Source organism: Coenobita brevimanus, chromosome 86 (assembly GCF_032717465.1).
Source record: "Coenobita brevimanus isolate Jiangsu-jjx chromosome 86, ASM3271746v2, whole genome shotgun sequence".
NCBI classification, from domain to species: domain Eukaryota; kingdom Metazoa; phylum Arthropoda; class Malacostraca; order Decapoda; family Coenobitidae; genus Coenobita; species Coenobita brevimanus.
Window position 1 is genome coordinate 29,424,558 of NC_137039.1, and position 60,948 is coordinate 29,485,505.

The 60,948-nt window shown below is 39.9% G+C and overlaps 2 protein-coding genes across 2 annotated transcripts; both read right to left on the reverse strand.

Annotated features, from left to right (window-relative positions):
* Positions 1-17,825: 17,825 nt before the first annotated feature.
* LOC145410825 (uncharacterized) lies at positions 17,826-52,163 on the reverse strand. Its single transcript, XM_080280944.1, has 10 exons — positions 52,050-52,163; positions 48,769-48,919; positions 46,705-46,774; positions 41,261-41,370; positions 31,438-31,773; positions 30,727-30,910; positions 29,338-29,446; positions 25,392-25,650; positions 24,708-24,827; positions 17,826-19,509 (listed from the first exon to the last, which is right to left on the reverse strand). Exons 1-10 carry the CDS (start codon positions 52,082-52,084, stop codon positions 18,172-18,174), a joined length of 2,712 nt encoding a protein of 903 aa, XP_080137070.1. The 5' UTR covers positions 52,085-52,163; the 3' UTR covers positions 17,826-18,171.
* Positions 52,164-54,372: 2,209 nt separating this feature from the next.
* LOC145410633 (macrophage mannose receptor 1-like) lies at positions 54,373-58,427 on the reverse strand. The gene is made up of 6 exons (XM_080280746.1): positions 58,379-58,427; positions 56,820-57,011; positions 56,153-56,351; positions 55,772-55,880; positions 55,285-55,441; positions 54,373-54,617 (listed from the first exon to the last, which is right to left on the reverse strand). The coding sequence occupies exons 1-6, from the start codon at positions 58,425-58,427 to the stop codon at positions 54,373-54,375; spliced, it is 951 nt and encodes a 316-aa protein (XP_080136872.1).
* Positions 58,428-60,948: the final 2,521 nt, after the last annotated feature.

Below are 60,948 nucleotides of genomic sequence, written 5' to 3' on the forward strand. Positions count from 1 at the left end.
CCTAAATAGATTAATATTAAGTACTGGGTAATTTGTTCATATTAACACACACACACACACACACACACACACACACACACACACACACACACACGTTCATGATGACCGTATTCCTAAACATTCTCTTCTCTTGTAGAGGCGTGGGAAGGATTTTTTCTTTTTTTTTACGTGTTTGATTCTGGGCAAAGGCTTCAGGGCCTATCCCAAGACCCAGTTGTCCTCCTACACACCTCCACATGTCACACTTCAGCGCTAACACCCACCGTCCATACTATATACATGCTAAGGCTCTCATACAGGACTGGTGTACTGATATTAGCGGGGGTATTTTGAAGGCAAGTCGGCGGGCCTTCTGGTAGATAAGTTTGCTTTAATGAAATTCACATCCTTAAACTGTTCCTTGCCCCAGCCGGGATTCGATCTTTGGTCCGTTAGGACTGCAGGCCGCCGCTTTCCCCCCGTGAGGTGCTCAAATGAAAGATTTTTCCTTCGAGCAGCAGCAGTAGAAATTATAGGAACTTGAAGGAATTATGTGACCCGTCTCTGCAAAAACTTCTTCGCAATTTTTGTGCGTTCTGTTGTGGTTCACTGTCTCGTATGCACTAAAAAAGTGAAAGGATTTTACTGAATAACTGTATTAATACAATTTGCAACGCTGTACTAATGTTTAAGCGCTATCTGTATCTCATTAAGTGTTACGCATGACTCATAGCTCAATAAAATCATTTGACGTTCAGTGAACTGAATGCTACAATTGTAACTGATTAACTTTGTCAGACAAGTAGGCAGACAGATCAGTAGTCAGGCAAGCAGATAGGTAAGCATGTGGCAGACAGGTAGGAATGAAGGTAGGTGGCTAGTAGGTAGGAATGAAGGTTGGTATAACACTGTGGTAGGAAGGTGGGTAGGTATAACACTGTGGTAGGTGGGTAGGTAGGTAGGGCATAAATTGTGGCAGACAGGTAGGCATAACATTGTGGTAGGTAGGTGGGTAGGTATAAGACTGGTAGACTGGTTGGTAGGTAGGATGAGGAGGAAATGGAAATGGAAATGTGAGTGCGTTTAAGTACTTGGGTAGTGTGATGAGTAAGGATGGAAGTTTAGTGGGTGAAGTGCTTGAAAAGGTACAAAGAAGAAAGGTTGCTGGTTCCTTGAAAGCAGTGATAAGAAACAGGGAAGTGAGCATGGAATTGAAAAGTTACTGCATGACAATATTGTGATACCAAATCTAACGTATGGAAGTGAAGTTTGGACCTTGTTGGAGGGACAGAAGTCAAGAGTGAGAGCAGTGGAAATGAGTTATTTGAAAGGAGCATGTGGAGTCACATGGAGAGACAGACTGACAAATGAGGAAGTGATATGGAGCATTGTGGTGTGGATGTGGATGTGATGGGAAGCTTTAGAAAAAACACTGAAGTGGTTTGGCCATGTGGAGAGGATGGAGAGTGAGAGACAGACGAGAAGTGTATGTGAATGAGGTGGAAGGGGGAAGGAGAGGGAGGGGGAGGCCAAGAATGAGATAGAGGGATGGAGTGTAGAGGTATATGAGAGAGGGGTGTGTGAGCTGGGAGCAGGACAGAGAAATGGCATTGAACAGGGCGACATGGAGACGATTTGTTTGTGGCCACCTTGTACGGGATTAAGGCGTCTGGCAATAGATAGATTGAAGTGGGCAGGTATGCACAGTGGGAAGATAGGTAGACAGGTAGGTAAGCAGGCACCGTAGTAAGTGGCTAGGCACTGTAGGATACAGGTGAGTAGGCACTGTGGGAGATAGGTATGTAGGTAGGAACTGTTGGAGAGAGGGAGGTAGTTAGGTATTTTGGTAGGAAGGTAGGTAAGCATTGTGGGAAGCTGGTGGGTAGGTAGGTAGGCACTGTGGTAGGTAGGCAGGTAGGTAGGTAGGCACTGTGGTAGGTTGGTAGATAGCTAGGCAGGCACTGTGGTAGGTGGGTAGGTAGTTAGGTGGGCACTGTCGTGTATCAGTAACCAATGTAGTAGGTAGGTAGGTTGGTTGACAGTAGAACACTGCATAAGACTGTTATAGACTACCCTCCTGACAAGGTGTAGGGGCCTGAGGCTAGGCTAGCAACTATGGTCCAGTACATTTAAGGCTAATTGACCAGCCTACCTACCTCCGTGGCATCCACCATCACCACTAAGTGTAACCTACTTTCATTACCTGTTCTAAACACAGTTTTCATAACATAAACTCTCTAGTAGTACAAAGAACATCATGTACTTAAATGCCAGAGTTTATCCCAGACGCCATGAAAAATAGCCCAGTGGTCGCATTACTGCTCTAAATATAGCCCAAAACACGCCCCGAAAAGCTTTAAAATTTTATATTGGAAAATTAGTACGGATAATTACCAGAATATCGAGAAATATGTTAAAATACGCCTGTCAAAGCATTTGTTTGCATTTTAGTTCAATATTTATGCAAAACAGAAGTCTATCAAGGCGAATTGGCGAGAAACTTCCATTCACTTTAGCACGTTCTTGCTCTGAATCCTTTTTTTTCTCTCTCTCTCACTCACTCTCTTTTTTACCGGATTTCAGTTAATTGGGTTTGTATGAACTTATAGGGTGATACAAATTATATTTTCCGATTAAAATTGCAAATTCGGTAAATGACTGTCGATTCGGTAATTCATCGCACCCGTCTACCTATCTATAGCCAAATGCCTTAACTGCAGGGGGGGTTGTCGTGGATGTAGTCTCTACATCGCCCTGTTCTCCAGTCATGGTGCCCTCCCTCCATCTCATACCACTCTCAAATATACCTCTCCACCCGACCCCGCCATCTCATCCTGATTCCCTCTCCCCCTCCACCTCACTCACTCAAACTCTTGGTCAAGCTAGCACTTTCATTTTCCTTAACCACACCATCCTCAGGTACTCCTATCATTTTCCACCACATCAACACCACAATGCTTCTTAACTTCCTCACCATCTCCCCATGTAACTACACAGGTTCCTCTCAGATAACTCATTTCCACACCTCTCACTCATGACTTGGTAAAGAAGGAAATGCTAGACGAATTCAGCAAGCATCAAACTGAGTAGAGTTTTGGCTTAAGTTTCTTAGGTATTCAGGCTAACTAACAAATAGCAGGATTCAATAGGGTAGTCATTTTTTTTCATCTCACCATCATCCTCTAACTACAGCATATTGTACACTATGAAATGGGGTGTGTGGAAGGGGGGAGGGGTGAAACCAAAAACAGTAAAATTAAAACATAAATATATAACTGTAAAGAATTTCCACTGAAATGGGCCAAACAGTGACTCGCTCTTTACTGAGGCCCTCAAACTTCCCAGGCAAAATCATCCACATAATCATTTGGGGATCTGAGTCACCTACCACCCATGCCGACATGACATCAGTGACCTTAAAGATCATTATGCCTTGTATGGAATTATACCTGGAGACAAAAGAGAATGGAGAATGTGAAACTGACTATGAGAGTAAACAAAATGTGAGTGAAGTGGAGGGGGCAGACCAATTAAGGATGAGGTGGGAAGGTATATGAATGATGGCAGAATATAGTGTGACATGGAAGTGATCTCTCAGTGGCTAGCCCCTCCAGTATCAAGACATCTGGCTATAAAAACAGAGAGAGAGAGACACTGATAAATTATTGACAGATATAGACAGATTGAACCAATGTACCCTCTCCTCAGCTCAATAAATCTAAGATGATTCCTCCCAGCACCATTTCTAATTCCCCCCCCCCTTTTTTTTTTAATGCAAGGAAGATGGAACTAAAGGCTAAAAGCCCGCCAAATTGTTTTCCCCTAGAAAAAGATAACAGTAAAAGCCAGTTCAAGATCTTTTCAAGATGCCTGACACATTGCATTTAAAAAGAAAATGGCTTGAAACCTTTTCCTGAAGGTGACTCCAAATTAGTGATTATGTAATTGTTGTGGCTCATGGCTCACCCAGATGTAACCCAGGTGGACTGCAGACAGAAGCTGTCCCCCTTCACAATAGGAAGTTGAGGGGTTTGAATAACTGAGCAACAGAATTAGCTGGTATATCACTACACTCCTGCACCAAGGAGTAAAAAATGGATGCTTGGTCTTGCAAAAAACTCATTTTACCTGAATTTAGAGGAGGTTCACAAAAATCTATACGATACAGCCAGGCAGCCATCTACCAGGTTCAAAATGGATGCAACTTTTGTCATGTACATCTCTACACATTCATCCCTTAACATCTATTTCACCAAACTCAACACTAAACTTTTTTGCACATTTAATCATCACTTCTAAGCAATAAAATTTAATATCCAAGATACCAAGTCTTAGCTGAGCAATCCCATTCTGCACAAGCCAGTATACTTCAAGATGTACCTATCATTCTCTTGGAACTTGGACAATTTAGCTAAACTGGACATGGATTATAAGCAGTATCTACCTATCTACACTCCAATCCATTACTGCCACATCAGATGCATAGACACCCATGGCTAAGTCCTGACATTTATGACATGAATGGCCAGTTACTCACTCAAGCTGTTTTATGTGAGCAGTAAATACCAAACACCCTCTGTATGTAAACCCTTATGGGCCACATCTACTTGCAATGCCTTAACTTACTGGACCCTTTTTACTATAACAGCCTAGGTTTGCCATCTCACTTCCTTGAATGGTGTTGTAGCAAGAGATTAACACTAGAGTATGATGATAGTCATGAAAAATTGGTGTTGAAAGGATTTTTTTTTCTACCACTGAGCTATATAAAACAAGCTGCCAAAGGACATGAATCTGATTCAAGCTGGAGTAAACAATATAAAACCAACCTGTTTATATAGTTACTACCCAACATGGTTTCTTGTGTTACTGGAAACCATTTGCCTTGTCACTCTGTGTAGAGTCACCTGAAGGCAGCAGTACATCAAATAAGTGGTGGGTAGGTGCCCCCATTTACCAAAAATCTGAAAACAAAATAAGTAAAAAGAGCTAAGATGTACTATACTGACGAAACCCATAAAGTGTTGATATAACTTACAAAAATCGCTTGATGTATAAGCCTACCAAACTGCTTTATGAACAATACCAGTACTGTAATCTGTACTGTACATAAATTCACTCTTAATCTAACTGGAACACATGCAAAATGCCCTGTACAAAAAGGAAATTAGTATCACAAAATGTACTATATATGTACAGTCAGAGCTCACATAAAGCGTCATCCTACAGCACGAAACTCACATAATGTGGGAGGCAAAATTTCATGTCCAAATTTAGTCACATGACAAAAATGACAGATATTACACGGCCGGAGAAAGCTGCCCATTTTTTGTAACACATACTATGCGGTGATGATACACATAACGCGGCCAGAGGCCCCAAATTATGGTTCAAACAGTCATAACGCGGCAAACTAGGGTCATTACGCAATGGGAAGACAATGCGACCAGTGATGGTCACAGTGCGGGTTGCATCAGCCTTTGACTTATGGCTGTCACATGTATGCGCAGGGTATTGTCATGGCCAACTGAGCATTCCTGCCCCAGTTAAGCCTACCCTTTTCCTGCACTCTGGCTGCACATGTGCTCTGCGTGTCTTGCCCTGCTTTGGAACCCCACTCCACTTCCCCCCAGCAAGCCCACAACCTCTTCCATTCCAGGTGAGGAATCCTCCAGTGTTTGTATGAAATGAAGTCTTTATTAGGTATGTAAATGTCCTGGAAAAAAATAAAAATAAAAAAAATAAAAATTGTCCCATACGGTGAACTTGGGGCTGGCTTAGGTACCATGAAACCCTTTAATATGTAAACATATGGCCCTATAAGGTGGAAATCTCATAAAGCGAGCTTAAGGGTACAATATTCCTGTTATGCGAGCGCTGACTTGTATACAGTATATAAATTTTTTTCATCAACATCCTTTTTCCACACACACACACACACACACACACACACACAAATGGGCTAAGAAGGATCCAGAATTATGAAGGATAAAAAGTAAATGAGCTAATAAAATAGGCCACACATCTATTCATTCATCTTTCAAGCCTTCTAAATTCTCAGCTCAAACTCACAGGCATGATCCATACATACTGTTCCTCTTTCAGGCACTTATGAAATGCTTGTGTGATAAATTGAGTCAAACTATGTGGCCATGCTCCCTGTTAAGATATCTCCATATTGAGGTTGGGCAAAGTATTTTATTTTACTGACTGGGATTTGAAAAGTGGTAAAACCAGCTAATTATTTCCCAGAAGTTTGTTGAAGCTGTTGGGGGGGGGGAAGAAAAAAAAAAGAAAAGCTGTGTAATATGTGACAATGTGAGGCTCAGCTTGGATTTTCATCTACCTACATGCAACAAAGAAATAATTTATCAGTTCGTCCAACATAAAACCTAGCACTGTACTTCCCCATCAGCAGTATTGAGGCCCAGGGCAAGGTCTGGCTTTTGAGATGTGAATGATCAGCTGCTTAACTCTTTGTGCCATTACTTGAACAACAAATCCCAGCCATCCCTGGGGAATACATCCTTCAGGGCTACATCTGACTGAAGCGCCTTAATCCACTACACCACCAGGTGTCTAAAAATTGTACGAGGGCAACAAAGTTAACGTACTAGATCAGTAAGCAGTAATAAGACCCACCCTTGATCATGTATGCATGAGAACTGTCCTTAAAAGGGAACACCCTAGTGCAACAGAGGGGATTATCAGTAATAATAATAATAATAATAATAATAATAATAATAATAACAATAACAAGAAAAAGAATACTAGTACTACTGTTCAGCAAAAATTGCTACTACCACAATTAATAAAATAAAAACCTACTAATAAGCTAACACCAGCATGGTAAAATGATCACAGGGTACTGTACTAAAACCAAAAGAAAATTGCCCAAATGTGGTCAAAAGTTAATATTGTATGCAGACATACATCATCATCATTCAATCCTGTGTTGCCCCATGAGGAGCGTAGGAGCCCGGGGCTACGCAACCTGGTCCTGACATTTAAGTTGAGAGTGGCAAGCCTCACTCATCCGAGTGACATTACGTGAGTAATCAATCCCAACCACTCCTTGGATATAAACCTGCAGAGGTTCAATCCAATTGGAGCACCTTAATCAGCCACTAAACCACCAGGTGCCATAGTTTGGTTATATGATTACCACCCAGCACTGTAAATGGTTTTCTAGTGTACAGGAAATCATTTGGCTTGTCACTCAGTGTATAGTCACCCCCATGCAGAAGGAAGAGGAAAGAATGAAGGAAAGAAAAACAGAAGAGGGAGTGTAAAGCCACCCATAGGCAGAAGGCAAAGAGAATGAAGGAAATAAAGACACAATAGGAAGAAAGGAAAAAAGAAAGGGAGAGAGCAATGAGCAAACACCCGAGAACAGCACTACAATGAGTGAGTGGATGATGAGCACCCCCACCTACCACTACATACATACATATAAATATCTTCAGTGATGATTTTAATGGAAACTATTTCTAACCTTTCATTATATAATACTGAGCTAACAGCAGCATGGAAAAAAAGATCACAAGGTACTGTACTAAAACTTAAAGGAAATTGCCCAAAAGTAGTCAAAAATTAATATACATACATACAAACACCTATCTATTACCAGATGCCATAATCCCATAAGAGGTGGCCGTCTGTCCTTGAGTTTGTGGTTTTACAGGGTGGGGCACTAACCCTCAGCCAACCCACTTGGTGACACAAGGAACACGTATGGGTTTGCTATATGGTTACTACCCAGCGTTGTAAATGGTTTCCTGGCTTACAGGAAACCATTAGACTTGTCACTCAATATAAAGGCACCTGAAATGGAGAGCAGGAAGACAGGAGGGTAATCACAGAAAAAGAATGATAAAGGTGAAGAAGGAAGTAGGCAGCACTACATCGAGTGAGAGGATGATGGTCACCACCATCTACATGCATATATCTATAGTGGTGATATTAATGGAAACTATTTCTAACCCTTCACTATAGGAGATTAATATTAAGCTATTATAAACTGCAATATATATATATATATATATATATATATATATATATATATATATATATATATATATATATATATATATATAATTAAATATCATCTGGTAGTGAGCAGGAAAAAAAAATAATAATAATTTTACTCAACAGGTTAAACACATCAAATGACTGTCCACTTTATTCTTTGTAATGGCCAATCTCAAATCACCGGTACTCCATTTAGATCTCCGGGGTCCAAGATTAAGCTACCAGTCCCCTACAAGTGGCTGCTGCTTTTGTGACCACAGGATCATCTGAACATGAACCTGTAGACTGCTGGCTGAAGCTGCCCTCCCACCATCCTCTTTTTGGGGGACTGGGAGAAGGCTCAAGGATGTTTGTATACAGTAAACAGATAGCAGTTGCCCTGTTATAGCAGCACCACCATATAAGGGTATCCCTCTCCAGCACCCCTATTATGATGGGTGACCAGTAAATGCTCTTGCTATTAACTATAGGTAGGGATAATGAGTCACCTTTCATGCATCGAATGTATTTATCTGTAAAAAAAAAAAATTACAACTATTCTCTTGAATTGTTTACATGTACCCTCGGCTATAGTACTAATAAAAATACAAGCAATTCAATAGTATCAAAGGTGTTTTTTTGGATGTGGACAAATCAATTTTACCATACTACTCAAAATATCCATGATGAAATAATACGTGACGGAGGCTCTCCCTTCCGGACACAGAAAATACTATTTGTTGCAGATCACAATATATATAAAACGTCACTGCAGTCGCGGCGCCATCCTCGGGAGAAACTGCATGGATTAATGACTCTCTGACACCTCCTCAGAGCTTGTGGGATATGCATGATAATAATTAAGCAGTCAGGAAACGTTGGACCCATGTGTTTATCAATCTGTATGACCAAGTATCATACTCTCATTGCCTTCGGAGGCTTCCTAGCACCTCTTTTTTGCTGTTGTTGTTGTGGCCGCAGGCTCCTGTGAACATGAACCTAGCGAACTGCAGGCTGAAGCTGCCATTTTTCTGCAGTCTACCATCCAACTTTCAGGGGACAAGGAGGGAGCTGTGAGACGTTTGTGTCACCGGAGTTACGGCATACTGGTGACACTGAGTCAAGACATCCTTCTCCAGCACATTACTGTCCTTTAATATTCTCTTGTATGATATTTATGACTCATTAAGCCTAGCAGGATTAGGACAACTCTAGTTTCCTATTCCAACCAACATCGGATTATTGTTATTTTTTAGCTGAGAGTGAGTCCTTGATGCCTGAGTATATTAATGAGAGCACAGATTACATAAATATGATACAAGAGAAAGTTACTGTGTCATAAGCATGAGTACACTAGCAAGGAGGTGGCAGTGCATCTCCTTAACGAACAAGAGTACAAAACCAGGTCCGGGAGAACTGTGAATACTATGGCAAAACATTTATCCCAGATATTGGCCCCTTATTGCTCAAACAATCTGAAAGTAAGCAATAACCATTTTCATAACTGTTGAGAAGAGAGAAATCATGAACAAAACGTTTTCATGACAATTACTAAGGTAAATACAAAACATTGAGCAACTTATTGCAACTTCAAAAAAAGATAATATATGGTACCTAGTAAAGATATTTCTATTTTAGGCATATGCATACATGCTCCTATTAATCCCTTCAATTAATAGACATATTTTTTTCCACTCAAATCCTGCTACCTTCAGATAATTTTCCTCAGCTTAGGAGTGACTTTTTACACAGGATTAAGCTATAATTTCCATTTTCTCTAAAGTATCACTATAGGGTAGCTTTCCAAAACTGAATAATATCATCTGACAGTACCAAGATGAAAATGAAAAAGTTCATCTAAGTGAAAGGATTAGCCCCTTAAATCCGACGACATAATTGCTTAGTTTATTCCTGCTCTCTAGATTTATTTTATTCAGCTTAGGGGAACATGCTAGTAGTGAAGGGGTTAATGGAGGCTATATCTAACCCCAGCAGCTGAAAAGTCTCCCCAGGTTGAATAAAGTCATCTGGAGAAACCAAGAACAAAATGCACGGTGTCCACAAAGTCTTGACAAGTTTACATAATTTCAATGCATGGGAATGGCTTAACATACTGATATGTAGTTTCTTCCATATGAAACACAAACTCTTCAAGTTTTTTTTTTTTTTTTTTCCTTTTTTTTTCAGTTTCTCTTTCATACAGAGAAAAAGGCCTCTCAGTATATTAAAACATTTACTGTGCACACGACTGATTTTATAAAGATCAGATAGGATTCCAGGGGCTTGAATGGTGAGTAAATGAAAGTGTGGCCCATTTAACTGTGCAGACTTTTAGTTTGTTTCTCCTAATGAGTTCTTTCATGCTCTCTGGAACCTAACTCACCTCAATGAGGTGATGCCGATAATGATGTAATGATGACCTTTTATAAACCCAGCAGGACCTCATGGACACCCAGAATATAAGACATTTTGGGATTAAAAGGGTTCACTATACCCCGAATGGAACAAAACTCAGGACTAACACAGTAGAGGTAATGACACTTGTGGCAATAACGACGACAACCTCGGTCAAGTCTAATGGCTGCATGCTTACACCTTAAATCACAAAGTTAAATGCAAAATTCACATATTAATTAGTCATTTATGGATCAACTGTGGCTAGCCTACATCCCACATTATATAGTGCAGCCAGCAACAATAAAGAAGGGTCGAAAAGTTCCATCCTTATCGCGTACTTCACAAATACTCATAAAAAAACGTGAGCTTGTATTCTGCTTTCTGTCCTAATTTTTGATGGTCACATACGGAACATCTGTGGTTATTAGGTATAGTTAGCCCCACATCTCATTTTACACGGTGTAGTCAGCAGCAATACAGGACGGCCAAACATGTCCCATCCTTATCAAGTGCTTCAGAAATCATCATAAAGAACTGTGAGCCTGCATTCCCTTTTCTGATTTGAGGCTTAAGCATGTGACCTTAAAAAGGGCCATATTCTCGTAGGCTTGAAGACTCTGTAGCACCTCTTTTTTATCGACTTATTTTGCATGTTACAACTTTTTACTCTTTTTTATCCTATATATTCTCGCATGCTACTTTTGCATTCCATGTCAATATAAGAGGCATAAACAACATTTATATCTCTACCTAAAGCCAGAAATTAAGGCATCAGGCTATACACAGAGGTGTATACTGCAATGTTATTGATACCTCTCTCAGACTGACATAAACTGCTTAAAATAACACACAGGAATACATTACTGCATATTACTGCTTTGTATTCCCTTCTAAGCTATTTACTTCTCTTTCAAATTGACACAGACTGCAAAACTAGCATACAAGAATATATTAATGTACAAATGCTCCAAAAAGTATCTGAAAACACATGATCGACTGCTTCACGAGCATGCTGCTGTTTGCGTTTTCTTTCCCCTTAGGCAAATGTTTCTGAATGGATACTATATTTTGCACAAAGTATAAAATTCCTTCTTTAAGGTGTAGTGGTAAGGACACCATGCATACAAATTAATGAAACACCACTGATTATTTTCAACTGCTTCAGCCACAATATCATGATATCAGGACAGAACTTTTCAGATATTCTTGGGGGCTTGCGTACCATACAGAAATTATCTCATAAGAAAGAGGTGCCAGGATCCTCCTTAAACACCAAGAGTACGGGCTTAAGAGTAGCAAGAAACACAATATCCCTCACATAAACATATTATTTTCTTACACTGGTACAGACATCTCGTACAACGGCATTGACGCAAACCAAATGGATTTCCCAGTACACACGATACATTAACAGTTAAAGTGTTTCAACCATCGCTAACGTCGATTTGGTACAGCAAATTCCTCGTAGCAAGTCAGCTTTATTTACTTATCTACCTTATATACTTTACTTTTTCTACTGCTATTAACCTTCTCAAGGTTTAAATAACTCTGGTATTTTATTCCAGCTAATACCAAATTCATTTAGTTGAGTGAGTCATAGATGCCTATGCAACAATTTTATTCAGCTGTGCAAGTCTTTAGGATCCTGAATGTTAACATGACCAGAATTAACGCTCTAATGTTCAAAACACCTCTACTATTCTATTCCTGACATTTTATTTATCTGAGAGTGAGTTATTGAAGCCTGAGAGAGTTAAATCAGCAGTATATATCAGAAAAGTTCCCAATTACCGCACCACTCTTACATGTTATATGATTTGCCAGTTCCCCCAAATTTACGGTAAAAAAAAAAAGGGGGGGGGGGAGGGGGGGGACATGGCATTTCGGAATAATCTCCTGACTTACAACGAAGACTGGCTGTAAAATAATGTCCTACAATTCAATACTATCGTAGCATACCTGACTTTTGCAGTCGGATTCCCGTGGGGTTACAAGCACGACTAACACCTCTTCCTTCGCAGTTTATTTTGCACGCACACACATGCACACACACATACACACAAAATGCACATTAAATAACTGCAAAACCTCCTTGTAACTAATGCCTCTTTTTACCTCACCTTATCCATCCATGGCAAACAGAGGTCAGGATGATGATGATGATGATGACTGAAAACTCCCAACACCATACAGTATTATCCCATTTGAGGTGTGGGGACCTAGAGCTTGGCAACTTGAATCCAGTAAATTTTTAATGGTACAAGTTAGAGATGAAGTGGAGTTATTTGAGGGCAGGGGGTGTGAGTTGGAGGGATAGCAGAGGGTGTGAGTTGGAGGGAGGAGTGTCAAATGACAGAGAACAGAGCATTGTGGAGGTTATCTGACTGAAGCCACCCCTTACAGAATTAAGGTGTGTAACAGATGGATTGATATATATTACTGTCTGCAACTGTACATAATTTATACCATTCAGATAGCAGAGTGGACTGAAAACTTGTTATACAAGTGGGCACAATACCCCTTAAATACCAAAAACTGGACAACAGAAGTATCTACACATGATCAGTGACGTTATCATATGGTGACATAAACCAGTATTACTGTACCAAATGCAGAAATAAACTGGTATAAATGTACCATATGTGCAAAAACTGGTATTACCATACTATATGCAGGAATTAACTAACACTGTATTAATGTATCAAACGCAGAAATAAACTGGTGCTAATGTACCATATGCGGAAATGAAACAGAATAAACTTAAGACATTCAGAAATTAATAAATACAGCAGGATCTCACCAATAACAACTTCAACAATAATGTTTTCAGCAATAACGGTAACTTAGAACAGATACCTAGTTTCTATAATAACGTTTGGATACACTTGAATAATGGTTGTTTCACGAATGCCAAGTTCTTATACTGCAAATATGTCCATAACAAGATGAGGAATGAAACAGACAAACAAGAAGAGATGAAGGAAATCGCCGAAAAAGTGAGCAGCAGTGAGGAGGAGATGGAGGATCCTCCCCTCACCACCTCCCCTGCCCTACCTGACTCTCAATCTACCTCCCCCTCCACCTCCACAGCCCCACGTGACTCACCTACTCCACCTGGCATACCTGCAACCCCCAACATAATGACTGTTGCCGCATTCTGGAAGAAATATAACATTCAATAGGCCATAAATTTCTTCATTAATGCCTCAAATAATACAACATTGGCAACCACTAAATATGCCTGGTATAAGTCTGCTGAGACAGAGAGAGAGTAGCCATCAGAATTTATAACTAATGATTGGACTTGTAAATAAGATTTCAAGAAAATACCAGAAACAGTATCACAATCGAGTGAATGCCTGCCATCAGTCACTCACCACTCTCACAAAGCTAGCCAGCCGAGGAAGAACAACAGAGAAGGGTTGAGTAGATGATGACTTTGATGACATTGGGGACTTTCCTGAAGATTTTGACTTTATGGGGTTTGATAAAGTGTTGATGAAAGTGGGTGACCCCAGCGTGAGAGGCAGGAGTGGGGACGAGGCCAGCGAGGAGTAAGGGATACACTGCAGTAGCGTTCATGCGCAAGCCTCGAAACAATCATCATACCAAACACCTTATAACTCCTTTAAGGTGAGTTTTATATTACTCATGATGATTTAATAACTAATTTTATTATTTCAGCTAAATAAAAAGTAGTGATAGGAGGGCTCCAGGTGGGAAAAGTGGATAAAAGTCCTGGAGTGGCAGCACCCATAAACCCTTTATACATCCATTTTTGTCACGCAAATAACGTTTCCGCTAATAACAGCATTTTTCTAGCACCAATTAGACATTATTGGCGAGATCCTACTGTATTAATATGCCATATATGGAAATATATTAACGTAGCTGATGACAAATTTAACCGATAATTACATACCATATGCGGAAAATAACAGAAAATAACATACCATACATGGAAATTAACCGATAATAACGTACAATTCGTGGAAATTAACCAATAATAACGCACCATACGTGGAAATTACCCTGCATTAACGTACCATGCACAGAAATTAACCGATATTACTCTACCAAATCAGATATTAACCAATACTACCAAACCATAAACGGATATTACCTGATATCACCTTTCCACACGTAGGAATAAAACGGTAAGGAAGAGGTGTTTGAAAGCTTACTAAGCTGATGAGAATAACCGACCTCGGACCAGTTAAGTCTTCAGAAACATTCAAGCTGAACATTACAGCTCGACTCTATCATACAATACACTATAATAGGAATGATAACGCCACACGCTTCTTTTACAGAATTCCACACGGTATTAACGGTACAGTCTCCAAGGTAATTGAAGAATGATGTATTTTACCATACACGATCATCGGGGATTTTAAAACTATCACCACACACACACACACACACACACACACACACACACACACACAAACACACACACACCTGCACTAATGCAGACATATATACGCAAAACTTAATCCTGAATGGACGCTGTCATATAATAGGCAAGGTTAAATCTTTTGGACAAAATTGTTTATAGCATCAATACATTTTTGCTAACATTTAAGAGCCATATATTAGATGGCACAGAAGGCTTTGCAGCTCCTCTGCCTTAGTAATTTCTTTTGCACAGTACACCTTAACATTATCCTGCATGCCATTTATTGAGTTTTATTACAGGTGTAGTTTTCATCGTTGATAACATACAAGAGGATACAGTACTAAGGTTTAATGTGCAGAAATATTACACCATAACACTTTCTTGTATGCCATTTATATAATTTTCTTAGGGCTACAGTTTACACCAAAGTTTTCATTTACAAAGGCTCCAACATACTGGCAAGCACTGACCTTGGTCACCCAGTGGCAACTCTCCCCACTGCTTGATCTCTAGTAGCCTCTCCGGTCAGTCTCTTGTCCCTGACCTCGTCCAATACATGTACATAGGAGATGATTCGGTACTGAGGTGTAATGTGCAGAATAAATTGCTGAAGGGCTGGTCTTTACATTTTCTTGTATGCCACATATATGATTCTAAAATGGACATAGTTTGCACCAGCAACATAAAAGAAGATATTTAAGTGTCATGTGCTGAATAATTCACTAAGGAAGAGGTGCTACAAAGCTTGCAAAGCCACTCGGTTTACCATCCTAAGAATAGCTCTCCTAACGGATACTCCATACACGAGATGGACTCCACACTTGACAGCCTCGCAACTATGCCAGTCTTAGGTTGTGCACTGACAGCAAACCCTCCATTAGCATTAGTTCACTTTACTTTCACAGCTACATTAACTCTCCTAAGGATGGGAAAGCTCTAGTCTTGCATTTCAGTTAATGACAGATTATTTTATTCAGCTGAGTGTGAGACAGGAGCAGAGAGAATTATTAGTCATCATTAACCCTCTAATAATGGTTGGGACAACTCTTGTACAGCATTCCATTCCAGATAATGCCAAATGATTTTATTAGCTGAGAGTGAGTCACAGATGCCTGAGTTAAACTGTCACCATTACTCCTCAAATGGTCAAGACAACGCAAGCTTTCTATCTTCGATGCCACATTATTTAATTCAGCTCAGAGTGACCAACATAAGTTGAAAGTGACACCACTAACCCTGTAATGTTGGGGATAACTCTAGTATTCCAATTCATCTAACACAGGTAATTTGAGTCTGCTGACTGAATCAATTTACCCCCATCAGTATTGTTTGTTTGTATTATTTATAAGGGCTCCAACAGACTTGTATGTGTCAGTCTTGGTCACCTAATGGCAGCTCTCCACATTGCTCAATCTTCCAGCAGTCTCCCTATTTAGTCCCTTAACCCTGAGATCAAACTTTATGATCTCATTCCAGGTCTTTTCTGGTTTGCCTTTCGCAACTCTACCCCTCACGACCTCACTTCTCACCTTCAGTGCCCAACTGTCATCTTTCATCCTCTCAACATGCCTAAACCACATCAATTTACCCCTTATCACAACAAGACTACATTCTAGTCCCTTCCTTTCTTTCAACTCTTCATTTGCAATCCTAGCCCCTCCCCCCAGGCCTTGCATTCAAGGATGCACTACACATCCATCTAATCACTGTCATTCCAGTACATCTGAGCCTATGACTATCTTCTTCCTTTACTGCCCAGGTCTTCTATCTTATCCTCACTACCACCATAATTATGAAGGCTTGAATGATAAGTGAAAGATGTAAGGGCTATATAAATGGGAACTGCAGAGATTTCTCATACCTTTATGATTTCCTTGCCCATTTTCTGAATTTTAACTGCTCCATTTCATTTCTGTGGGAAATGGGGTTAGAGTGGAGGTGGAGGTGGTGATGGTGATGATTATACTGACAATGATTAATGCTATTACCAGATGACTGCACTTGGTTTGGGAAAGCCTGCTCACACTGAGTTTTAATTATAATCTCCACCACTCCCTTCAAAACATAGGGTCTCCCCTAAACCTAGTAAAACCATTTGGCAGTAGCAAGAATATAACTGTATGGAAGAGATTACATACCTAAATCCTCAAGTCTGACTTATAACCCCTTTAGCATACAGAAACTTTTTAACTGGATTACAAATGGGAGTAGTATGAGCTTATCTTGTTTTTGTACTTGGAGAAAACTACTGTAATAAACCTTCACTGTGTGCAAACCTTTAACCCTACAACACACATTTCAGCAGGGTACTCTCATGGCCCCTTCCCACCTTACCTCCATCACAATTCCAGTTCATCCCACCCATTTCTCCATCCTCCACACCCAATTCTTTACCCCTACTCACTCCAACACTTTCTGAGGATATACTGAAATAAACTTTCAATTAACTTAAAATACTTATCCTTTAACAACGATTCTCATGGGGTATGCTTGTCTGTCCCACCCCCACTATCCAACCAACTTCCATCCCAACCCATCCCATCCACTCTTTGTTCACCACTCCTATTCCTCTATACCCTCGCAGATTTTTTCACAGTGTAATGCAGGTTGTGTGGTCGACACGCACTTGTCGTTACAGACCATTATACTTAACTTAGAAGAGCAACCTAACAGTGAGGGGGTCAACTATATCATTTAACTCCAGTTCAAAATGCCTCCTATAAGCTAAATAAAATAGTCAGGAGATAGCAAACTACAGTATATGAAAAGACATTCTCGAGCTGAGGGGGTTACAAGACAGATTCTAATCTTTTCTCGAACTATGTGAATATTTCAATCCTTCATTCGAATGAGGTGCAAAACTGAAACAATGAAAAACTCTGACCTTTCCAATGATGCAAAAAAATTGACCCTTCATTTCTCACACGGTGAAATATTGTTTATTTATTAAGATGTGGAAGATTCTGACCTTCCTTCCTACAATGTGGGAGGGGGGGGGGGGAATCTTTTGTATTAGGTCAAAAGTTCTAATCCTCATCCATACAAAGTGAAACAACTCCTTCTGGTTTTTTAATAGTACATGAATCTGCAGTTAATGGAGGGCTGACTGTGCAGACATTCATCAAACATTCTCAATCATGACTAAACTTTGAAGGACTGTAACTATTTCACCATCACTCGTGTGTTGCTGATACTGAGTTTGCAAGCTTATTGTAACGACTTGGAACCTGTGATGCCACAATAAAGGCACACTATTAAGGCACTTTAAGAGGAAGAGTAAATGCTGCAATAATAATATAACAGATTCTAGAGAAGTGGAAAGAAATCAAATTCATTATATTTTTACCTAGTGGTGAAGTTATGTGCAAAAGTACGTTACGTCAGAGTTAGATTGCCCCACACTCTTCCACTTTTACTGACACCCTGTGGACATTAATGGCCGCTGCCTTCTTAGCAACATCCAACCCATCGACCACCTTGCCAAACACAAGGCTGTACGAGAATTTTTTGAAGTCCCGGTCCCCACACCAAATCATGAACTGTGAGCCGATCATGCCCCTGCCCTTGTCGCTTGTGCCAATGCCCTTAAACCTAACCATGCCCACCTCATCCTTTAGTGGGCAAAGGTCAGCCTCGAAGGTGCTCTTGTCAAATGCCGAGTAGCCTCCTGTTCCGTCATCATTTTCCACGTCGCCACCTGCCAGAAACCCTTCCCCACTCTTGAAGAAGTGTGTCCCCTTGTAGCCATAACCATTCCTGCCAGTGCAGAGCGCAATAAAATTCTCGCACATTCTTGGTGCCTTGTCTGGACGGAGTTCGAAGATTATGCGTCCTGCCATTATTCCATCGATGGACAGCACCATCCAGCAGTGTGGAAATTTCCCTGGTCTTAAGGCTTGTGAGTTTGGCTTAATTGCGTGCATTTTAGGTGGGGTGTCAGGTGGGGGTGGAGTTGGCTTGGCTGGCTTTTTTGCAGCATCGACATACGAGACCGGATTTGGTTCCTTTTTGTCCAGCAGGGAATCTAAATCATCTTTGCCATTTTCAGCCGACTCTGATCCTAGAAGGGATAGATTTGACAGGCCTAGCGATAATGCCGACGATACAGAGTTGGATCCTGCAGCGACAGTGGCAACAGTAATACCATCATTTGCACCTAAGAGAGATCCTGCTTCAATTGCCTCAGTCATCTGCAGAATGTGCTCAACATTCACACTATTCATCTCCTGATTCTTGAGCTCATTCAGCTTTCCCATGTCATGATTCTTCAGGTCATTAACCTTGGTTGGAGCTAAACCAAGTGTGCGGCTAATAGTTTCCTCCATCACACTGGCTGAGACGGGCGTTGGGGGCATGTGAGGCGGCTGGAGGGCTGACGGGGCAGACATGGGAGGCTGGAGAACCGACGGGGCTGTTAGGGCAGGTTGCTGGGTGGGGCTGAGCGGGCTGATTGGGGTGACGGTAAGCTGAGTCATGCGGGTGGAGAGGAGGTCAGACAGCATGTAAAGAAGAAGAACATTAGCATTGTTGCCGAACATCGCGTGTTCCTCCAGTGACGATGCCATGGAGAATGTCTCCTCATTGCGGAACCCGATGGAGGCCAGGGCACTGTCCAGGGCGGACTGCTTCAGCTGTATCACAATGGCCTCTGTAGCGTTGTTAATGGCCGATATTGCAGCGCACTGGTTGAATTGCAAACCTATTATTGAGTTGTAATACTGAACCTGGAAGAAGGAAAAGGGTAACATTATTCCTCTATTAATAAATAAGTATAAAAACCTATCACTGAGCTGTAATACTGAATATAAGTAGAAAAGAGATATCATTAGCCATCTGTAAATGAATACGTAACCTATTATTAAGCTGCAATACTAAATCAAAAACCATGAAAAGAAAGGCAACATCATCATCATCATTACTTCTTTTCCCAGCCAAGGATGATGTGGAATATGGTTCAGAGGGCAAGAAAAAACTTAACAGACGAAGAGCTACCAATATCAAGTCCAATTAAATAAGACACACTCTCATTTGCTCAGAGTATTTCCCTGTAATTAAATAAGTTAACTAGGAATAAATAAAAGTAAAATAAATCATTTGTAATACTGAACCTGAAAGAAGGAAAAGATACAATCAACTATCTGTGAATAATAAAGCATGAACAATGAATCTAACAGCCATGAAAATGAATGACAATTTCTAAACCAGCATGTGCATGAGCCATAACACAGAGAAATCATTAAAGTGGGAGACCTATCAACTGCATGCCCAGCAAAATGGACCATGAAAACACTCAAAATTCCATAGGTTACAATTACATACAGTACATCATGCTCCCTCTTAAGTAATCCCAATATTGAGGTTGGTTATGAGACAGCTTATGTTTTCTTTGGACTGGGAGGTAATCCAATTGTCAAAATCAGCTATTTACTTCTCAAAAGTGGCTAGTGGCTGTTGGAAAAAAGTCCTATAAGATTTTGTACATAACAATGTGAAAGTCTCAGTTTGGACTTTGATTACAGGTAACTCGCACGGAACACGATCTCACGGAACGCGCTCGCAATTATACACGGTAAGGGCTGGGATACATATAAGACAACGTAAGATTAAAAAACCATCATGAAAACTACAAATTAACGCAGGAGAGGCCTTTGAAAGATCAAATCCTCGAACGTCACCGCAGCGCGCGGTTTGTTTTGATTACGTGACGATCTAGGAGGGAAATTATTCAGTGAGTGAGACATTCCCGAGTACAGTAGCACAGTATTTGTGCAACAAGGAGAGGGCCTACAAAAGGTACCGGAGCCAACCCACCCCTGAATCACATCATCTTTACGTTTCTGCCCGGAATCGTGCTAAGTCTGTTCTTCGCTCTACTAAAAATAATTTCATCCATACTAAATGCTCTCAACTCTCCAACTCGAATTCTTCCCGCTCCTTCTGGCACCTTGCCAAAAATCTTTCTAACAACTTTACCTCATCATCCTTCCCTCCTCTTTTCTACTCTGATGGTTCTGTAGCTATTTCTTCTACTGATAAAGCAGATCTCTTCGCACAGACTTTCTCCTCCAATTCCACCTTAGACGATTCCGGTGCTGTTCCTCCATCACTTCTCCCCTCTGACTTCCTCATGGCTGACATTAAAATTTCTTCAGTTGATGTATTTTCTGCCATCACTGGCCTCAGTACTAACAAGGCATATGGGCCTGATGGGGTCCCTCCTGTTGTTCTCAAGAACTGTGCTTCTGTGCTTACACCCTGCCTAGGCAAACTCTTTCGCCTTTGTCTGTCAACTTGTACCTTTCCTTCTTGCTGGAAGTTTGCTCTCATTCAGCCAGTCCCAAAGAAGGGTGACCACTCCCAACCCTCCAACTATCGTCCAATTGCTTTAACGTCCTGTATTTCAAAAGTTTTCGAGTCAATTCTTAATAGAAAAATTTTAAGGCATCTTTCCCTATCACAACCTTCTTTCCGATCGTCAGTATGGGTTCCGTCAGGGACGCTCCACTGGCGATCTTCTCACCTACCTTTCAGACTCCTGGTCATCCTCCTTTCGGGACTTTGGCGAAAGCTTTGCCATTGCACTTGACATCTCAAAGGCTTTCGATCGAGTCTGGCATAAATCTTTAATTTCCAAACTGCCCTCCTACGGTTTCTATCCTTCTATCTGTGCCTTCATCGCTAGCTTCCTTTCTGGTCGTTCTATAGCCGCTGTTGTAGACGGCCATCGTTCTTCTCCTAGATCTATCAACAGTGGTGTTCCTCAGGGCTCTGTCCTATCACCAACTCTCTTCCTTTTATTCATCAATGATCTTCTAAGCTGTACATCTAACCCTATCCACTCATACGCTGATGACTCCACCCTTCACCTTTCCATTCGGTTTCCGCAACGCCCATCTCAACAGTTACTTCAAGAAACAAGGGATGAGGCTATGGCACACCTAATGTCTGACTTGGCTCGTATCGCTGACTGGGGTAAAAATAATATGGTTGTCTTTAATGCATCTAAGACTCAGTTCTTACACCTATCAACCCGACAAAATCTTCCACAGGTATACCCATTAATGTTTAATAATATTCAGCTGAATCCTGCATCATCCTTGAACATGCTTGGGGTTTCATTTACTCAGGACTTATCTTGGAAAGATCATATTACATCTCTTGTAAAATCTGCTTCCAAGAGATTGGGTGTGCTAAGCCGACTCCGCTCTTTCTTTACCCCTGCACAATTGTTGACTCTATACAGAGGTTTTATCCGCCCCTGTGTGGAGTACAACTCTCATGTGTGGGGAGGCTCCCCACATACAGCTCTTCTCAACAGGGTGGAGTCAAAGGCTTTTCGTCTCATTAACTCTCCTCCTCTTACTGACTCCCTTCAACCTCTGTCTCTTCGCCGCACTGTTGCATCTTTATCTCTTTTCTATCGCTACTTTAATGGTCACTGCTCCTCTGAACTGTCTGCTTGCATTCCTCCACCTCTACGACGGGCGCGTAGCACCCGTCTGGCAGCAAACTCTCATCCCTTTTCTGTCCAACTCTCTAATGCAAGAGTTAACCGTTACTCCCAGTCTTTCATTTATGCAACAGGTCAGCTCTGGAACTGTCTCCCTCTGTCTGTATTTCCTGCTGCCTATGATCTCCAGTCTTTCAAACGCAGTGTGTCCAGGCATCTCAAAATGATCGGATCTTGAATTTGGCTCTCTATTGTATTTTGTTTTTCTCTTGGAAGGAACTGTTACTGCGGGCCATGGCCTTTGGTTCCTTCTTCCTCGCATAAAAAAAAAAAAAAAAAAAAAAAAAGTTAAATATTTACAGTACTGTACTGTTCTGGTAAGTTTATGTGCAACTTAAAGTACTATTAAATAACGTTAAAGCAAGAAATAAAGTCTTATAAGCAGTTTACCTGATAGGCGTCAGAATAATGCCTTTTTTATTTGTTCGTTTTTTCCTCAGTACTGTACAGTATTTGTAAGTTAAATATTTACTGTTCTCGTATGTACTGTACTTGTAAGCACTTAAATAAAGTTAAATCATTAAATAAAGCCTTGTAACCAGATAACCCGAATTATATGATTACTCATGATCGGCGTCGGAATATTGCCTTTTTTGTTTGTTCGTTAAACTCTTACTGTACTGCTTTTCTACAGTACTGTATTTGTAAGTTAAATATTTACTGTTCTGGTATGTACTTTTAAGCAATTAAAGCATTAAATAAAGCCTTGTAACCAGTTTACCTGATTTATATGATTACCCATGATCGGCGTCGGAATATTGCCTTTTTTTTTTGTTTGTTCGTTAAAGACTTATAATAAGAGAAAAATACATTTTTGTCTTGGTATCTTTACCTATTTGCTCAGGTTTGCTGTAATGGTTTGCAACTTGTAGAAAACTGTGAAAACTTTCGGGAAGTGAACGAAAATCTGGGACATGACCTTGACTTCACCGTCTCATGTATGATATCATCTGTCAGTTCACCACCGGCTATCGTGATGAGTGGATGTACGATTTTTTCGTTCGTGGCCATGCCTAACCACACATAGTTACACCCATTATCTCGACCCAGACAGAAAATACAACCTTTTTCCTCCCTTGCAAAACACAAACAACCACCCTGTTTACGAGACAGCAATATATATTGCGAAAATAACAAGGTAAAATGATAAAGATGAACGTAAAATGATTGAGAAAGATGAACATGTTATGACGGAAGAAATACGTTTTCCATGTCTGTAATCGTATTTATTTCTGCTTTGTATCTGTATTCGTAATAATTAGACTTATTGTTAGTTCTGAAATTGCATTACGATTCTATTTTTAGCCATACTCGTGGTGTGGGAGCTGGAAGTTGTGACACAACTTCCTTATTGCTAATCGGACTGACCCTCCACTTCATTCTCCCGTGGCAAGAGTCTAGCCTTGGAGGACGTGCAGTTTTCTCAATTAGGACTGAAAATTCAACTCTATCGCTCCCTTTTCCAAGCATGGGCACAACGATAACTTAAAAAATAACTCGAAACTACCATAAACATATATCAAAAAGGTGAAAATGTATTCATAACATTTTTTTTTTTTTTTCCAGCCATTCCTAACAGATTATGTACTGAAATCATTCGATGTCACAGTACTGCATTTCTAAGTTAAATATGTACTGTTCTGGTATGTACTTGTAAGTTAAAGCACTGGTACCAATTAACCTAATTTATTACCTATGATTGGCGTCGGAATGTTTCCTTGTGTTTACGTACAGTATTTGTGTGTTGAAGTTTTGCTCAGGAGTACTGTATTTGTGAGTTATAACATTAAATAAACCTTCTAACCACTTAAAGTGCTTTCTAGTGACAGATAACAGCAAAACAACACATTTGGGGGGTCTAGGGAGCAAAATACGGAGTAGTTTAAATATACGCGATTTCGCACCTAACACGGCACGGTAGGAACGAAACCCTCGTGTTCCGTGCGAGTTACCTGTACTTACTTGTGGTTGACGTTCCTTCATATTACAAGCAACAAATATATCTTGCAGAGTGAAGAATTTAAACAAAGTTAAAGTAAACAGAGCAGCAGCAGTAGTAGCAAACCCAGGCTCATCTGGACTGTGAACCCCATGGACTGCTGGCCAAAGCTGCCAATCTCCTTCAGTCCACCATCCTCCTTTATGGGGATACGGAATGAACTGAGGGATGTTAGTATAACTAGGCAGTTGAGTCACCTTATTAAACCTGTGCCACTATGTGAAGGCATCCCTCTCCAGCACCCAAGTTAAATGGACAGAATATGAAAAATATACCTAATTAATTGAGTCTTTAAGATGGCAATTTTAAGCCAAGTTAATGTGTGCATAGTACAACAGGTGATGCCTCATTGATAGAATCTTGAGGATGGTAATTTTAGGTTGAGTTAAAGTGGATATTATAACAAGTGATACCTTATTGATTGAGTCTATAAGCTGTGTGATAGGGGCACCATCAGCCAGGGCTTCACTCGCTACCGTCAGATCAGTGAGGTGTTCTTGTAGTACAGCCTCCTCCAACTGCTCACCCTCAACCTGACAGAAAAGTATGATACTCAGTTATCATCATCAGCCTGTCCTCTCGTTCCCACCAAAGCGATGGGACAAGGTACTGTGCTACTCATCACCATCATTATTATCTTCCTGGTCTCTTTTTCCCACCTAAAGTTTTCTCTATTTCATGCTGGAAAGCATGAAATAGAGAAAACTTGACAGGCAGAACTAATCAACAGCATGCCCAGTTGAAGGCATCAGACATACATTTTATTACAAACCTACCTCCCAATCTCCACTAATCAACTTCCCTTTCACTCTACCCCACAACCACCCCTCTTTCTGTTACCCATACCTTTGGCCTGTTTACCAAGCCTCACCTTCCGTTACCTAAGCCTGTTCACACCTCGAATAGTAACAAGGACCTGAAATTTAAGAGCAGATGATCAGTTTACGAGCATTAATGACATGACATGACCAAAAAACCTCCAGTCACCTGTTGGGGATGATGTGTATCTTTAGAATGTCCTAACCACCAGAATACCAGGTGCCTTTGGAAATTTTGGTTGTCTGCTTTAATGACCTTCTAAACCTTCTTGTTCTCACCTTCCTTCTCAGCTCCTCCAGGAACTTCTCAACACTCTGCAGTGTGCGCTCCAGCCTCTCCTTCATGGCCGCCCGCATTGTCATGGTCTGGCGCAACTGCTTTAGTGTTACTTCCTGGGCCGTCTGCAGATGGCCCCGTAAGAACTCCCGAGCATGACCCTCCGGTACTAACTGGTGGCCCTGTGAGGCGCAGAACTCCCCTGCGGCAATCTTGAGGCAGGTACAGCACACCATCACAGAAGGGGGAGTGCTATTTGCCCTGTGTGGACATGCTCATATCAACACATGATTTCTTTAGCTGAGGAGAGGGGAGGAGAATTGGTTGAGGAGGATCATGGGATAAATGCCTAGAAGCAGACCAAGAAAGATGTGAGACAAGGTTTGGCAATGGAGACTGCTGGGAAAGGGTATATGGAAGAATAAAAATCAAAACATATGGAGTTCTGACATTGAGTAAAATAACCAATACATGTGAACAACAGTCTCTAAACATAAAGGTACCAGCTTAGATAAGTACAAATTCATCAATGTAATGAAGAGGTATAAACGAATGCCTCTAACCCATTTATGTGAAAAGATTGATCATCTGCTCAACAACACCAACTGGCAGTAGTCAAAATAAGATGAAATGACTGCCATTATCTAGTGAGGGATGACGAAGCTAAGGTCTGTTTATACATTTAAACCCTATCAAATCTGTAAGAAGCCTGGTGCAGATTTTATTCATATTATACACAATATGTTATTATTTCAGTAACATCTTCTCTTACCAATTTGGCTACTAAATCAGTGGGAAAAAAAAAAAAAAAAAAAAAAAAAAAAAAGCTGGTGGGGGGAGGGGGGGCTAGATCACCGTGTGAGTACCAAAAACTTAAGTAATTCAAGAGACAGTACTATCAAAGAGTATACATTAAATTTTCTAAAACTAGAGCACTGTTTGATTCATTCATTAAATTCATCATCTAATTCAGCGTTGCCCAAAGAGACGTGTAGCAGCCTGGAGGTAGGCAAGTTGGTCCTGACATTTAAGATGAAAGTGACCAGCATCACTCATCCCTGAGTGGCATTACGTGAACAATAAACCCCAACCACCCCTTGGAAATAAACCTGCCCTTGGAGATAAACTGCACCAGCTCAATCTGACTGGAGCACCTTAGTTACCCACTAAACCACCAGGTGTCATAATTTGGTTATATGGTTAACACCCAGCATAGTAAATGGTTTTCTGGTGTACAAGAAACCATCTGGCTTGTCACTCAATGTAGTCACTGCAGACAGAAGGAAGAGGAAAGAATGAAAGAGAGACAGAAGGGGAAAGGAGGAAAGTTGATCATCATCATATCGTCATCATCCAATCCTGTGCTGCCCCATGAGAAGCATAGGAGCCTGGGGCTGGGCAAGTTAGTCCTGACTGAAAGAAATCTGGCACATGCACAAATTTAATCATTATCACTGATCATACCACTAAAATTACCACAGAAACTCAACTGTGGGCATACCATCTAACCACCAAAATTAACTACTCATAGATATACACCTGAGCCTGTAATATTTAAAATAAGAACATTATAACACCTATCACACAAGAAATACACAATAACATACTGTACAGGTATTATGAGCTTTTACTGTACTCAAAGTTATGACCTTGAGTTCAGTAAAGCTCAATTCAGACTGCCTGGAGAAAGGTCCATTTTGATAAAGGCATGATATCAATGTCTTTCTCAATACAACAGTGTACTGTACAGGCATTTTTTACTGAGTACAGTTAAGTATTTGGGCACAAGTTCAGTGTAACCCAAAACCTGAGACACTAAAAAGTTTGCCAGACACAATAATCCAGTACACCCTCACCTTTATCACCAAAATCTTCCCAACCATGCATGGGGAAAAACAGAGTCCAGAAAATAATGAAAGAGAGAGCAAAAGAGAAGGAGAACTATCAACAGCATGCCCATAAAAATGTCCAACCCTCATTTACACCCCATTCAAGACCCCCAATTCCTGACTCCACGTCACAAGCTTAGACACCTCTATACATTTATTTAACTCTCTAATTTCAAAATGCATAAAAGAGTAGGTCCAAATATTATCAAACTTCGATGAACCAATAAAGCAAAGGGCCAGAGTTTGATAAAGAGGAAAAGTGTAATCAAATTCAGGTGTGTGATAAAAGCAATATCTGATAATACATCAAGAAGGCTGATATAGTATGGGTTCCTGCAATCACTTTTTGTATCTTTACTCCAATAACATACTGTACAGGTATTTTGTTTTAATTTACTCTTGCTACACTCAGATATTATTATTTTGGTTTGGAGATACTTTTTGCACTGGAAGGGTTAAACAGTGCTGCCATTAGGTGACCAACGCTGACACATGCATGTTGGAGCTTTTTTAAATGATATGACATGATAAACAATACAAATTACCCTCTTCAAAACTAGACCACCTTTCTTAAACTGGGGTGGGAGGGGGGATCTAACGGTTAAAAAAAAAAAAAAAAAAAAAAAAAAAAAAAAAACATTTGGATTCATGGGATTAAATTTCTGAAAACTGGCATGTCAAAAATATAAAACAAAAAAATTTCTTAAATATCTATCTAGCTATCTATTGCCAGATGCCATAATCCTGTAAGGGGTGGCCATTTGACTTTGAGTTATTTGTTTTACGGGGAGGGGCATTAACCCTCCACCAACCCACTTGTTGACACGTAGGGAGCACGTATGGTTTGGTCATATGGTCACCACCCAACGTTGTAAATGGTTTCTTGGCTTACAGGAAACCATTTGCTTTGTCACTCAATGTAAAGCCACCTGTAAGGGAAAGAAAAGCAATAACAAGTGACAGGAAAGATGGGAGAAAAAAGAAGAGAGGAGGGCAGGCACAGAAAAAGAATTATAAAGGCTAAGGAAGAAATAGGCAGCACTACATCAAGTGAGTGGATGATGGTCGCCACCACCTACCACTGTTAAAAATATACCATATCTAATAATAATAATAATAAAAGCCATCCATCCATCCATCCATCATCCAATCATACATTGCCCCCTGAGGAGCGTAGGAGCCCAGGGCTAGGCAGTTGGTCCCGACATTTAAGATGAGAGTGACCAGCCTCACTCATCCCTGAGTGGCATTACATGAGCAATCAACCCCAACCACCCCTTGGATATAAACCTTCACCGGCTCAATCCGATTGGAGCGCAATAATTACCCACTAAACCACCAGGCGCCAAAATTTGGATATATGGTTACCATCCAACGTAGTAAATGGTTTCCTGGTGCACAGGAAACCATTTGGCTTGTCACTCAGTGTAGAGTCACCCACAGGCTGAAGGAAGTGGAAAGAACGAAGGAAAGAAAGACAGAAGAGGGAGTGTAAAGTCACCCGTAGGCAGAAGGACAAGGAAGGAATGAAGGAAAGACAGAAGAGAATAGAAAAAGCAAGTTAAAAATATCTGATAACTAATACACACACACACACACACACAAAGCCCACTCTAAGTTATATAAAAGCTGGCACTCTACAATATCTAAGAATTGGAACTCTAATATATCCGAAAATTAGTGTTAAAAATACCTGAAAACTGGCACATTAAAAATATCAGAAAACTGGCACCTAAAATGTCTGACAACTGCTATGTTAAAAATACCTGAAAACTGTTATGTAAAATAAACACATGAAAACTGGCATGTTCAAAATATCTGAAAATTGGCATGATCAAAATATTTAAAATTCAATATGTAAAAATATTTGAAAATTCACACATTAAAAAATGTGAAAATTGGTATGCTGAATACATCTAAGAATTGGTATGTTAAATATACTGTATCAAGAAATTGGCATCATTTAAAAAATCTGAAAATCTGCATTTTCCTGAAAAGTGGCACACTGAAAAAATCTGAAAAATGGCAAACAAAATGAGTGTACAGCAGTTAATCGTACCTTTGTGCACCATTTTGAAGTCCGAAGCCTGAAGGGAGCCCGGCGAGTGGTGGTGATATATTAGAGCTGGCGAACGTTTTGATTGGCACTGTATAATTTGTCGTCAGTCCTGGAACACAACAATATTCAGTACATCATACTTTCATGATCATAAAATGACATCAAGGGGAGTAATGGAGGCTAGTCACCTGCTGTGCCTGCATTGGAGTACGGTAGCCTATTCTTGATTTGCACAAAGTGGGCCGTACAATCACTCACAGTTACATTTTCAATCAGTCCACTTCCCACCTCTTTCCCCACCTAAGAATGGGGTAAGGCAGGGTCCACAGGAGAAAAAGAAAATAAAAAAAATAAATAAAAAAATAAAAAAAATAAAAAATAGAAGGTTCTCATTTTCACTGTTTCCATTACCATCATTAGTAGCAGCAGACTCTAACATCCTTCCATCCAACATTACGAAGAAGAACGTTATGCTCTTGAATCTTACACAAGCACAAAATTATGTTTCAATGTCATAATCGATACACCAACAAGTGAGTGCAGCGATATAGGGGAAGCTGAGTATTTTTAAGCAAAGTATTATGTTCTCAAATCCTGTATAGTAATGTTTTTAAATCCCAGATAATTAGGGCCTCAAATTCTACATAATTATACTCTTGGTTCATCTATCATTGTGCTCTCAAATCCTGTATAACTATGCTTTCAAATCCTGTATAATTTTGCTCTTAAATTCTGTATGCTTTCAAAATCTGCGTAATTATTTGTATAACAATGTTTTCAAGTCCTGGATAATTATGATTTCAAATCCTGTATAATTACTGTACAGTATACTCTCAAATCCTGTATAATTATGCTCTCCAATCCTGTATAGCTAATTATGCTCTCATATCCTGTACAATAATGCTCCCAAGCCCTTCATAATAATTTTCACATATCCTGTATTATTATGCTTTAAAATCCTGAATTATTATGCTTTCAAATCCTGCATAATTATTCTCCCCAATGCTGTACAGTAATGCTTGTGACTCTTGTATATTATACTCTCAAATCCAGTATAATAATAATGCTCTCAAAACCTGTATAATTATGCCCCTAAATAATGTATAACAATCCTCTCAAATCCTGTAAAACTATGTTCTTAAATCCCGTACTATTATGCTCTCAAATCCTTTATACTGTAATTATGACCTCAAATCCTGTATACCTATGCCCTCAAATACTGTATAATTATTCACTAAAATGATCTATAATCATGCCCTCAAAATTTGTATAATTATGCTCTGAAATCCTGCAAATAACATTTTAATATGGTAACTAATGTGCCATCCACAATGAGTATGGGTGCCCCTCTCGAGTCCCTGTATAAGCACAAAATAATGCTGTTGATACCTGATATGCCAACCCCAGTGAGTGCGGTGGTATAGGGGCAGCCAACGGGACATTTAACCTCGGTGTCGCGCGCCAGGCTCAGCAGACAGTCGCAGCAGAATGTGTGCCCACAGCTGAGAATCTTGGGTTTGTGCTGCCACTCGTCATATGCTGACCCGCATGTGCTGCACAGAGCTGGTGAATTCTGACAACGTGGCAAAATAATGGTGATAAAAATTCTTATTAACATAATTACCCAGATACTTTATATGGTAATTCAAAGTTAAACCAGTAATAAAAACTCTTACTTACTATTGCCACATAGTTATCCATTTATTAATATACCTGATACTCCAAGAGGGTTGATCAGCAACAATGATTTATATCTTTCTAACCATAAATTATCATCACAACCATTATCATCCTTCCTCTTTTATCCACACACAGGTGGGGTGAGGTATGGTTGAGAAGAAAGGAAAAAGAAAAAACATGACAGTGAGAGAATTAATCAATAATATACACAATGAAATGGTCCACACATTCATTCAAAAGATGTCCCTGGATTCATGATTCTACCTCACAGGTACACCTACCTACACAGGTGCACTTAAGAATTACTGATCAGTCAATCAATTAACTATCAAGCAAAAAATAAATAAATAAAAAACATAAATAAAAAAAATGTCTGTACCTGCACACTTAGAATGGCATGAGTACTCAACAGCCACTCACCTCCTGTCTCTCAATATTGGGCTCTTGTATTGGATTAGAGTTAGCATCGACGGGGGGCATTTTACTTAACATGGGCGACTCCCTTCCCTTCATCGTGTCGAAGGCTTTAAGGGACTGGAAATCTGGCATGGGGGAGGCACGGGAGAGTGGGGGAGGAGGTGTGTGTCCGAGGGGGGAGGGCTGAGGTGGCACGGGGGTGAAAGGGGGAGGGAAGGAATACACCGTGGGGGCGGTGGGGGGGTGGCTGCTGCTGGAAGACTCCCCGGTTAGGAACGTTGGTGGCTGGGGTGGTGGTGGACCTTGTCTTTCTCTTGCTTCTGTTACCTTTGTTTTTGGCTGAAAAAAAGAAAAATACAATAGGGTGCAGGCAAGTCTTCAAGCTCCTCCCCCAATACAACATGCAGCTAAAAAATAAATTTAAAATATATCTATCCACTGTATCTATCTGTATGTATATAAAAAGGTACATGCCAGTTTTCAAGCTCCCCACTATATAACAGGCAATCAAAGGGTCGTTTTCTTTTCTTTTTTCTGAGTTAAGCAAACTATAACATACGAAAAGAATTTGAATACGGGCTAAAAAAAAAAAAGGGGGGGGGGGGGGGGGAAGAGGGAGGGGAGGGAGTTACATGGTTCTACATGCTGACTGGCTGATGCAGTGGCAATGTCATTTAGCTGCCCTGCTAGTCCTGCACAGCACTAATAAAAGTTATATTATGGCAAAAATGGCCACTTTTGGCCCCTGCCAAAAGAGAAGCTAGCAAACACTGGCAATAGAGTAATTTGTGCAATACAATGAGTACTGTACCGTACAATCAGGGAAAAAAGTGCACTTAATATTTGATCTACTTCTGACATTCCTCTGTCGTCAAATACTCCTAGGCTGAGATAGGCTTGGTATGCTTTTCTGCCTATAAATTATTCTTTCCAATATGATACATCAAGGAGGAAAGTGATGACCAGGCCCTCAGTGTAATGCAGAATCAATACTGTATAAATGAACATTTGTCCTAAACTTTAATATTAGTGCAGTTCACAAATTCTCAATAAAAACAGCAGAAAATATTATGACTATGTATATGAGTCAGTTCACAATTTGTTAATAAAGAGGCAAAAATATGATTGCGTGCATGGGTGGAAGCTTAACAAAATCATCAAGCAACCAGCACATCTACTGTAGCTGTACGAAAAATTTACTATACAGTATCATTTTTACTCAAACTTGGCTGAAAATCACTCTCTCTCTCCCTCTTGATTATCAAGTTATTGCAAGAGCTTAATACTAGAATATGATGACAGTAATGAGGAAGTGCTGTTAAAGGATGCAGAGCCACAGCACTTTTTTCTGCCACGCAGCTGTAAGATGGAAATGGACAAAACTCTCAGCCAAATTAAGGTAAAAAGGGTTTAGTTTTTAATAATGCAGTACCAAACAGCCCTTAACCCCTTCAGTCTGATGATGTATTCCATTTATTCCAGCTACCACCATGCAACTTTATTCACTTTTGACAAACTTCTGTTTACTGAATCTAGGGAAGTCTTTTCTGTTACACTGCTACACACTGATGATTTTATTCAGCTTACGAGAGACTTTTGAAACTGATGAGATCAGAATTATATTTCCTTAATAAAACTCTCCAGTAAGACAGACCTTACTTAGCCTAAATTTAATCATCTGGCAGCACCGAGAATACACAAAGCACCCAAATTCAAAAGTTAATGAAGGATATATGTGACCCCTCCTATTTGAAGAGTCTCTCCTGGAAAAAAAAAAAAAAAGCCACATCCCAGAAATGAAGGGGTGGGTTCCTTCATATATCCAGCATAATACTATTAATTAAATTTCTTAAATTTGGCTGACATTCTTTTAATTCTTTCTTTTATTCAGCTTAGGAATGGGATCTTGTACTGACTGGGTTTATTGAAGCTACTGAGGGGAGAGGGATGCCTTCACGTGGTGGCACCGATACAACCAAGTGGCTCTGCTGCCTGGTCATCCAAACATCCCTCAGTTCCCTCCCTATCCCCCCAAAAGGAGGATGGTGGACTGCAGGAGAAGGGCAATTTCATCCTGCAGTCCACTGCATGCACAATTCTGATTAGTTTGGGGCTATTACAACTACAACAACTATTACTACTACTAATACTACTACTATTAGAGCAATATCTAACCCCTCTAGTTCCTAAGCTGAATAAACCCATTAATAAAAGGCAACAATAAAATAAAACACACTCCCAGTCTCAGTGGGTTAGGCACTCAAGGTTCACTCAGACACACTCTGAGGCCTTGACAGAACTGCATGCTACTTAACTATAGCCAGTTTGTTTTCACCTGACGGAACCTGACCACTCCCAAAATATTAATTTTCCTTGGTTACTTGTTAAATCAACTTCAGATTTGACCATGTGGCCATCAAGTATATATATATATATATATATATATATATATATATATATATATATATATATATATATATATATATATATATATATATATATATATATATATATATTGTATATATATATATATATATATATATATATATATATATATATATATATATTGTATATATATATATATATATATATATATATATATTGTATATATATATATATATATATATATATATATAAATATATATATATATATTGTATATATATATATATATATATATATATATATATATATATATATATATATAAATAAAATGCAAGGAAGAAAGAACCAAAGGCCAGATGCCAGCAAAATTGTTCCCTCCAAGAAAATAATGATAAAACAAGAGAAAGCCACATCATCTTCGCCAGGTAAGAACAAACACACGACAGTACAGTATTTAAATGCTTGAGTTATTACCTCAGCATCAGCTTGCCCTACATCCTTCACATCCACATAACTTGTCCTGAGCCTCTGCTTCTGCACAATTTGTAAGAGGGAAAATTACTGTGAATTTATTGCAAGTTACTCTGCAAGCTGTGAATATATGCAAAAATGAAGGTGAGAAAAAGTGAAGGAAGAAAACAGAATGATCTTTAAAAAAAAAAAAAAAAAAAAAAAAAAAAAAAAAAAAGTGACAGATGAGAAGTGAGAAAAGAGTACAGAAAGAGACAATATGAAGAGCCAGGGACTGAATGATGTCTGAAGTTAAGAAATTTTGAGGAGCCATTAAAAAAAAAAAAAAAAAAAAAAAAAAAAATATGCTGCCACACTGGATGAATCAGATTTGGACACAGGGATATAAACCGACTGATGGACTGTGTACAGAAGCAAAACAAAAGCATAGATAGATACACACTGAAAGATAATTACAAAGATGGACAGACTGATGTTATAAAAAGCATTTAAAGCAGCGACAAATAATAAAAATACAATAACAAAACAAGAAAATGAGAAAAGAAACAGCCAAGAGCCAATGAACTGAAAATACTTTATCACTGAAGCAACACTCAAGAGCCACTGAATTGAAAATTCTTTATCACTGTTTTCTGTAACCTCTGCTCAATCACATGTCAATGATTTGGTTAGTTTGCCTTAACTTACTGAAAATCCACCAAGAATCATATAGTGCAACAATCACAGACATGGCTGGACAAATCTCATTATCTCTAAATTTGATCATGACCAGTTCACCCTTGCTTTTCTCAAGGCCTCAAATTATATAAAATTAGCTTAAGGTAATTCAAAGATGAATCACAAGCTGTGCATACAATATAACTGTACATAAATGTGTGTTGAAATATTGTAACAAAAGATATTACTGACTGAACAAGGCAGCTCATAATCTTTAAAAATACTGCGAACCCTTTTTACAACAGACTAATGGAGTGGATATCAGGTCCATTAGAGTAAAAACTCAGTTACAATAGTTCTATATGATTCAGTATTTCTATCACCATTTAAAGGTAGTTTTTTCTTTTCTTTTCTACCTTTTCTTTTTCTTTTCTTAACAGAACCTACAGACGGAATGTTCAGTGTCCATCACGGTCATCATCCAGTCTCAATTTACCCACAAAAACAGGAGTGTAGGGACCTAGTGCTAAACTACTCAGTCCTGACAAGGGCAATGGTGACCAGCCTCACTAGCACAAATGGCATTACACAAGAAAGAAACCCCAACCAACCCTCAGATGGAAATTGCTACGGGCTGATTGATGTGCCTTAATATTAGAAAATATTAATAACAATACCTGATATATAGACTGGCCACTGAGAAATTAATAATAGCTACAGATCATTGGTGCAGAAAAGACTGCACAGGCGAAGTATGCATAAGTCTGACCTTGAGGGAAAGCTGCTTATAAACACTGGCGACTGGATGCCAAGAACCATTTATTCTATAGCATTCAGTATCTTTTTGAAAAACTAAAAGTGACTGTTAAATGAGGGATCTATTACATAAAATTAGGGTCCATTATATCAAGGGTTCACTGTACAATATATTCAAAAGTTTTAAGTGATTATTCTATGCAAATTTGTTAACACTGACACACCAACTTCTGCATCCACACAACTACATGCAAGCAAAGCATATCTCACCAAAGGCAACAAAAATCATCATATCAATATTGTACAAAGTAAGTCCTCATTATATGTCCCCATTTTCTATATTCTTTCATTTACTTATTTTTTTTCAAGTCCACATTAATTAACAGAAAAAATGCCCATGAAAGACCCTCTGCTCCCTATATTACTGATCAGCCAGTTTCTACCAAAAGAGAGAGAGAGAGAGAGAGAGAGAGAGAGAGAGAGAGAGAGAGAGAGAGAGGAAAGAAAAAAACTGTGATATTCTGAAACACAACTGACATACAGGGCAGTCAATTCTCGTGTCCTGCAAGATGTCTCAGTCAGCATTACCAGTGTCTACCTTGCATCACTCTCTACTTCCCATAACCCTTTCCATTCTTTATAATGCTTGATCCTTCATCTATCCATCCATCATCCAATCCTATGCTGCCCCATGAGAAGCGTAGGAGCCCGGGGCTGGGCAAATTGGTCCTGAATTTTAAGATGAGAGTGACCTGCCTCATTCATCCCTGGGTGGTATTACATGAGCAGTAAGCCCCAACCACCCCTTGGATATAGACCTGCACCTGCTCAATCTGATTGGAGTGCCTTAATTACTAACTAAACCACCAGGTGCCATAATTTGGTTATATGGTTACCACCCAGCATCTAGTCACTCTTTACATCTAGTAACAGCATGGCTGACTAGTAATTTCATGAAGAAGCCACAATGCCTACACTCCCCACACCAAACAGCAGATTGATCCATCCTCATAACTGACAAGTCAAAGGGCACAATTTATTGACCACCCTGATTATATATAACAAGGACTTACTGTACTGATAAAAGCACTAATGCAACGAGTTACTATATTGGTAAAAGGACCAATAATATTTAAACAAACTCTCCTCTGACCATGAATTAATTAGTAAACAATTAAAACACACACACACACACAAAACCACAAATCATCATAGGACAACCTATAGACACTCACAATTTAAACCCCTTCACTCCAATGATATCTTTCTTATTTTATTCTTGCTACCACCAGATGATTTTATGCAACACAGGAGAGCCTCTTATTAAACAGAAACTTTATGAAGCCTATTAAAAACAAACAAAACAAAACAAAAAATTATAACGGTGAAGACACTAAAAAAGTTAATGACGGCTGCACCTAACTTCTCCTGTTTGAAGAAACCTCTCATAAGCTGAACCCTCCAGTTCACAAGTCTCCTCCTAAGATCAATACAGGCAATGAGACCCCATAGTAAACGGTATTAATCATCAACATCCAATCCCATTAACCCTCTCAGAAATGAAGATGCAAATTGTGTCATATCAGAGTTGGCATGAAAAGTGCTCTATGACATGATTAGTGTCATTATCAGTTTTGGGCTGAAGAGATACTGATAAGCCAATTTTGGACAAAAATATTTACCAAAAATTAAGCTTTAGCATTACGTGCGACAAACCTTGGTGCGTCATGGGGAGAGTGTCTATTTCAAGGCCAACACTCTCAAATAGTTGGTGTCCTCTTGGCTTTTGGTGGAGCTGGGGGTAGGTTGCATGCGATTTTGGCAATTTACTCGAAAACCATTGGTTGTATCGAAATTCTGAAAACACCACGTGAAAGGTCGTGAAATTCTGCATATAGACATATGCTTTACTCTTGCACAGTGTGGGCAAAATTTTGTGCTAGGATGTTGGGAAGTTATTTGAAGCTATTTTTACTCTTGAACAAGTTTATTCTCACGGCTTTTCTCTACTTTTATTCATCAGTTTTGTGTGTTTTTATTAGCTTATAGCATAAACATCAATGAAGACAATGGTATACAATTTATACCAATATAACTAATTTCCATGGACAAATAAAATCCATGAGAATATTCTTCTTTGAATGCCAGTGATGGCGGGGGACAGGGGGACCTGGAGGCGATTTGTTTGTGGCCACCCCAAATGGGACTGAGGCATCTGGCAATAGATAGATAGATAGACAGAATGCCAGTAAGGGCTGCACTTGCTCCATTCTCTCTGATCATGTCCTTGAAACTTACTGAAAACTTAAAGTTCCTGTGAGGGTTAAGGCTATATTTAAACAGTTCAGTTCTAAAAGTCTCTTTTTAAGTTGAATGTAAACATGAGATCCCCCTACTTAAGACAGCATTAATAAATGCAAGTAAACTCTAACCCCTCTACTGTATTTTAAAAAGCATCTCCTACTTAACTAAAACAGCTTAAATGCTAGCTACATCTAACCTCTCTATTTCAAAGTCTATCCATCCATTCATCCATCATCCAATCTTGTGTTGCCCCAAGAGGAGTGCGGGAGCCCAGGTCTAGGCACGAAGCATAGGAGCCCGGGTCTAGGCAAGTTGGATCTGACATTTAAGATGAAAAGTCTCTCCTAAACTGATTAAAAAAGTTTAAATACTAGCTAAATCTAACTTCTTCATTTAAAGTCTCTCCCAGGCAAAATAAAATCTTCCGGTGGCAGGAAAGACGGAAATAAGAAATCTGTCATTGAAGGGAGTGGCTACTAATCCCATTACTTACCGGAAGGATAGTTGCCTTTGATGACTTGGTCTGAAAAGGATATTAGAAATTATTACATTATTCTGCACACTACCATTAACCCCTTCAATCTTGTGGTGTATTTTAATTTACTCTTTCTATATACGGATGATTTCAACTGACTTATGGAGGGCCTCTGTTGGTGAATGGGTTAATGAAGCCTTAATTATCTAATCCCTGCAGTCAAAAAAGTCTCTCCCAAGCTGAATAATAAGTCCCCATGGTTGTTCTATATATATATATATATATATATATATATGGATGGGGTGATGAGGGAAGTATAAACATGAGTATTGGGGAAAGGGATGGCATTGGTAATGAATGGTGAAAGATGGAATATCTCAAATTTGTTGTATTCTTATGATGCAGTGCTATTTGCAAATACTGAACATGAACTTGGTAGACTAGTGCAGAGTTTTGCTGATGTCTGTGGGCATCGTGCCTTGAGGGTAACTGTAGAAAAAAGTACAGTGATGGTAAATGAGACAGGTGACTGTCAGTTTGATGTTACTATGAATGGAGAGAGACTGGAATTGGTGAGAGAGTTCAAATACCTGGGTACAGTGATAGAAAAGAGAAGAAAATGTGCAAAAGAAGTGGAAAGTAGTGTGACACAAGGAAGGAAAGTAGCTGGTGATATGATGACCCTGATAAGAAACTGAGTGTTGCAGCTGCACGAGGCTCACACGAAGGAATGTTAGTGCCAACTTTAACATATGGGTGTGAATGTACAGTGAGGCATAAAAATGAAATGTCAAAAGTGAGTGCAGTGGAGATGGGACTGCTGAGGAATGTATGGGGAGTAAAGAGAGTGGATAGGATACGAAATAATGTGACTCGTGAAAGATGCAGAGTGTGGAAGTCTGTGGACACCAGAATCGAAGAGAATGTACTGAGATGCTATGGTCACATGGAAAGAATGGATAACAATAGAGTGGTGAAAAAAGTATATCTGAGTGAATTTTAAGGACGGAGGAGGCAAGGTAGGCAATGGAGAAGGTGGAATGATGTGGTAGATGAGTGTGTGAGGAAGAGAGGTATGAAAGTCGGTGAGGCTTGGGGACTGACATGAAATCGAGCTGACTGGATGAATGTTATGAGAAGAAGTGCAAGATAAGGGATTTGACACCCTTTTTAAACGTGACAGTGTCTGGACTGACTCTATCGGATATGTTTATGGGAAGCTACAGAATGTGGTGAAAGTTTTTGGTGTACCAGATTGAGCCACAATTCCAGGGGCTTGAATGATGAGAGAACGGAAGTGGATTAGTCAAACTTGGGCCGTTTGGACGCTGCTACTCCTCACCCTACCCTAGGGAGGGAAAGGAGGTCCAGATGATAATGATGATGGTGATGAAGGTGAGAGAGATTACTGGTGGGGGGGGGGGTCCATTGAAGTGAGGTAGTTAACCCCATCATTCAAATGACATTTTTTATTCTACTCCTGTTACCTCCACACAATTCCAATTCATTTAGGACAGGCTTCTGAAAGTAAAGAAGTCATATACAGCGTTAATTAAATCCTTCAACAGAAGTCAGATACAGCCTTCATTAGCCCCTTAAATAGAAGTCAGATACAGACTTTATTAACCCTTTCAATACAAGAAACCTCCCCTACAGTGAATAAATAGCCCGGGAACAGCAATAATAACCATCACCATCATCCACACCTCTTTTTCCACCTAAGGATGGGGTGTTGCAAGACTAAACATCATCATCATCCAGTCCTACATTGCCCCATGAGGAGCGTAGGAGCCCAGGGCTAGGCAGTTGGTCCTGACATTTAAGATGAGAGTGACCAGCCTCACTCATCCCAAGACTAAGCCAATCAAATAAAAGACCTGATTCAATGGGTTAATATTACTGTTTTTATAAGGCTAAGTCAAAGCATGCTGTCTTCTTAAAGCTAGGTCTCAAAGCATATTGCTGTCTTAAAGCTAAGTTCTATGCATAATTTTCTTTTTCAATGTAGGATGCTTTGGAAGCTGATAAAATAAAGCAATGGCAGAGTTAGTAAAAAAAAAAAAAAAAAGAAAAAAAAAAAAAAAAAAAAAAGGTTATAAACCCCACATACTTCTGCATTAAAATCATCCCAATCTAATTGTCCATCCAGTTTCACATCGGGTGGAAGAAAAGCAAACAATTAAATCATATAAAATTAAATACAGTACTGCCATGCTTCCTTTCAAGGAATCCCCATTCTGAGGCTAGTCATGGTACAGCTAATATCTTCAATGAACTGGAAATAAAAGGAACTATAAAAAACAGCTAATTTCTTCCCAATAGCTGCTTGAAATTAACAGTACAGTACTGGGAAAAATCAGGTATCATAATTTACAAGCATTTTATATAGCTCACTAAAATTTGTACTGGGCATGCACCGTTGTCCTGCAGTGAGGAAGTGAAACAGAGGTGGTATGAACACACGGAGAGAATGCAAGTAAATGGTGACAAGGAATAAATTTGAGTAGATTTTTTTTTTTTTGTCGCTCTAAGCTCATCTGAACATCAACCCAGTGGACTACATACTAAAGATGCCCTTCACCTGCAGTCCATAATCCTCCTTTCAGGGAACAGGGATGAAGTTGACAGACATTTGTATTACCAGGCAACAAAGTCACCTGATTAAGTTGGTGCCACTACACGAAGATGTCGCTCTTGAACAACCTAATGATATGGGCATACATTACAAACATTAGGGTCTGGAAACAGAAGATACTGATGACACCAGAGCACCTCCTTACCGGTCCATAGTCATTGAAGTCATCTAAAGTAGTTATGCCTTTCCCTATGATATTCTGCTTATAGAGTGGTGTAGGCTTCTTAGCATTGATTGAAGCTTCCACTGCCATTGCTGAAAAACAAAAAAAAATGCTCTCTTAATGTGAGGTCCATATTCTGAGTTTATTAACACCAAATTTGTACCCTGAGCTCACTTACATCAAATTCTTTATCCCAATCTCACTTACACCAAACTCACAAACATTGACATCATTATAATGCTGACAAAACTGAATATAGCATTATATATGTTGTCTAAGATGTGTAATGATCAAACCTTCTCTAATAGTGTTCCTAAAGATTAGGGTTATTAAAATGTACCATAACAACTTTGCGATTTACAAATAACAGCAGGTAATTCAGTAGTCAGTGACCATAAAATGTATATGGTATATTTCCTACCTTCAACTACTACATGTAATCAGTTAATATAAATATACACCATAAATAGAAATAAAAATAAATCATCATCATCATCATCTAATCAGTGTTGTCCCATGAGGAGTGTTGAAGCCTGGAGCTAGGCAAGTTGGTCCTGACATTTAAGATGACAGTGACCAGCCTCACTCATCCCTACATGGCATTATGTGAGCAATAAACCCCAACCACCTCTTGGATATGAACCTACACAGGCTCAGCCCAGTAGGAGTGCCTTAATTACCCACTAAACCACCAGGTGCCATAGTTTGGTTACAAGGTTACCACCCAGCATGGCAAATGGTTTCCTGGTGTACGGGAAACCAACTGGTTTGTTGCTCAGTGTAGAGTCACATTTAGACAGAAGGAAGAGGAAAGAATGAAGGAAAGAATGACATAAGAGAAAGGAAGGAAAGAAGGAAGGACAAGAGGAAAGGGCAGCCACCTAAGAGCAGCACTACATCAAGTGAGTATATACAGTAAAAACGTAGATAAACACTGCATCAGTAAATAGCTTTAAAGTAAACCTACCATATGCAAATCAAAGCAATGCAAAATACAATGCAGTTGTTTCTGCAACATATATCAAACTACAACTGTCCTGTAACATTTACTACGCCACAGGTTATCCTCCCTTACATAATACAATTTTCCTAGTACACTTATCATTTAGCATGCAATTATTCAGTTGCATTTCGACAGTACAGGAAGCTAAAGATATACTGATAACAAACTCTCTGAATCCTGGGCCTGTATTTTTGTCAGGTACGGAGGCTTCCTCGCATGTCTTCCTTAGCAATTTACTTTTGGACAAGGGAGGTTAATATTAGTTTGTAGGCAGTGTGAAAGGGGAAATAGTAGGGGAGTGAAAGATAGGAATAATAGATTGTTGGTGGAGAAGAGAGAGAAATTGAGGAGATGGAAGGAGCACTTTGAGGATTTGTTGAATGTAGAGAGTGAGAGCAGTGTGAGTATAAGTGGTTGGGGAATGGCTGGGAGAAGAAGAGATGAGAGGAGGGAGGAAGAGATCAGTAGGTCGGAAGTAGTGGAAGCGATGAAGAAGATTAAGCTGGGAAAGGCCCCAGGAATTGATGGAGTGTGTGGTGAAATGCTTAGGTATGGGGGTGAGATTGTTGTGGAGTGGATATGGAAGTTGTGTAGATTGGCTTGGGAAGAGGGAAGGGTTCCAGAGGACTGGAAATCAGGTATAATTGTTCCTCTGTACAAAGGAAAAGGGGAGAGAGAAGTATGTGGTAACCATAGGGGTATTTGCCTTCTTAGTGTGACTGGTAAAATATATGGTAGAATACTCATTGATAGGGTTAGGCATATGACAAAGGAGCTAGTTGGAGAAGAACAAGGGGGATTTAGGAAGGGAAAAGGGTGTGTAGATCAGATATTTGTTCTAAGATGTTTAGTGGAGAAGTATCTAGAGAAGGGAAGGAAAGTGTACGCTGCCTTCATGGACTTGGAGAAAGCTTATGACAGAATAGATAGGAAAGGTATGTGGAAGGTATTAAGAATATATGGAGTGGAGGGGAAATTGTTGAGTGCTGTGAAGAGTATGTACGAGGGAGCTAGGGCTACGGTGCGAGTGGATGGTGAGCTGAGTGAGTTCTTTGATCTCAATGTGGGACTGAAACAGGGGTGTGTAATGTCTCCATGGCTGTTTAATATATATATGGATGGGGTCGTAAAGGAGGTGCAAGGTAGGGCAGTGGATGTGGGGGTGGCCCTAATGAATGAGGGTGAGATTTGGAAGCTTCCGGTGTTGCTGTTTGCTGATGATACAGTATTGTTGAGTGAAGATGAATGGGAGTTGCAAGGTTTGGTGAATGAATTTGGGACAGTGTGTAGGAGGAGGAAGCTGAAAGTTAATGTAAACAAAAGTAAAGTTATGGTGTTTGAGAGGAATGAAGTCACAGAGTGTGCAGTGAGGTTGGATGGTGAGGATATGGAGAATGTGAGTGCATTCAAGTACTTGGGTAGTGTGATGAGTAAGGATGGAACTTTGGGGGATGAAGTACGTGAAAGGGTACAGCAGGGAAGGAAGGTTGTTGGCACACTGAAAGCAGTGATGAGAAATAGGGAGGTGAGTATGGAAGTTAAGAAGTCACTGCATGATGGTATTGTGATCCCTACCCTGACGTATGGAAGCGAGGCATGGACCTTGCAAGAGGGGAACAAGTCAAGAGTGAGAGCAGTGGAAATGAGTTACTTGAGAGGAGCATGTGGAGTGACGTGGAGGGACAGGTTGACGAATGAAGAAGTGAAGGAACGTTGTGAGGTAGATGTGGATGTGGTTGAAAAGATTAGGAGAAATACACTGAGGTGGTTTGGACATGTGGAGAGGATGGAGAATGAAAGACTGACTAAGAGGGTGTATGTAGGTGAGGTGGAGGGGGGGAGAGGGAGGGGTAGACCGAGGATGAGGTGGAGGGATGGAGTTGAGAGGTATATGAGGGAGGGGGGGGTGAGTTGGGGGGAGGGGAGTCAAATGGTGGGTGACAGAGTGACTTGGAGGCGTTTTATCTGCGGCCACCCTTTGCGGGATTAGGGCGTCGGGCTATAGATAGATAGATAGATAGATGTTATATATGCAGAGTATGGTGATACCAGAAGCATTTATATAACACAGGAGGGTATGGCTTCATAAACAAAATAAATCACGTAGAAAATGATGTTATGGAGCTTGCTTAATCATTGAGAATACGGTCCCTTCCGATGCCCCTCACTGATATACTCTTTTCCAGACCACTTCACTCAATGCAGGAAAAGCTGGTCATACTGACTGGGTTTGCTATGGTTGTATCTCACCTCCAGGGCAAAAACTCTCTCCTAAGCTGAGTAAAATTTTCAGGAAAGGGCAAGAATAACATGAAAAAGACATCCCCATGGTCAGTGGGCTAACGAGAAAATGTACCGCAGATTAAAACTGGGAAAATATTTTGAGGGTTAAAACACAAAATATATTGCAGGTAAAAAGAGAAAATGTATCTCAGGTTAAAACATAGATGTACAGCAGGTTAAAAGAGAAAAAAATGTATTGCAGATTAAAACAAATAAATATATTGCTGGTTAAAACTGAGGAAAACGTATTGCTGGTTAAAAGAAAGAAAGAAAGAAAGAAAGAAAAAAAAAACGAAAATGAACTATGGGTTAAAAGAGAAAAAATATTGCTGATTAAAACAGTGAAAATGTATTGTGGGTTAAAACACAGAATATGTAAGTTAAAAGAGAAGAATTATTTTAGAAAAGGTTCAAGAGATATCAGAAGTCCTAGTGAGTGATGTACAGGGTGGCTTTAGGAGTGGCAGAGGATGTATGGATCAAATATTTAGAAGAGACAGATAGTGGAGAAGACTATGAGGTGTTTATGGCATTTATGGATCTGGAAAATGCATACAACAAAGTAGACAGAGAAGGACTGTGTAAAGTTTTGCACATGTACAGTGTAGATGATAAGCTGCTAGGTGCCGCCAAGAGTTTTTATGTTGGTAGTGAGGCATGTGTAACAGCAAATGGGCATCTAAGTGAATGGTTCATGATCAGTGTGGGCGTGCAACAAGGTTGTGTGATGTCCCCATGATTGTTCAATATGTATATGGATGGGGTGATGAGAGAAGTAAAAACACAAGTAATGGAGAGAGGGATGACGTTGGTAATGAATGGCGATGGATGCAATATCTCAAATATGTTGTATGCTCATGATGCAGTGCTACTTGCAAATACCAGACAAGAGCTTGGTAGAAGAGTGCAGAGTTTTGTTGTCTGTCAGCATCATGTCTTGAGAGGTAAAAAAAAAAAAAAAAAAAAAAAAAAAAAAAAAAAAGTAAAGTGATGGCAATCGAGAGAGAAGGAGACTCCCAGTGTAATGTTACAGTGAATGGAGAGAGACTGGAATTAGTGAGAGTTCAAATACCTGGGTACAGAGATAGAAAAGAGAGGAAAATGTGGAAAAGAAACGGAAAGTCGAGTGACACAAGGAAGGAAGGTAGTTGGTTCTATGAAGGCCTTGATAAGAAAAAGAGGCTTGAGAGATGCAGTGGCACAAGGTTTACCTGAAGTGGTGTCAGTGCCAACTTTAACATATGGATGTGAGACTATGGTGTAGCATGAAACTGAAAAGTTAAGGAGGACAGCTGTGGAGACGGGAATGCTTAGGAATATATGTGGAGTGCAGAGTGGACAGGATACAAAATAATGTGATTCGTGAAAGATGCAGAGTGAGGAAGTCTGTGGACACCAGAATCGAAGAGAATGTACTGAGATGGTATGGCCATGTGGAGAGAATGGATAACAATAGAGAGGTGAAAAAGGTACCGGTATATCTGAGTGAATCTGAAGGAGGGAGGAGGCAAGGTAGGCCAAGGAGAAGGCAGAGGGATATGGTGAATAAGTGTGTAGGAAGAGAGGAATGGAAGTCAGTGAGGCTAGGGGACTGACAAGAGATCGAGCTGGCTGGATGAATGTTGTGAGAAGAAGTGCATGACCAGGGACTTGGCACCCCCTTTTAACATGACAGCATTCAGACTGACTCTATCGGATACACTTATTGAAGCTACAGAATGTGGTGAAAGTTTTTGGGGTATCAGATAGAGCCAGGATTTCAGGGGCTTGAATGATGAGTGAACTGAAGTGTGGCCCATTGGAGTGGGCAAACTTAGGCTATCTGGATGTTGCTAGTCCTCACCCTGTCCTGGGGTGGGAAAGGAGGTGCAGATGATGATGATGATGATGAAAATGTATTGCTGGTTAAAACAGAAAACGTGTTGCTGGTTAAAACAGTGAAAATGTGTTGCTGGTTAAAACAGAGAAGATGTGTTGCTGGTTAAAACATAGAAAATGTGTTGCTGGTTAAATCATAGAAAATGTGTTGCTGGTTAAAGAAGAGCAAATGTGTTGCTGGTTAAAACTGGGAAAATGTGTTGCTAGTTAAAGCAGAGAAAATGTGTTGCAGTTAAAACACAGAAAATGTACTGCACCTTACCCTTGCCATGAAGAATGTAGCCTCTGAGTTCGCATATTGCCTTCCAGCCATCCTCCTCGTATGCCATGTGCTGCAAACAAACACCAGGATTATGATAAGAGTAGTATAGTAGTGGCTGTTGCCCCAGGTTCATCTGAAATGTGAACCCAGTGGACTTCAAGCAAAAGTTGTCCTTCCCCAGCAGAAAACGCTTGGCTATATCAGTGTCACCATGTGGAGGTGTCAATCTCCAACATGTACGATAAAAACAAGAGTAGTGTACAGCACCATCTAAAAGGAGTTTTCATCTGAAATGACAGATAGCTATGCCATATTCATCACAAACCATCTGATTTTAATGATCCAAATATCAAAACATGCAGGATTTAAAGATTCTTTTGATGTTAATGTTATATTGTAATTACAATAAACAGCAAAGCATGAATATAGCTTTAAATATATTTATGAATATATATATATATATATATATATATATATATATATATATATACTGTATATATATATATATATATATATATATATATATATATATATATATATACTGTATATATATATATATATATATATATATATATATATATATATATATATATATGTCAATTTCTTCATTCTAACTCCAGATGATTTTCTTAAGTTTAGGAGCAGTCTTTTAGAAGACCTCCGAATTAGTCTTTCCTACACCGAATATTACTCTCTTGTGATAGTAATATACTGTACGATAAAAAAAAAACGGGGGGGGGAGGGAGGGGCAAATGGGTTGAGGGTGATTCATTAACAACTACAAGGTTGTTGTTATTGTTGCTCAACCCCGGTCTGTCTGATCGGGCAGACCCAGTGATCACAGGTAAGTTACTGCTCCAATGGGACTACAAAGTGGTTGAGAAAACAAGAGAGATAGGATAGCTAGATGAAAACAAGACAGATACGATAGATGGATATAGTAGCAAGACATACATAAAACTAAACAGTACACTAACTAAGAGACTAGTAAAAACTGTTATTATTGTCAATTCACTGATTGTGCTACAACTACTACTACATCTTGTACGTATGCCTTACAATGTACAAAATTTTTATCCTTATAACCACTTACACTTTCCTTCTTCCTTCTCCAAGCAATTTAAAATCATGGCATGACATAACATCATTCTTTATTGCTATCAGCCACTTATTACACTTCACACAGTTCATATCCAGCACTCAAAAATCCATCATAATTACACTGCTTATGCAAAAGCCTAAGCTTTACTCAACACAACCATTCACTAGTATCTCTACAGAAAAAAAACACAATGGCTCAATCCTTCCTAACATTTCTTTACAATATTCTAGAGACTAGAAACATACAGTTAAACTTAAAAAAATCTATAAAACATGCATGCACCATAACCATGACCTAATTTCAATATCTGTCAGTGCATTCTAATCTAATAATGCATTCTAATCTAACAATGTCTGCATTATACAGAACTGCACATAAAAGTCAACCAATACAATCTTGGAATATAAAGTACAAAAATGCTTAAAGAAAATCCAAATTAAAAATACCTCTATTGTACAGAATACTGTACACTCATCATGACACACTACTGAAACTATAAAAATGATAACAGTTGACGTTCTTAAAAGCAAAAGTTCTCCTAATGATTTCAGTAGTGCTCAAAATTTTAAAATAACACCATGAGTACTAATTCATAAGTAAGAACTCCATCAAAACAGTGGAACCTACAAAACATTGTAATCCTCCAAGACAGTACAGTATAACTACCATGGGTCATAACTTTTCTGGAAAAGGAAATGTCAAATTGCTTCCATAGTAACAATACTGTAGTAATAATAATAATAATAATAATAATATCTACTACTAATAATAATAATACACATGTAATAGAGTAAGAATAATGAATAGGTACTGTAATACTGTAATCTGTTTCTTTGTTTCTAAAAATTGCCAGTTCTCTAAGGAATTCATTTGCATTAAAAAAACATAAGGATCTTTTAAATTACAAGAATTGTGATATCATTCACAAACAATATAAACTTCATCTGCATTCAAATACTTACCACAAAGCCATAGTACTTGCCGACCATGACCACAGCCTCAATAACGGGTCCATATTTTGAAAAGAGATAGTAGAGATCATCTTTTGTGGCTTGCCCAGCAAGATTACCGCAAAATATTTTGAAAGTTTTGTGGATATCGCCACCTGGCATTCTGCAAGAGAAAAAAAGGTTAAATTAGTACATTTCATACAGTACAACTTCCATCACCACAGCCAACTAGGACGTGTTAGTGAACTTTTGCTCATCGCTGTTTATAAATTTAAAAAATAAAAAAATAATCCCTAACATGATATAACCTAAAACTCAACAATGTAAACCATATCCTTTACCGGGTAGTCTTAACTTAAAAATATGTAGCAAATAGGTTAGGCTTTCCTTATTTACTCTTCTACATTGTAAGTCTCTAAACCTGCATGGGGGAAAAAAAAAAAATAAATAAATAATAATGGTGAAAAAAAGGAGCAGCATGTCCAACAATCCATATAATTAGGCTACTCTACCAACTGATTTCGATTAACTGAAAACAGCTGGGAAAAAAGAGTAGCTAATGGAAAAAAATGATTACAGTGGGAAGAAGCGGAAATACTGCTATAGAATTAACTGTGATTTATTAAGGTTGCTACAAAATATCTGTCCAAAGAGGCACTCAGGTTCTCCACGAATTCCGCCAACATACCTTACAGCACAAACTCTCACATCTGAAATGTTTGGGTTCAGAGGCTTTTGGGAAAACTGGAAATATTGGCATGTAGAATCAAATGGCAACAATGAGAAAATCATGTAATAAAATGCCTTATTAACAATATATACATTGAATTACAGGACAGTGCTTTATACTGCATTGACATTTTATTATCTGTTCATAGGCATTACACACACACACACACACACACACACACACACACACAAAATGCCTCCACATACAATGACTGAGGATACATGATACCAATACAGTATCCTCCTATCACATGAAAAAATTTTCTGGAACGCAGAGGTTTTTGAAAATGGGTTGCTGGGATTAAGTTTGTACGGTGCGTCATTACTTCCCTCAAATCGATCCAGTAAACAGAAACAAACTAAAGCAGCAGCAATTATGGATGACTGCTAAATATCAGGCCACTAAAATTTAGGGTAAATGTATGTTTTACTTTAAGCAGCATAAGGACCTTACCAAATCAACTTCTATTACTCTTGTTTTCTGTATTTTTCTGTTTCCAAGTTGGTATAAATTGTTTTCTGCTGACTCCCTTGTTATCATCATGTTCCTTATGCCTCACTGATGTTTGTAATGGCAGACTTGCTAAAACTTACTCAAACTTTGGTTAAGTTAGCTTAAACTGCTACAGTAGGTTAGGTTAGGTTAGGATAAACTGTTGGGTTAGGTTTGGTTAAGAGGCAAGGTTAGGAAGAGCAACTATAAGGCAACCTGAGACGTATGCTGTAAGTGTCCGCCATTGCATCTGAGAAACCATTTGATGCAGCAGAACGAACATGACTAAAAACAACAAGGAAAGAACTTCTTGTTCATTTACCACCCCCAAAAATAGCTAACCAGAAAAATACCAACAACTATCAGGAAGAACTGATTTGCGAAGGTAATTCTGCTGCTTCAAGTAACATGTACAGTATGTCTGTGAGATTTAGTATACTGTATTTAGCTTCCTACATACTAATAACTTTGCTGCTTACACTGCCTGAAGGCATTGCTCTTCTTTCCCCTGCTATCTTATGACGATCATACTCAGTACAGGATACTTTTCAAACTGGAGGGGTGTGATACATCTTCCATTAACCTGTTCTCTATGAGGGTGTCTTAAAGTGAATAAATCAGACTCACCTTAGCTCAAACAAAATGAAAATGAATTACATGGACTGATGGGATTAACAACCTGAAAATAGGCTAAATACAAACAAATGATCTGGTTATTTTCTATACTGTATCTGATTTGGATGCCTGTTGAAGCATGTTTACATACAATCTTGCTAACCGGATGTGTCAGGGCATCCTAACCAATCTTGACTTAACTCGAGGCCTTTTCCCCTTGACTCCTCAAAATTTTAACCACCTGTGATTGCCATCAAACCTAATCCTGAAAGCCTCTAATACCTGTATCAACCAGTGAAAGACAGCCACCAGGCATCATGCCTACTTTGCTGAGAAATATTACCAGTACCTTATTGGCACAAAAATTCTCATAAAAACTAACTGCACAAAGTGAAACTACACTTCTGATATTTACCAAAGGATCGTTATTCATCAACAATAAAAAAACAAAAAAAATAATCAGAAATGAATAAAAAAACTAACAATATCCCAACATTATATCACCATATCTCACACCTCAAGCAGACCTGGGCTATGTTGCAGTTTCCGACAGTTATTCTGATTATTTTTTCTATGTACCCTAACCCCACAAAACTAACCTTACTAACCTAGGTAATCAAACATAATCTTACTAACTAATTTAACCTAACTAACTGAACCATGAAGCATGATTTTCCCAAAACCAGGAATTTTACGACAAAGACAAAACACAATCCATTCTCGTATAAAATAAAACATAATTACAGTACTTCGAGACAACCAAACTGCCAACTCAATAAACAAAATTTGGATGATTTTCTCTGACCCAAACCTTGTCTTCACTTAGATTACATATTGGAGAGCAGGAAATACTTCCATTCTTTTGTAATAACCATGCTTTAACCACAAAATTACAATCATTACAGCAAAAATAAGCCTAATAATTGGGACACAGAGCTCAACTAAGGTTTCTACTCCACATTCAATAGGAGGCATCACTTCTGAATTAAGCCTAGCATTAGGAAAATCCCCAAGCATGAGATGGAAATAGAAAAGTTGATCAGTACATGAGGCAAGACCATTTGGAATGGCATGAGATGGTGGAAATTGGTGTAAATAAAAGAAATTACAGGATTTATGGTCACAGGCTTCATTGATTAACTCCTGCATTAGACGACTGGTCACAGATAGAGGCTGGGACTCCACTAGGCCATCTTGTGACTCCCTTATCTCAAGCCCAAACACTGTACGCCGCAAAAATCCATTATTTGCCACTTAAAATAGCAATCACCATGTCAGACCTACCGGGATACGGAGCCTGGTATGCCCAGGGAAAGAATATTCACCCCCTGTGGCCAAGATTTGATATTTGTTGACAGGTTAGTGGAAAGAGGGTTGCTTTCCTGTCTGCCTTTCCTTCACCCGCCTCCCTTCCCTCTACTCTACATCCCCTCTAACAACAGGTAAAACAACTTACTTTCGTCCTTTGCCGGAGAATACTGCGGATTCCATTTATCCATTCAGTTACTTATTCAGAAAACATGAAATAAATACTAGGAGGCCTCAGCTGCCCACAATCAGTCCCAGCGACATGTTAAGATAGGGAGTCGCAGTATAAAGTTTTGGTGAGGCCCGAAAACTAAATACTTTGTGAAGGGATTAATTTACCTAAAACTATATGTATTTTACACTTGCAAGTGAAACTGGCAGCAATATGAATATCCGCACTAAAAAAAGAAAATTTTCAGTTTTTTTACATATACTATGCCATATACAGAATACTCACGATATAACTGTCTTTGGTAATAATACAAAACCAGAGAATCACTTCCATATTTTCTAAAACCAATTCAGTTTTTATTTTGTAGCTCAACATAATTTCAGCAAGCAGCTCAGGCATAATACGAGTGCTGAGGTCTTCACTTCTATATGCTGAGCTGCGTTTGACCAACTTCCTTTTCTGTGAACAATGTAACGCCATATCATTGCTGAAGCATGAATATATAATAAATAAATAAATAAACATAACTGGCAACTGCGTGAGTGTACCCACACAGACGTGCCTCAGACAAACAAGAACCGACAAACGTACGAACCACAAACACACACACATTATACGAACTGTATACACACACACACACACACACACACACACTATATGGCCAAGGTTACAGACACGCAAACTGTCAAGGTGAGGTACACACACCCGTACACAAGAAAGGAGCACAGCAACACATGTACACCACATGTGCTCCACTGCAGATTAAGGCATACACACACGCACACTATATGACCAAGGTTACAGACACGCAAACTGTCAAAATGACGTACACACAAACCCGTACACAAGGAATGGGCACATCAACACACATGTGCACCACTGCAGATTAATACACACACACACACACACACACACACACACACACACACACACACACACAGCAAGTATTATCCTAGTGACAAAGGTAGTGTACAAGGTCATGGGGTGCGGGGGAGTAGATGGCCTTGGCTGGGTCGGCCCTAGGTGGCATTATAGGCAAAGTAGCAGCTCATTTAAGGCGAGGTATTTTGTGCACTAGGCCTACACCGCAGTGTTACTTATATCGTTTTAATCGTTTACAAGAGGATATTTATGTACTGTAGGCGAATATACTGAATACCTTTATGCCAGCTACAGTACAAGCCATTGCCACAAAGAACTCACCAATACATTCGTGCTGTACTTCGTATTTTCCTCGTTTTCTTTTCCCTCTACCAGACTGGATTTAGGTCTATGCTGAACAAACTATAGCTTAGGGCCTCGAGTCTGAAAGGGCCTCTCAGAATCTGATTTTTTCAATTTATGATTTAGAACGACATCCAATCAATACGACTCTACCATGACAAGTATCGTACGCGTTCAGATGGATGTGGGAAGCATAATGTCTCTAATGGGAAGAGTGGAGCGTAGATGCCGGAGTTACGATACTGACGAGTTGGATGTAAAGGCGTATTCTTGTGTCTCATGCTTAGCACCTCCTCTTTAGCAATATATCTTACACACACACACACACACACGGTGTGTGTGTGTGTGTGTGTGGAGAGAGAGAGAGAGAGAGAGAGAGAGAGAGAGAGAGAGAGAGAGAGAGAGAGAGAGAGAGAGAGACAGACAGACAGACAGACATTGGTGGTGATTGTGTAATGAGTGAAGCAAGTAAGAAAATGTGTGTGTGTGTGTGTGTGTGTGTGTGTGTGTGTGTGTGTGAGAGAGAGAGAGAGAGAGAGAGAGAGAGAGAGAGAGGGAATAACATGCATGAAAAAGTTAACTAAGAAATAATTGTCACGAATCCTCCACTTCCAAATGATGTATCAACAAGTATACGCGTCCAGGGGTTATGGGATGGGCGGGATGGAGTTGTGGAAGTGATGATGATGATGATGTCGGAAATACTGCAGTCCGTGAATTTCTGCAGCGGAGATCCGGGGTAGCCTATTCTCTCACTCACTGTCAGAAAACGTTTGTGCATTTTTGCTGGGGAAATCCGAGGTAAATTAAGCATACACAGTCTCTCTCTCTCTCTCTCTCTCTCTCTCTCTCTCTCTCTCTCTCTCTCTCTGTGGGGTTTATATGGATCGCTTCTCTGGTGCATTAATAGATCTCAGTAACTCACGGTCATAAAATTCAAAATAATTTATCTTTTTATTAATATGCTTAGTGTTTAAGGCCCAAAATCTGTTTTCATATGGTTAAAAATTCCTTTATAAGATACCTAAGTAACACACAGACTTCAGTACTAGATTTACTTCTTTTCTTTGTATTTTTATTCCACCACATGAAGTTTACAGATATAATAATTGGTGGAGTAGCAGTGGTCATCCTCGAGGTAAAACCGCCTGGAGTGTGACATGAGGGCGCAGTAATCGTGTGGTCCGGAGTTCGAGTGTGTCTGTGGCATGTTGGTGGCCCAGAAGGGTGGACCGGCGGGTACAGGGTCGCCATTCACCCAGAACCACTCCTGGTACCCCGTGACGTCAGCAGCACCGGTCCAGTGGCTACGGTCCCGCTCTGAAAGATTAAGTTGGGTTAGGCTAATTTTTGCCTGTGTCACATTAAGGCGTCGAGGAATGTTAGAGAAACGCGAGCTTATCTTGTTTTTCATGCTGGAGAAAACATTGAACTAATCCTTCTGTGCTTCACACCATTAATCCCACTGCATGATTTCCACAGGGTATATGCACATGGCTCCTCCCCAACTCCAACAATTCCTCAAGTTGTTGCGCCATCTTAAACTCATCAAAGGTATATTGGGAGAAAAGAGCTCACCCCTTAGGTGTTCCTACTCCTCTTGTTTTTGTTTTTTTTAACTCCGCCAGCGAACTGGAGGTGGTTATGTATTCACACCTGTCTGTCTGTTGGTATCTCAAAAAGTTGTCATCGGAATTCAATGAAATCTGATGGATAAAAGTGGATACTGGATGAAGGAAGAGCTGATTACATTTTGAAGTGGATCCGGATCCGGATGCAGATATAAATCTTAAATTTTATTGGCGATGATGGGAACATGTTTTCTCTAAGCTTGTGTAACGAGGGCAAACTAAGACTAAAATTAGCTGTACCAACGACGATGGACGGAGGTACGTTTAGAATCATAAATTAAATTGACGTTCACGGAGGTATGCTCTTTATGAGTTCTGACTAGTTTATTTTCTTATGTATTTATTCGTTTTCTTACCAGCAACTTCCAAATGATGTGCCATCTTTGCAAACTCGTCACAGGTGTCAGGGGAGAACAGTTCGCCTCTGTTTGAAATGAAGCGTGTGCGGCAGTAATCTTCAGCAGACGACCATGATTTTTGACTCGAGCTGAACCAGTAGCAGAAATCACCAACCTGGATAGACAGAGGCAGGGCGGTGAAGGCTATTTTGGAGGTGCTGTTATTATCATTATCATCATTATTAGCTTTCTTATGCTCTCCCCCCCTCTCTTCCTCCCTCCCCCTTTTCCTCTTCGCTTCTACAGTCCTTCCCTCTTTTTTCCCTTGATTTTCTTTCTTCCTCAGTTTCTACCCCAATTTATACCCCACTCTCTTTCTCCGTCCACCTTTCCTTCCTCCCTTCTTCCCCCCTTGCCTCCCTTCTCTCTTCCCCCTCCTTCCCCACCTCCGTTTTACCCCTCTTCCCCTCCGCCTTCCCATCCATTTTCCCTCCTACCTACTCACCTGCACACTCTCATCAGGGCAGTTAAGTATAATGGGCAGGTCAGGGTCATCACGGGTCACATTCCCTCCTCCTCGCTGGGTCACAGGAGGCATGGAGCACACAGAATACCTGGTGAGGGCAGGGCAGAGCAGGTTAGATCATTGTCAAGGCAACGGAAGGCAGGACAGGTCACAGAAGGGCAGGGCAGGGTAGAGTAGCACACAGCAGGGCAATCAAAATAAAACAGCTAATTGTTTTCATAGCAGGGAAAATGATACATGAGAATTATTAAACAAGCAATAGATAGACACAGGGACAGAGACAGAGATAGCTAGATAGACAGATAAGTATAAAAAAAAAATTGTTCTTTATAGTTAATGATCCCCTATCCATCTCCTCACATCGGCTCATCACAAGGGTAGTCTGCCAGCTGGAAATGCGAGTCACTGGTCATGGCGGCGCAGTCCTGGCCCTGGTCATGCCCTTCTTCGTAGGCCCAGTACGGCACGCCACTCTCCAGCGCCCTGCCATCCACCCACCGCCAGTTATTGTCAGCAAACTCCGTGTGACCCCCGACCCAGAAGGTAGATTGGCCTGGGGCTGTGGTGTCATGGAGAGAGAGGATGAAAATGAGTCTAGTTCTAAAATTTTTCGCAAATATATCTCCCTAACTCAAATTCTCACATGCTTTTTGAAATATTTCCGTATATATATATATATATATATATATATATATATATATATATATATATATATATATATATATATTTCAACCCAAATTTCCACATAAGTGCCATGAGGGAATAATAAACCAAAAGAGGCAGCATGCGAAATTACCGAACATGCTTAATAAAATGAAACATGCTATCGGTTACAAGTCACCGAAACCTACGAATTACATACCTGAGATAGGTAGATATAGATAAGTAGGTAGATAGATAGACAGGTACGTAGGTAGGCAGAAGCAGATATAAAACTTTACATCGTACGTCATATACACATTTACCCCCACCCTCTCTCTCTACCTATTTTTCTATCTTCATGTCTGGCTGTCTCTCTCTCACCCACCATTAAAACCCAAATATCCAGCAAACACAGTGAATGCGTCGCAGGATGTGAACACAGCCAAGTCAGCGCCACTCTTGTCGCCGCCCAACCCCCTGCAATACTCCCTCGCCTCCTGCCACCCCAAAGACGAGCCTGTGTTGATGTAGATGCATTCCTTCCCCACCAGCTCGAAGGGCGGGTAGCAAGTCTGCCCTGTGTGGAGAGAGAGAAAGAGAAAAAAAAAAGGATAGATGGATAGGTTGATGGACAGAGAGACAGATGAACAAACAGAGAGATATTTATTCCCAACTGACAGATGAAGAGACAAATGTATAAGTATATGGACAGAGACAAGGCTAAACAGACAATGGGGGAAAAGGAAAATGAGTAGTAAGATGGAGAGGTACGTTGATAGAAGTATGATAAACACACACACACACACACACACACACACACACACACACACACACACACACACACACACACAAAGTGGTGTTAATTAAAATAGAGCAGGCTTAGTACACTCAGAGACTGAGAAATGTGATCGCGTGTGTGTGTGTGACTGGCTTCCTTTGTGAATGCACATGACTAACTTCCTGTGTGTGTGTATATGTGCGCGTGTATGCGACTGACTTCCTGTTTGTCGAGTTTTGGTAGGTTGTGTGTGTGTGTGTGTGTGTGTACGAACTTGAATAACGCCTTTTGCTTCTGTATGCTCATTCCTTCTAGAATATTATTATCTTATGTTATTATATAAGCGTTAGAAGAAACAGATTAAGGTGGTTTGGCCATGTGGAGAGGATGGAGAGACTGACGAGGAGAGTGCATGTGAGTGAGATGGAGAGGGGGGGAGAGGGAGGGGGAGGCCAAGGATGAGATGGATGGATGGAGTGGAGAGGTATATGAGAGGAAGGTTGTGAGCTGGGAGCAGGGCAGTGAAATGACGAGGGACAGGGCGACATGGAGGCGATCTGCTTGTCGCCATCCCTTACGGGATTAAGGCATCTTGCAATAGATAGATAGATAGATAGATGTTATTATTCATTTAAATCCCGTTATTTACATTATGTTGGAACAATGAAACCATGTTGAGAACCTGCAAAAATTCTATTAAAAAAAAAAAAAAAAAAGTTATTTTCATATACATGGACGCTTCTTATTTGGCGTATTATGCTTCATTAAGGTGTTAAAGGTGGGGGCAGACGCCGCAAGGTGCTTATCTCTATAAATTGGGTCACTAATCCCGTAGCGTGTAATTCATCCACTATCAACCATGTTACCAAAAGTTATCGCCCACAGGTGTTACATTCGGTGCTCGTTTCACCTACCAACCCACAGAGTTGATGGTAATGTACGCTGAGTGATGCCAGCTGCCAGCACCCAGGCCTATCAAATTATATAGTCTTAAAGCGAATCATATAACCATTATGTGGCCAGCAGCTTCCTCTCTAACAATGTTAACCACTGCTAAGCGTCGATGTGCTATATTGTTACTTCTTAATGTAGGTTAAGCTTGCATGCATCAAATTAACGTGTGCCTTATATTTATATATGCTGACTTGAGTAGTAATCTCACTCACCTGAAGCCGATCCTGCCAGAGCAATGAAGAGCAAGGCGAGTTCCTTCATTTTTGCCGCCGAGAACGTGTCTACCCTTACTGATAAACTTCCCTTCCTCCTTCTTATATGCCCTCATTACGGAACACTGTGTCACTGCAGTTCGTTCACCACAGCTTGGCCCAGATTTTCGTCCATTCGCAGCTTATTTCACGTAAGTTCAGTGGGGGAACATGTGACAGAGTTGAAGATTTTGCATCGCTTTCATTTCACTGCTTCGTGACTAAAATCATACTTTATTCTTAATCTCATGTTTCAACTCAGCATTCAAGATGGCGTTACGGTAATTTTAGGCCAAAGTTAAAGAGAAAAGATGCCATGTGAAAACAAGCGGGAAAAGGGACACCATAGAAGTTCAAGGTTGTGGTCTATACAGGACGTTTACTCTCACCTGGGTGCTGGAGAGGGACGCCTTCGTGTGGTGGCACTGACATGACTTGGTGGTGGAACTGCCAAGTTATTCAAATGTCACTCAGCTCCCTCCCTATCCCCCTGAAAGGTTGATGGTGAGCTGCAGGATAGGGTCAGCTTCAGTCTGTAGCAGTAGCAAAGGTCTCCACAGTTGGGAGGGAGGAGAGCCAAGGTGGGGCCAAGCCCTATGGAAGGCCCATTGGTGACAGTATGCACACATTAAATAATCTGAAATTTGAAATGAGGCTCAATGGGAAGCCAAAGGTCTGACTGAGGTGAACCAGGCCCCCTAGGCCCCCCAAAACTATACGCCACCGCCGGACTAAAGTCGACAGGGTTCACATTCGGATGAGCCTGGGGGTGCAACTGCAACTACTACTACTACTGAAGAAGATAACCTCTTTCAGCTCAGTTGATTCCCGAGTGTAGTCAGATTGGATGGTCGCTCTGACCAGTAATTACGGAGACTTATTTGCACTTCATAATTAAGGGTCATCGAACGTCATACAAATACAACTTGTATTCAGTCTGAAGGATTTGCCCAGTACGTCAGGTGGAAGTTAACTATAACTGATTTTTCTTCCAAGCACAGCACCAACACAGCCTATTCTAGTATTATAATGTTAATACTCTACACAGTACATAAGACAAATATATGTTAAAAGTGCCAAAACGGCGTAATTGCCCATCCTAACGACAATCAGGCGTTTAAGAATGACAGCTGATGTGGTTCTCAGGTGCTCAACACGTAATCAATAGATATTTCGACATGTGCACCACCACTGAATTACAAACATCAAGTGTACAGTTTGTAAGTACACAAACATAATGTGAACATTTTCGTATTTAGACTACCTTTTACTTCAGCCTTCTCTGGCCTGTATGTCAGGTGTAATGTGCAGGATAAATCGTTATGCAAGAGATGTTAGGGAATCTCAAGCCGACAAGAATACGCCCAGTTGTAAATGAACTATTGAGAATCCCTCGATGGTTTCGTAACGCCTGCCTCTTACCTATTTATCCTCCACATTACACCTCATCACCCTCGTTTACATTCCTGATGCAAACTATATCAATTTTAAGACGATATAACTAGCACACGAAAATGTTAATCTGTAATATGCAAAATAAATCTCTAAGGAAGAGGTTTTAAGAATAGGCCTATCGAGTCATACGACTCTTGAATATGTGATACTGAGAAAATTGGTTTTTGCTTAAGTTTTTACTATTTTTTTTCTTACCATTGTGTGTGTGTGTGTGTGTGTGTGTGTGTGTGTGTGTGTTGGCTAGACTACTAAAACGAGTTTGAATAATATATTTTCACTGTTAGCGGTTAACACACACACACACACACACACACACACACTCTGCATGCAAGTGGTTACCATTATATACGCAAAAAAAAAAAAAAAAACAATATTCACATTCTTTTTTCTTTTGTGCGCGCCCCTCCTACCTATATCTTTACCCATCTTCCCCATCATCATTGGTGTCTCTATATCTCTTTATTTTTTTCTCATATATTAATAAATTTCTTGTACTCGCACCTACTACTTGCCTCTCCCTTCCCTCCTCCCATCCCCTCTCTCTTCCCAAACTCTCACCTGCTTTCTCTCCTCTCTCTATCTTCCTCCGCTTATCTTGTAATTTTTCTTGCATCTTCTCTCCCCTCCTCTGCCTTTCATCTTAGTCTTCCTCCCTACTCCTCTCACTCTGTCTCTCTCCTTGACTTCTTAATCTCCCCTTTCCTCTTCAACCTCTCTTCATCTTCCCCTCATCCTCCTTCCCCCTTTCCGTCTTCTAAGCCTTTCTCTCTCCTCCCCGTCCCCCTTCCTCCTCCTCCAAACCCCTTCCAACCAGTTTACCGCCTCGCTATTTCCTCCTGTCCCACTTCCACCGTCCCTTTCTCCATTATTATATCCTTATGTCCTTTTCCTTCACTTCATTCACTGTATCTCTTACGTCCTCTTCAATGTTCTTCCTCATTTCTCGTGTCTCCCTATCACTGAACTTCCTCCCTACCTCCTCTCCCTCTTTCTTTCCATCCTAAAATTCTTGTTATTTATTTCTATTCAGTATCGACACAATTTTCATCAACAATATATGAGACGATACTAACGTG

What these genes read in the sequence shown, in the direction of transcription:
- LOC145410633 (XM_080280746.1), bottom strand. Translation starts at nt 58,427, where the DNA reads ATGAAGGAACTCGCCTTGCTCTTCATTGCTCTGGCAGGATCGGCTTCA. An exon ending in TACCCTTGTGATGAGCCGAT is followed by an intron (nt 55,881 to 56,152) that starts GTGAGGAGATGG and finishes TGCCCTCACCAG; the next exon opens with GTATTCTGTGTGCTCCATGC. An exon ending in ACATCATTTGGAAGTTGCTG is followed by an intron (nt 54,618 to 55,284) that starts GTAAGAAAACGA and finishes TTAATCTTTCAG; the next exon opens with AGCGGGACCGTAGCCACTGG.
- LOC145410825 (XM_080280944.1), bottom strand. Translation starts at nt 52,084, where the DNA reads ATGGAATCCGCAGTATTCTCCGGCAAAGGACGAAA. An exon ending in GCAAGTACTATGGCTTTGTG is followed by an intron (nt 46,775 to 48,768) that starts GTAAGTATTTGA and finishes GTTTGTTTGCAG; the next exon opens with CACATGGCATACGAGGAGGA. An exon ending in CACTGGGGTTGGCATATCAG is followed by an intron (nt 29,447 to 30,726) that starts GTATCAACAGCA and finishes GTTGTGTTCCAG; the next exon opens with GACTGACGACAAATTATACA.